This window comes from Lactuca virosa, chromosome 9 (assembly GCF_052849685.1).
Source record: "Lactuca virosa cultivar CGN04683 chromosome 9, Lactuca_virosa_CGN04683_v6, whole genome shotgun sequence".
Taxonomy (NCBI): domain Eukaryota; kingdom Viridiplantae; phylum Streptophyta; class Magnoliopsida; order Asterales; family Asteraceae; genus Lactuca; species Lactuca virosa.
In genome coordinates this window covers 211,473,900-211,545,988 of record NC_136434.1, presented here as the reverse complement: position 1 = coordinate 211,545,988, position 72,089 = coordinate 211,473,900, and the positions used below count along the sequence as shown (strand labels likewise).

Below are 72,089 nucleotides of genomic sequence, written 5' to 3'. Positions count from 1 at the left end.
AGAAACAGCTCGGGGTACGTAGTGCTCCCTCATCTCGTCCTCCAGCTCCCAAGTCCATTCTGAGCCCTTGCGGTGCTGCCACTGCACCTTCACTAACTCGGCCTTCTTGTTCCTCAGATCATTCGTCTTCCTGTCGAGGATGGCTACCGGCCGCTCGATGTAGTTCAGGCTGTCGTCCACCTGAATATCCTCTAGAGGTACCACTGCAGAGTCATCTACCAGACACTTCCGCAGCTGGGAGACATGAAAGGTACTGTGGATCTAGCTAAGCACGGCCGGAATATCTAGCCTATACGCCACCTTGACTACCCAGGCTGCAACCCTGAAAGGACCGATGTACCTGGGGCCCAACTTGCCCCGCTTCCTGAACCGGATGACACCTTTCCAAGGTGACACTTTCAGGAGAACCATATACCTGGCCTGGAACTCCAGGTCCGAACGACGTCTGTCGGCGTAGCTCTTCTGCCGAGTCTAAGTAGTCTGAAGCCTGCTCCTGACCTGCTATATCCTCTCCGTCATCTTGAGTACCACTTCGGTACTCCCCATGACCCTCTGTCCAACCTCACCCCAGCATATCGGGGTTCTGCACTTCCTCTCGTACCACATCCTCGTCTCTGACCATCATCTGATGGTAGCCCGCACATAAATCTATCTTGGAAAACCAAGATGCCCCCTGTAGCTGGTCGAAGAGATCATCAATCCTCGGGAACGGGTAACGGTTCTTCACCGTTACCTTCTTCAGCTCCCGGTAGTCTATACACATCTGATTCGACCCGTCCTTCTTCTTTACAAACAGGATCGGGGCTCCCCAGGGAGAACTACTCGGTCTAATGAATCCTTTGTCTAACAGGTCCTGCAGCTATGTAGACAACTCTTGCATCTCGGGAGGAGCCAACCGACATGGTGCCTTTGATATCGGGGCCGCACCAGGGACTAAGTCGATCCGGAAATCCACCTGTCTCTCCGGAGGTACCCCAGGCAGCTCCTATGGAAATACGTCCGGGTACTCTCACACCACTGGTACATCACTCACAGTCGCCTTACCCGCCTCCCGGGTATCCATAATGTAGGCGACATAACCTGCGCAACCCTGATGAAGGTAGCGCCTAGCCCTCGCTGCCGAACACAAAGTTGGTCCGCGTTGCGGCCTCTCGCCCTAAATCACCATCTCTCCCCCACTTGGGGTCTTGACATGCACCAACTGCTGCGCACAGTCGATCATCGCCCCATTAGGGCTATGCCAATCCATGCCTATGATCACCTTGTTCCCACGCAACGTAATAGGAACCAAATCAACGAGGTAACGCTCGTCATACAACCTCAAAATGCAATCTCTGAAAACCTCTGATGCCCGGACAGATTGGTCATCAGCAATCTCGACCACTAGAGGACAATCCAAAATCCCCGAAGACTCAGAAAACCTCTTGCTAAGTGCAAGAGAAACAAATGATCGGGTAGCCCCCGAATTGAATAACACCTGAACTGGGATACCGTTCACATGGAACGATCCTAAACAACACATAAAATATAGCACATAAATAGCATAACCGACATGTAATAAGAGTTAGGGAGAAGAAAACATACCCGTCACCACATCCAGTGCGGCACGCGCCTCCTCGGAGGTCAACTGGAAGGCTCGGCTCCTCACCACTGGAGCATCCGTCTTGCCCTCACTACTAGAAAAACAGCCTTTTACGACGCGCAATGCGTGTCGTAAAACGCTCAGACGATGCGCAAATGTGTGTCAAGAAAGGCCCCCGTTATCTACTCAAGGCGTGTTTCACTAAACATATAAAGTGACTCCTACAGAGGACGCGCGTTTAAGATAAAGCGCCCTCCGTGTTTTTAATTTTTTTTCTTGAGACACTAATTTAAGGGCACCCAAAAATGCGTGTCCTCTATGCTTCAAATTTTGGAAGGCTGACATTATTCTTAAGGGCACACAAAAATGCGTATCGTAAATCAGCAAGTGTCATTGTTTGCGCTTCATTAAAGGGTATTTTTCTTGTAGTGCCTGTCGGCCATCCATGATCCGCAGGGTCGCTGGAGCTGGTGCCGCCACTGGCGCTCCTGATGTCAATCTCGGGCAATTGGCCTTTTTATGGTCCTTCTGATTGCAATGGAATTAAATCAGGTCTGACGTCTGAAGGGTGGGTGTAGGGGTAGTACAATCCCTACCAAAGTGCCCAAGCTTGCCGCACTTATAGCAGCCCGATGATCCAAGTCTACAAACTCACTCATGAGTCTTGCCGCATTTCCCACAGCGGCTACGGCCCTGCTGGCCCTTCGACCTAGTGTCGGATCCCTTAGGCCCTTCGACCTAGTGTGGAGAAATTCCCTGGCCAGCTGCTGAATCTCCACAGCTAACGCAAACTCAACCCTAAACCTGGTCAGAAAGTCCGACCAGGTCATAGCCTCAATGGCTGGGGCCCCCGAAGAATCACAGACCGCCTCCCATAAATCTCGAGCTCGGTCTCGCATACAACCTGCAGCATACCAGACCTTCAACCCCTCAGGGTAGAAGCTCGTCTACTGAGCAGACTCAATGTCTGCAATCCACCTCCTGGCAACAATGGGGTCTTTCACCCTGTGGAAGTCTGGCGCACCACATCCCCTGAAGTCCTTGAAGGAAAGTGTGCGTGTCCCTGACTGGTCAGATGCCATGTCGCTCCTGATCGCCCTGAGACGCTCCTCCATCAGCTCGATAATCCCTTCCTTGATCGACCCGAAAATCACCGGGGTCGCCTCAAGGATGCCTCTCATGATCTCATACGCGATGAAATCACGTAGTCCGTCATCAACTGGTTCGGAACCCGCACCCGAACCCGAACCTGATCCTGACCCAGACCCTGAACGTCCTACTCCGTGACGTGTCACCACCATTCTGAAACAAAACACATAATCGTCAGGGTCATACATAACCTCGAGAGGTCTCACACACTCTACTAGTTCCCTGGTTCTATCTCAGCCCTCCTTGACTCGAGTACGGATCCTCTGCTTTCAGTAGTACGGGCCCATACTACCTTCCACATCTATCCGTACTTTCCTCAAGGATTTCCTTGACTTCACCAAGTCCCTTCTACTACAACTGCTCGTTGCACTAATCTCATCCTAGGCATACCCTAGGGTAACTCTCCGACCTACTCTCCACCATCAGCTGCATAAGAAATCCATGCTACCTTTACCTAACTAGCTTGCGAATATCACTAACAGATAATTCTTCGAATGAGAGGTCCTACCCTACAACGGTTGGACTCAAACAAGAGCTGCGAAATAGGGCTAGACCTAACCTTCTAAAATTATGTAGTCCTCGCAATATGTAACTTAACGTATTCGTTTACTATTTAGTTAAAGATAACTAGAACTCCTAAAAGCACAAAGCAAGCAACATTTGAGCATTGAGTAACCAAACCGAGCATATCCTATTCAGGCCATCATATTTCTGACTAATCAGTTCCAACATGTATTTCAATAAGCAGATATAGCAGGCACATAAGGCATCTTCCTAGATCCTTAGCCCTATTCTAGCATACAATTCTCATAATCATATCATATATCATAATAAACATGTATGGGTATCTTGGGGAAAACTTACTCGAACTCGACCGATTGCACACATCACACACCTTGTTCTTTCTCAAAATTCTATATTTTAAATTTTAGAAAAACTACTTCCTTGTAAAAATCTTTCAAACCCTCGATTTGAGTATAGACATCCCGAAGGTGTGTCCGAATCCCTCAAACCAAGGCTCTGATACCAACTTGTAACATCCCAAAATTCAAGACCAAAAATTTCATTTTTGATATAGCAATTTATAAAACAATTTACAGAAAACATCATTAAGTTATTCATCTCATGAAAAGCCAAAGATCATAAGTCTCAAAATCATGTCATAACATAGTAACATTGTCAGAGTACAAATCCCAAGAATCTCATATGCGGAAATCATGTGTGCGATGCGTTGCTATCGTACCGGCTCCTTTCCCTTCGAAGAAGAAGGACCTAAAACAAAAACTGAAAATCGTAAGCACAAAGCTTAGTGAGTTCCCCCATCATACCACATACCATACATAACACATACTGTCTAACATATCCGGGTACTAGCTACCCCTTCGGTCTCTTTCAACCAGTGCCTTGCCTAGTATATCAGGGTGTTGGCCTACCCCTTCGGTCCTGTCGACCGGTAACTTGCCTAGCATATCAGGGTGCTGGCCTACCCCTTCGGTCCTGTCGACCGGTACCGGGGACTATTTTACCGCCTACTTCTACCACATAGCATCCTAGTGCATAAACATATAAGTCATATACTACCTAGCTTATCCGGGTGCTGGCATACCCCTTCGACCCTATCGACCGGTACTGGGGTCTATCCTACCCATTCTACCACTATCACATAACATCATAACATACTAGCACATAATGCATAACAGATAGTAACATACTAAACAATTATCACAAAGACAATCAACTCTACTATAACTCTTAATAGTGGTCCGACATTGGTGCCTTCGACCCACTTTTACTGGCAGGTAACTCACCTTAAACTCCTACACATAACATATATTTTAATTACTCGTTCATTATCATAACCCCTTTAAGGGTCAACTCTGGTCAATGGTCAAGGTCAAAGGTCAACTCTCTGATCCAAGTTAACCTTCTGGTTGACTCAACTCGCCGAGTTGGTCCATCAACTCGTCGAGTTCCCGAATTCATGAAACTCTGGGGTCTCGGTCCTACTCTTCGAGTTCTCCCATGAATTCGTCGAGTTCCCCTTCATACAAGTCGGGGCATTTCACTCACAACTCTCCGAGTTCATCCTTGAACTCGTCGAGTTCCTCTTCATATCAGTTGGGATATTTTGCTCTCAACTCGCAGAGTTCATCCTTGAACTTGTCGAGTTCCTCTTCATATCAGTCGGGACATTTTGCTTTCAACTCGTCGATTTCATCCTTGGATTCGTCGAGTTCTTTGATCTTGAAGTCCATAAACACGCCCAACTCGACGAGTCACCTTCTAGACTCAACGAGTTTGCTTAGTAACAAGAAAGGTTGGGGGAACCACGACCCAACTCGTCGTGTCGTATGAACGAATCGTCGAGTCCCCCAAATTCCAAATCTATCCAGTCGATTTTAATCGGATTTATGCATCCAAAACGTAGATATGGCCTCCTTGGGTCGATATAACACGTAAATTTACAAACTTTACGTTCATGCATGGGTTATCTAGCTCAAAAGGCCCTAAAAAGTGGTTCGTATGATGCATGGGACTCCCATAGCCATAAAGTTGGCACCTTTATGCCATGGAGTCCCTCAAAGACTCTGGATCTGAAGTTATTACCCCAAAACATTCTTGCATCCATGAATAGTTCCATAATATGCTCCAAAAGGCCCTAAATTTCCCCATGAAGAAATCTAGTAAATGAATAGTCAAGGTATAGACTTTATACCTCAAATGAGCCAGAAATGTAGCACAAACTCTGGATCTACTTGCTTCCTCTAGAACCCCCAAGCTTCATCTTCCTTCTCAAGCTTCAAAATCACCAAGAACACAGAACAATGGCTCAAGAACACTCAAAATGGGCTAGGGTTTCGTGACTAATGTTTGGAGGTGATGGAGGCTGAAGTTGAGGCCAGTTGAAGTGTTTAAATAGGGTGCAAGCTCTGAAAATTAGGTTTTCACCCTGGCAGCCCTACTCGTTGAGTCGAGGCTCTCGACTCGTCGAGTAGGCTTCAATTCCCACGTCCAATCATTCGTTCCTACTCGACGAGTCCGGGGCCTCCGATTCGTCGAGTCTCTTTGCAAAAATGAATGTTTTAATTTTTAAATACTTACCAGGATCCGGGCGTTACATTTTATACCTACTCATACTCATCCCAAGTATTGTCTCGCAATCCCCAAGTTACCATACAAGAAGATCAGATAACAACTCAACACATTAACTCATATAACATAATTAGGGACTATATTACTTCTTGAAAATGATTACAAGATTTATTTATACTACGTTCCTATTACATCAGGCCTCACACCCTAATACTACTCATCTTCTTCTTCATATCCCATACTTGAATAAGTGGTTGTCTATTCTGACCTATTGTTGTCTCATCAAGGATTATATGATATGCTCTTGCTTCCGGCTTTGGTGGAATATTTGGCCTTGCAGCTTCTTTCTTCTTTTGGCAGTCCTTAATGACATGCCCTTCCTCCTTACATTCAAAGCACACCCCTTCTTTCGTACTGGTAGTCATCAGAATAGTGACCAGGTCTTCTACACCTGTAGCATATCACTTCTCTTTTTCATCGCCCAACATGCTTCTTTTTGCATCTATTTCACCATTCTGCTTCGTTGACACCCCCATACCTCTTGTTATTGGGGTCAAACTTTGAAAATTTTCTTTTCTTTTCGGATCTTAAAGATCCCTCAACATTCCTCTTCTCTCCAGCATCAACTTTTTCTAGACCCTTTTCCCTTATATGGGTCTCTACATTCCTATCCGCCAGATGGATGCTTTCAGAGTAGTAGCTAGCTTCATATTTGGACCAAAGTCTGTTGGTAGTCCACTAGCAAACCTTTTGACCATGGAAAGTTCAGTATGAACTAGGTAAGGAAATAACTTCATCTTCTCCGAAAAATTTATAGCATACTCATTGACACTCATCTTACCCTTCTTCAGATTCTAGAATTCATTGTTGATCTCCAGAATATCTTGTTTGGAGCAGCATTTCTCCTTTAGCTCCTCCAGAAAGTTCTACCATGACATCTCCTCTACTACTCCCTTTGGCATGGAGTTAACTAATAACTTCCACCAGCTTAATACTCTGGTCTTCAGTTGTCTGACCGCTAAGATGGTCTTTTGTCGGTCGCTGCAGTCGCAACTCTTAAACACCATTTCCATCTCGGAGATCCAGTCCAGAAGTTCTATTGGTTTTGGGCTTCCAGAAAGACTTGGTGGCTTGGCACTCATGAATTCTTTGTACTTGCATCAATTCCTCTCAATTTCCTTATTAGGGTTATTCGTTCTAACCCTCCGAGGTTCAACTTGGCTAACAGTCCGACTGTAATTTCCTTCCTTTAACTATTCTTCTTCCAGCTCACGTTGCATGATGGGTGCAGTAGGTTCATCTCTATTACCCTGAAGTAAACTTCTTGTCTCTTCCATTTAGCGATCTAACATTTCTTGTATCATTGCTATCGTGATAGGTGTGGGTGCAGGTGCGATGACCGGTGCATGGCCCATCACTCACTCAGGCTATTGGTTTCCATTATTGTTTCCTAATTTACTATGTGTCCTCACCATGATGTTCTGTATACCAAAGTAGTTGTTCGAGATGAGAAATTTAGGATATAGAAGGTTTTAGACGAATAATTCTTGCCGAAAAGTTATATGATAGTTCTAATACCGTAATTAAACATTTAGAAACCTGAACACATAAAATTTCCTAATTCTAGGTCGACAATAGACCTTAAATCCTATTCAATAATAGCATTAAAATAAGCAATCCTAGGGCATACTATAACACAATTCATTTAGCACATAATAGCAAGTTAGGAATCTTATTCTAAAGTAAGCTAGTGCTTGTCTCAATTCAGATATACTACCTGAAATATAATAGACACACATCTCATGTTCATTGCTTAGCATTCTAAGTTTAAGTGTAGAAATCCTACAAATTCCTATTTCGCTTAAACTAATTCTCTGATACCAACTGTGACATCCTCAAATTTATGGCCATTTTAAAACTTTTATTTATGCTTATTTAAAACCAGAGTTTACTCATTGATGCGAAATTCGGTCCCGTAAAATATTTCCGAAGAAATGTTTTTCATTAATTGTTAGGATTATTGTATTGCATCATTGGGCCTTTTGTATAGTCTTTTTGTAATCGGGTTGGGCCTGTCCACCCGCATTTATTTTCTAAGGTTAGAGTATTTAAGATGCATGCATGCATCGTATTTTGGAAACTATGATTATTATTTTGTAACCCTAATCACGCCTCTACAGTAGCAATTCTTCATCGAGTTCTTCTGAGACGTGATATTTTAATCATTCAGCATATTTTGGATCATCGTGTTGTTCTTATTATTAATCTGTTTGAATCTAAACGATCTTTATAGGATTATCATCCTAACAATTGGTATCAGAGCAGGAGACTGTGTAATCTATACGCATCTCTTCTGTTTACAGAGTCATTAGGGTTTCCGTTAATATTGGATCTAGTTTTATCGTCATCATCGTTTTCTTGACGATATTTTGTGATCTTAATATTACCCTAAAACTTCTTTAGTTTACACTTCTGATTCTTAACAGGTTTCAATCGAAAAATCATCATGCAGCACGACGACTCTCACATCAACCCTATAAACATCTCTAGCAGCATTGGATCGACAACAAGGATCCCGATTCTCTTTCCCAATGAGTATGAAGTTTGGGCTCTTCACTTCAAGGATTACGTTCTCGACCAGAGGATAACGGTTATTTGATATGGGAAGCCATTACTCTAGGTGCATTTATTCACACAACAACCAAAAGAGTTATTAAAACTCAAAGAGACTACAACCAGTTGCTTCTTGATGAGAAAGGCGTTCCTCAGGATGAGAAAGAAAAGCTAATCAGCAATGTTAAAGTAATGAGGATCATTCGATTCGCCTTGCCTGCTGATACCTTTCGTATGGTTAGCTCGTGTGACACTGCAAAAGCTATCTGGGATAGGCTCAAAGAACTTTACTCTACTGATGCAGATCTTGAACATTCAACTCAAACACTCTTGCTTTCGGAGTTTGGTGCCTTCACACAAAAGCCTGAAGAAAATCTAAGTCAGACATTTAATCGCTACAATCATCTTCTCAGCAAGATGATGAAACACGGAATAGGACGTGAAGTAATCGAATAGAAAGTCACGTTCATGAACGGGCTTAGATTTGAGTGGATGGCAACAGTTTCAACCGTCAAGGCTCATGAGCAGTTCAAAAACTATTCCTTAGCCAATCTTGTGGGAATCCTGAAAGCACACGAAAGTGAAGTGACAAAAGAAGTGAAAGTTGTTTCTGGAATGGGATCTCTGGCTCTCGTTGCGAAGGGCAAGATAGTTGCAGAGGACGGGTCTGAGTCTGATCATTCTGAATACGAGCTTACGAACGATGAGTATGCTTTAATGGTTTCAAATCCTAAGCGGTTCGCAAAGAAGAAGTTCCCCTCAAACAAGAATCGAAACTGGCCGGGCAGCTACAGATCTGAAAAGGTGAAAGAGGAAAATAAAAATGGTTCTCAAAAGGAGGAAGAAAATAAGGAGAAGAAGCTCATGGGTGACTCCGGATATAACTGCAATTATTGTCATGGCAAAAATCATCTGGCCAAGGAATGCATGTTGAGAAGGTTAAATGAAAAGAATGAAGGAAAAGATGATGAGGCTTACCACATGCGAAAGCTAGAGGAGATCAAGAAGAAAAAGAATGCTGATAAATCTATGCCTGCTTTAATTGTGTAGGAAAATGTCGCTGAAAACGAGTTTGGAGGAGTGGAGGTCTGGTTAACAGACTCAGAAGATGACGAGGTTCGTAGGCCTACGCATGGCAGGGCGTTTGTTGCGAAAGATGAGAGTTCGCAGTTTGGAGGAAGATGCTTGATGGTGACAAACGAAGGGCCACAGATGCAAGGGAATGCCACCGAGAGTGGAAGAGGAGATGATAGCGGTTTCGCAGCAAGACCATTTCCTGAACAAATCAATGAGTGCGAACAGCTGATCAACAAGGTAAATCTAATTCTTGAATCTCTCAATATACCTGTGTCTAGATATGAAACTGAATTAAATGACCTAAAATTCACCTTTTCAAGCATTAGTGATAGTTTAAAAAGAACTCGTTTGACGAACTCTAACCTAACTGATCAAATTAGCAGGGTTTCGTCGAAAAGCGATGAGAGGCGCATGTGGATAGAGAAGATTGAGTCGGATTTGTCTAAGTCTAGGGATCAGTTAATTTATTTGCTACGAGACAATTTAATGCTTTTGAAACAACGTAATATTTTTTGCTTGATTGCTAAAAGGCTTTATTTTAACATTACTCAGTTGCACCTTGATTTTGAGATTGGTAAGAAAATTCACAAGATGATTTTACCATTACTTGAATTAAAGGAAGATGAAATTGACGCCGATTGTTATAAGTGCGAATCCATTGTTTCGTCTGACGAAACTTCTAATGCTTACAGGGTGGGACTGGAAAAAATTGAATCTTACATTAAGTCCAAAGACCAAAAAAACATGTTAAAACAACTTTTGGATGAAAATGACAAGAAGCAAATAAAATCTGATACTATACAAAAGTTCGAATCAATGAGTGCCAAATTGAGTTCAGATAATAAAATTAATGTTGAAAGTACATATGAATTCGATGAGGACAGTGATATGAGCGAAATTTCTGTTGAAAATGAGATTGATTGTTCAGAATTTGTGAAAAATGAAACTGAACCTGCAAAGGCTTTAATTTCCGAAAACTCAGTTGAGTTCGCTCGTATATCTCAAAATAAACCTGAAATTTTAAAATGTAAAGCAACGGTTTTTCCTAAAGTGCAAACTGTCCCTAACCAAGTATTTGCTACTAAAGGACTAGACAAAAACCAAACAGTTGAATTAACATCCCTCGTAGATGACGACAACAAAGATGGATGTGATGAGTACTTCTGGTCTACTCCAATAGACAACGCAGACGAAACCAAAGGCTTGTCAGAAAAGACCTCTTGGAGAGTCAAAAGAAGATATGTGGCAGAACCACTGAACAATCGCTCAAGCTATGAGAAAGGGAGTCTAAGTGGAACTAAAGACAGTTAAAGTGAACCTAAGTCATTGAAGGACGAATCTCATGTGAGAAAGGCGAAACCAAGGGCAAACATCCACAAGTCCTCAAAGCAACTTGCAGCTCAAAAACGCCAAAGGAATGCGAGATATCAAAGAAATCTCAATGAAAGGAAGCAATTTTGGCAATCCCAAAATCCCAACTATGTTCGCAATGAAAAATCTTTCAATCGACATGCGAAAGTCTCTTTGCATGCGAATCCCAGACAATCTTCGCATTCTTACTTTCGCAGTCCACAAGATTCTAAATAGAAAGTTGTTTAAAAACCTGTCTTTTCAAAGAAGCGTGTGGAGAAACCAAAACCTCATCATTCTCAACCCACGAAAGCTTCGTCCAAAGATATTAAAGGAAAAGGAAAGTTAGTATCAAATCATAAAGTTCAATCCAAGACATCAAATACTAACTCAAAGAAAGTTGAAAAAGAGTTCTTAAAGAATCAAATAAAAAATAAGCAAAAACAATCTTTTCCAAAAGAAACGAACGAAAAAGATAAAAGAATAAAAGTTTTCACTATAACAAAAAAGGATGAGACCACCTTAGTTAAACATACTTATATGGTTGATTTTGCAATTACTTTTCCCCTTTCTGTAAAAGGCTCATAAGGACCCAAGCAACTTTGGGTTCCTAAATCTGCTTGATTTTCGCAGGTACTATGTGCCGAGTAGTTCGATTCTGAATGGTATATCGACAGTGGTTGTTCGCGTCACATGACTGGGAGGAAGGAAGAGTTGCTAGAGTTTTGGGCTCTTAAAGATGGTGAAAACGTGAAGTATGGAAATAATTCTTTTGGAAAATTCAAAGGCTATGGAATGATAACGAATGACGATTTTTCGATTCGTAAAGTGGCATATGTGGAAGGCTTACAACACAACCTCATAAGCGTTTCACAATTGGTTGTCGGAACGGGCTTAAAGGTTTCATTTGATGACGAAGGCTCTGAGATCATAGAAAAGAAAACGAAAGCTGTCCTTCTGAAGTCACGGCGCAAAGGCGAAATGTATCCATTAAATCTAAATTCAATACGAGGGAAGCCTGCCATTTGTTTGCTTATGAAAGCTCACTCAGACGATAGCAGGCCATGGCATAGAAGACTTTCACATCTCAACTTCAAAGACATCAACAAGCTTGTTCTTGGTGATCACGTACGAGGGCTTCCTCTCCTTAAATTTGATAAGGATCATTTGTGTGCAGCTTGTGAAATGGGGAAGCAAAGTAGGAAAAGTCATCCAACGATAGTAAACACGAAAGTCATCGAACCACTAGAACTTCTACATATCGACCTTTGTGGCCCATCTGCAATTGAAAGTGTCGGTGGTAGTAAGTATACTCTTGTCATTGTTGATGATTTTTCACGTTTCACTTGGGTGTATTTTCTTAAACAGAAATCTGAAGTGACACCAAAACTCAAGGATTTCATAAAGCAAGTTGAGCTACAACTACGAAAGCTGGTTCGCAATGTTCGCAGTGACAATGGGCTGGAATTCAAACACCAAGTGTTTGAAGAATTCCTTGTTGAGAAGGGTGTTTCACACAATTTTTCTGCTCCTTATACTCCACAACAGAACGACGTAGTTGAAAGGTGAAACCGCTCTTTGTGCGAAGCTGTGAGAACCATGTTATCTTTCACGTGTCTACCTCTCTATTTTTGGGCGGATGTGATTGCGACTGCTTGCTTCACCCAAAACAGATCTATCTTGAATAAGCTATTTTCCATCACTCCTTATGAAATAATAAATAATCGCAAACCTAACGTTAAGTTTTTCCATGTGTTTGGTTCCAGATGTTTCATCTTCAACTCCAAGGAACAGCGAAACAAATTCGATGCAAAAGCTGATGAAAGTATATTTTTGGGATATTCACTGACCTCTAAGGCTTATAGAGTTCTCAACAAACGATCCAAGAAGATGGAAGAAACCTACTATGTCACGTTTGACGACAATTACTTAAATAGGATTCAGTCGAATGACAATCAATCGAAGGAGATCTTTTCTACGTCAAGTTCAGCCACGATTCCTCTCTACAATCTGTATGAAGTATTCATGTTACTCTTCGATGAGCCAGCGAAGGCTATTTCATCCGAATCAAAAGCAGCTGACAACAAAGAGTATGAACTGAAGAAAATTATTGATGATGCTGCGAACGATATGCACCAACAGCCACCATGTGCAAAAGTCCCTCAAGACACGACCACTACATTCCAGGGGGAAAATTCTAATTCAAATGCACATTTTCAGGGGGAGCATTCCACACCACAAGATACGAATACTCCATTGCAGGGGGGTTTTACTACATCAAATGACCCACCAACAATGTCCCACGAACATCCATTCGACGGGGACACTTCAATTCCTGGAGTAAATGAATTCTCATCATTCGAGGGGGAGAATAGAGATGTGAATGATGATTCGGATATTCAATCAGAATTCGAAGAAATTGATGCTGAATTGGATCCCTCTTATGATCCAAACTATACTCCTCTAACCAAATGAACCAGAGATCACCCAAAAACCCAAGTAACTGGCGAATCATTTGCAGGAGTACTTACGAGATCTCAGCAAAAAGGGAAACTAACTGCATTATTCTCTAAAGTGGAATTTTATATGTTTAATTCGTTCGTTTCCAAAGTTGAACCCAAAAATGTTAACGTTGCTCTCGATCATTCTGATTGGGTGCAAGCAATGCAAGATGAAATCAATGAGCTCGAGCGAAACAAGGTTTGGAGGTTAATTCCAACTCCACCTGATGCATCAGTTATAGGCATGAAATGGGTATTTCTCAATAAGCTAGATAAAGAAGGAAATGTGATCAGAAACAAATCGAGGCTCATTGTCAAGGGATATTGCCAGGAAGAAGGTATTGACTACGAAGAAACCTTTGCACCAGTTGTAAGGTTGGAATCTGTTCGCATCTTCTTAGCATAGGCAGCGCACAAGAATTTAGAAGTATTTCAGATGGATGTCAAATGTGCATTCCTGAACGGCGAACTTGAAGAGACAGTATATGTGGAACAACCACTAGGTTTCGTAAACGAGAAGTATCCCAATCACTGTTACATCTTAGACAAGGCCGTCTACGGCCTGAAGCAAGCTCCAAGAGCCTGGTATGAAACTCTTACTAGATTCTTAAAACTGTCTAAAGTTAAACAAGGTGCAGTTGACCTAACCTTCTTTCGAAAGAAAGAGGGTGATCATTTGATGATTGTCCAAATTTACATTGATGACATCATCTTCGGATCTACGAATCCCAGCTTAACAGCTGAATTCCAAAAATTGATGGAACTAAATTTGAGATGAGCTCCATGGGTCCAATTAACTTTTTCCTTGGACTGAACATTAGACATAGTCAGGAAGGTATCTTTATTAACCAGGAGGCTTACACGAAGAATCTGCTTACAAAGTTTGGGATGGTGGGTGACTCAAAAGTGAAGGTTCCAATGGCATTCGGAACGAAACTAACCCCTTCTTTGGATAAACTGGCTGCAGATATGACACTCTATCGTCAAATGATAGGTTCCTTAATGTATCTAACTGCGATTCGTCCAAATATTATGTTCTCTGTTTGATATTGTGCTAGGTTTCAATCTAATCCTCGAGAACCCCACATGACGGCAGTAAAGAACATTTTCAGGTATCTTAAACGAACTTCATCACTTGGAATATGGTACCCTTCAAATTCTAGGTTTTTTGTACAAGCCTTCTCGGATGCTGATCTTGGAGGATGTGGGTTAGATAGAAAGAGTACTATTGGGGGATGCCAATTCTTGGATGGCAAGCTCGTAAGTTGGCAGTCGAAAAAGCAAACTTGTGTATCCCTCTCAACTGTGGAAGTTGAGTACATAGTTGCCGTCTCATGCACTTCGCAGGTTATATGGATTCAAAGTCAACTTCGCGACTATGGCCTGAACATGAAATGAATCCCATTATATTGTGACTCCGAAAGTGCCATTCACATTTGTCACAACCCAGTGCAACACTCCAAGACGAAACATATAACACTGAGGTACCATTTCATCAAGGATCAGGTGGAAGATGGTAATGTTGAAGTACACTTCGTAAGATCCGCTGATCAGCTAGTTGACATATTCACGAATGCCTTACCAGAGACAACCTTTAATAGAATTCTTCAAGGCTTAGTAATGATGGAAGCTGAATCTGTTCCGAACCCTCTTTCACATCAATAATGTTATCACTACGAATCGGTGCGAACCCTCGCAGTAGTACGCAGTCTACTGTTCATTCGCAATTTACTTCATCACTGTGAATCGGTGCGAACGCTCGCAGTAGTTCGCGGTCCACTGTTCATTCGCAATCTACTTTAACACTGTGAATTGGTGCGAACGCTCGTAGTAATTCGCAGTACACTGTTCATTCGTGGTTTGGATCTTCCTATATCCTTTTTGTATATTATGTATATGGTTGTTTTAAGTTTGTTTGTTTTCACTATGTTTCGTTTATTTTTTTTATTCTTTTAATTTTTTTGAAGACGGAAATTCAAAAAAATTTTCATTTTTTTTTAAATTCAAAAACCAAAAATAGTTTTTTCTTTTTCTTTAAAATTCAAAATTTTTTGGTATTTTGGTTTCTTTCGTTTGTGCAGTTATAAAAGGTTAAATTTTTCAATGATGGGGCAGGTATGAATTCTCTATCATTATACTAGCTAAGTGTCCCTATAAGCATGTTGCTGCATGTTGTCTAAAGCCTCGACGACTTTATGCTAAAGCCTTAGTGAATCGATAATACCAATCGTTTCTTCCCAATTAGGCTCTCATTTTACATAAGTCATGAGCTACCTTACTCTTCTCACATTGAGTAAAGAGTTATATGCTTGGTCACTATTGCATAGCAGAGGTATATTCGTTCTTTTCTTGAACCACCTCTATCTTTCTCCATCACTTTCGTATTCATCACCGTAACCCTAAAGACTCTCAAAAATTACCACTAAGGTTTATGGTTGCACAACATCGGTGTTAATGATCTCAGCTTCGTTCCACCACGAGCTAAGTGAAACCCACAATCCAACACACTTTAATCAATTGATGGTGAACAGTTAAACGTTCTAGATTATTCACCAAGGAATTAATGAATGCCATACCCGTGGTATGTACCAAGAAATCTCTTTCCTGTTGCGAGATCTTAATGAAATTCTATACACCTAAGACATTTCTTCCCAAGAGATCCAGGTTTTATTTTTTATTTTTTTTATTTCTAGTTTTATACAAGCCAATAAATAAATTCCAAATCTACTCGTTCAACTGACTACACTGCTCACACGAGTACTTCATCTGAACATTCGTACGTATGTCAAGTTTCGGAGTTTGGTTGGAGACAAAGCCACCCATTTGGCCTGATCAAAATGTGCCTTTCAATGTTTCTTAATAAACTATTGATCGTATTTCTACGGGAAACCACATAGACACTTCTATTTATCTCTTGACTTTGAAGAAAGAGATCCATGCCCGAGATCCACTGTTTCATGTCTTATTAGACATCACTAGACTCCTTTAGAATTTATTGCTTTATTTCTGTATCTTTGGCACACTTTTGCACGAAGATCCTAGTGATTTTCAAAAAGTTTGGTTCGTGCTACTTACACTCAGTTTCAGGTTCGTTGATCAACCTACGTTCTTTTAAAACGAAGTTCGCTCTCATATGCGACAGATGGAATTAAACTTACTATGAAAGGGTAAAGCTGACGCAGCAATTTCCTGAGGATAAGATTTCAAAAAGGCGCGTGAAAGTTTGAACGGACGTCTACTTTATCGTTATATGATGTATATCTCTAACACAAACAGTTGTCAAATCGCGCTTTTTCTGGCGACGTTTCATTAATCGATGCAATCTCTCTCCGGATTTCTCTCACCAAACAAATGGTATAAAAGGTTTTGACGCTTCATCTCATATTACTTTTCACATAACTCTCACAAAGATTTCCGGCGATTCAAAAGCTTTCTACTGTTCATCGCCTTCTTCCTCAAGAACTCAACAATGGTGGGCTCTTCTGAAACTCCATCTGTTCAAGATCAAACAGCGCAATATCAACTTCTTACCATCAAGCTACATCAAAACCTGATTATCGATCTTAATCCTTGCAAGTATGAAAGCTATTTGCTTGTGATCATCGAGTGCCTGAAGTATTCTCCACTGATCACCACCCTAACCAAGATGGAAAGTGTTCTGATGTCACTGCTATCAAAAGCTTATTCTTCCGCGTGTTACATCAAATAAGAACAGAGGATTACGTTTGAGGTCCTCAATCACAAAACTCCATCTCCAAATCTCGATTCTTCTCTGTTCTAGGGCTTCCTCATTCGGACGACATGATTAATCCTGATTCTGTGTCCAACACTGCCCTATTGGAGATGTTTTACCAAATAGGGTACAAGGAAACCCTAACTGCCGTATCCAAGTTCAGGAAACCAAATCTGCCACCACAATGGAATGGCCTTTTCACCTTGCTGTTCAAGGCCTTTTCAGAAAGAGTCACTAGATTCGATTGCGCCAGCAAGCTGTTCATGGAGATCATCTATAGTGTTTATACTGGGCTAAACATAGATTATGGTATTGTTCTCTGGGCTCAAGTGATTCAAAGCACACATTCAACAACTCGTCACAGGTAAATTTCTTGTGCACGTTTCTGGTCTATCATCATTCAAAAGGCCATCACCAAGTTGCAGATTCCTATTATGACAGATGCCTTGATGTCCAATGTTTCAACCCTTCACACCACTAGAATCATTGTTGCAGATACTTCTAAGTACCCGTTTATTGGCTCAAATCCTGAAGCCATGCTTCGTGATGTGCCTTCTGCCAGCAAAATTCTTGAAGCCTATCGTAAAGCTTATACCTCAGTTTTTCGACCTTTGACTACTGAGATGCAGTTGATTATTTTTGAGGAAGATAAACTAAAGAAAGGAGGTAACAAAAGGAGCAAGAAGGGCGACAAGAAACAGGGTGATAAGGAAGGTCCATCTGAGCCCGCAAACATTCCACAAAAGCGAAAGGCGAAGGCTGCTCCATCCACCATTGCTCCTAAAAAGCGAAAGTTGAAGAGAGTTGCTCGCAAGACCAGGTCCCCCACTCCATCTAAAAACGAACATTCGGACTCTGACACTCAGTCAAATGTTCACAATGAGGAGGACGACACCGTTCGCAACGAGGATGATGAACCCGTTCGCAACGAGGAGGAAGAACATGTTCGTAGCAAGGAGGAGGAACCTGTTCGCAATCCAGATGGCACATCTACTCCTCAGGTAACTCCCATTCACAATGATTTCATTCTATCTCCTCCTCCTTCACCCAAAACAGCAACCACTTCCACCCCAATCATTATTGCACCCTGTCCACCACCAGTTTCATCTCAACCTCAGACTACCATTTCTCTTTCTACTCCATTATTCACTGAGTCAACCACTACACCCAAAACCTCAGTTGAACCTCCGGTTTCGGTCAACGCATCTGATGCGGGGGCTGAACCTTCAGGTTTCACAGCTGGTCACAATACACCACCCATCTCTCCACTTCCCCAAAATGACCCAGACATGATCTATGGGGATGATGACGAAGATTTAGCAGGATTCACCTTTAGTCCATTCAACATCAAGACTGAGAGTGACGATGATGCTCCTGTTACTTAACGTTAGTTCAAGATCATCACTGAGAAGCTTGATTCATTGATCAGTTCTTCTCGTGATTCCCTTTCTGATGCGTACACCAAGGCTGTTGTTGACGCCTTTTTCTTATCACTTACCAAGGAGCATCAGGCCAACCTGGATAAGGCCAATAAGGTTGTTTCAGACTCTATAGCTTTATGTGGTGAAATGGCTAGCAAAATGGAAAGTCTTATTTCTGATGCTAAGGCCTTTATGGCTAATTTCCAATCATCCGCTGAGTCTAACACGGTTTTGGCAAATCAGGCTATAGATGGTTTGAACACCATTCTACGAAAGGAGAAGGAGGCTCTTGCTCGAGTTCGTACTGAGTTGCAACATGATAACAATGACTTCAAAGCTTCTATCTCTGCGAAGCTGACAAAACTTTCAGAGTCTTTCACAGCTGAAAATAATATTATGGATCAACTTGCAGCTCACACCACAACGGTCAAAGTTCATCAAGCCAAACTTGATCAAGCTAACAAAGAGATCACAGATCTTCAGTCGGAGCGAGTTGTGGTTAAAAGCTGTGTTGCGGATGTGAATGCCTTGCTCTCTACAATTCTTGATTCTCATGATCCAATCCTCACTATTTCCATTCGCAGGCATCTACCTGACAAGTTTCGTCCTGCTATTGCTATGCTTAGTAGGATTGAGGGTGTTTCGGAGACTCCTGTCATTCCGACACAAGGGGGAGAAGGTAGATCTCAATATAAGAAGGATAATCCCAAACCACCAGCCAAGCACACTGTGAAAATCGAGACTGAGCCTAAGGGTAAAGAGAAACTTTTCAGCGATGAGCCTATTGTCGACAACAGTGAAGATGAAGAGCTTGATGAAGACGAACTCAAAAAGCGAAAGGCTCGTGAAGCTGAACTTGATGAGCAATAGTGAATCATTCGTGAGGCTGAACAAAAGGAGAGAGCAGAGAAAGAAGCTCAGGTCATTCTTGAGAGCCAAAAGCTCTTATTTCCTGCATGGACGCTGAAAATGATTCAGCGTGAAGATGTTGATCTACCAAGTCAATATTGGTTAGAACTAGTTGTGTCGTTCGATCTTCAGAACACACAAGATTCACAACTAGATCTTCCAGTTACTCCCACGGCCTTCAAGTTTCGCTCTTTTGTTCAAATTGCGAACGTTACCTCTACTGACAGTGGAGCTGACCATATCCTCTTCTCTTTCTATTTGAAGCACATGAAGCCACAGTACGAAACATGGAGTGCAAGCAAGATAACGACAGTGAAGGTCATTGGACCAATCGAGACTGACAGTTCCCAAATGCAAAATTCAAAGTTGTCAGAGGCTTAGTAAGTCAATTTCATTAGTTCACTCTCGCAGATCTGTCGTGTCTCAACCCATACGACTGGATCATGCTTTGCAACCTGTTACTTAGAGATGAACAGAAGTATGAGCCTGTTATTGCTCATCTCAAATTAATGATAACTTCCTACATTCAAGAAGTTGGTAACATGGATGTAGAAGTAGCTGATGTGCTGCGAAAGAAGCCCTCTGTTATCCCTAAAGAATCTCCTGAAGGGTTTGAGAAGTTGAAGATTGGGAAGATTCAAGAAAAAGATTGGTATGTGGTTTTTCAAGAAAGAGAACGAAGCAATGCAGATTTTCACAAAGCTTGTTTTCATCTCCCTGACAAACATTTGTACACCACTTCCTGTCTTGAGTTTATTTTGGATCTGGTAACCAAATTCAAGGGCAATAGCAAGGGAGATTTGAAATGCTTCTCAGACATGATCCTATGGTACATTCAAGTTTGCAAGACTTTAGTGAGCTTCATTATGAAAGTCTACGAAGTACAGAAGCGAACTCAGGCTTGAAGTACTCTCGCTCAATTGACGCAAAAGGGGGAGATTGTTAGGATTATTGTATTGCATCATTGGGCCTTTTGTATAGTCTTTTTGTAGTCGGGTTGGGCCTGTCCACCCGCATTTATTTTCTAGGGTTAGAGTATTTAAGATGCATGCATGCATCGTATTTTGGAAACTCTGATTATTATCTTGTACCCCTAATCACGCCTCTATAGTAGCAATTCTTCATCGAGTTCTTCTGAGGTGTGATCTTTTAATCATTCAGCATATTTTGGATCATCGTGTTGTTCTTGTTATTAATCTGTTTGAATCAAAATGATCTTTATAGGATTATCATCCTAACATTAATTATTGAACCATGGGATGTCATAACTAATACAGAAGCATAAGAATAAACAGGCCTTACGTCAATATTCTAGCGGTCTACAAACTCCTTTAATTCTATCACCAGATAATTATCTATCATTACATTTGTATCGTTACATGTGATAAAAAGAAACTGAGTGGGTCAGGTTTGGAAACCTAGTGAGATACATAAGGTTTTCAACACACTATATTATAATCTTTAATTTTATATTCGACAACATTCAAATAATGCAATTACCCCACTCTCGTTATTCTCACTTACTAATCCTAATATGATGATCTCGATGGATCTTTCTTAAAGGATCTTTATCAACAGACAACTAAAATTCCTAGATGATTAGGAACGACAATATGATAATACTTGGTGTAAACACGGCAACACGACAGTACATCAATACATTAGTTCTTTGGATAGTCACGACAAGCATGACAGTACAATAGTACTTGGGTTAAGCACGACAATACAAAAGTACCTTGGATAAGCATGAAAGTACAAAAGTATTTGGGATATACACGACAGATACGGCTTATTATTTCGCATGGATTTCACTAACCTATTATAACCACTATCTCACACATGCCTATTACAACTTCTCATTTGTTATTTCGCATAACCCTTCACTACCCAATCATATATTAAGTATGATAAATATATGATTAATTCCAGTAATAATCATATTTCAAAACTACATTAAACACAACAAAGAAAACATACATAACAATTAAGCATTTAGCATACTTGTATTTATGTGTAAGTAGAAAGTAACTATGCACTCATCCGACTTAGGTGAATGACTAGTGCTTTTGGAAGAACTTCGCCTAACACCTTTAACTTTTCCTTTGACGTGACCTAAGTATGGACATTACTAAATTTTAGGTTTATATTCCTTGTGACTAATGATAGTCAAGATTCCTCACCAATCCCAATGTCTACATCAAGATCTATCAAGTAAGGATTAGCCACGTAGAAAAGTTGGGAGGCAAGATCATTTTGGCATATAGCCTTTCTAAAATCCAAAAACCAAGCCAACATGATCATTCTAGACACCTCTCCCATAAGTAGATCAATCAGCATTATGACTAGGAATTACTAATAAATCTTATTTATTGGTTCATAGACTATGACTTATAAATATAAATTACACTAAAAAAAGAATGAGTGTAGTTTAACTTACAGAGATTTCCTAGACAAAAGTTTGGAAATTTCACTAGTAGAGCTTCTACTTGCTAGCTACTACTACTTTAGGGATCGCAGGGCTTCGCCTCAGACTAAAACTAAAGGGAAAATAGGCTAAATTGAAAGCAACTCGAGAGAGAAGAACTTGAGGTGCATGTCATGCATTTTAAGGTGACGTCTCCCCATCCGCTTTGTGCCATGTGTCGGCCTCTTTGTGGTCCACATTTTCACCTTCTAGAAGTGCACGTCGCGTGGCGTAAAATGCAAATTTTGTAAATTCCATAACTTCTTCATACAAAATCCGTTTTTGACGTTCTTTATATCATGTGACAACCGTCAATTTTGGTCAAACAAAGTCAACAAAAGTCAACCAGGTCAACTCAACTCGTATTAGAATTTTAGGAGAAATGTGATATTCCCTAATGTTACTAATGTACTATTGACAAGTTATAATTCAAAGTACCTCTCTTTTCACCAATTATTGAATATAAACCCCAATTAGGGTTAGTAACGTAAAAATTCGATAATTCATTTATATATTATTTAGGTATAAATAATATTCATAACACAATGTAGTTGAGTTCATAAACCTTATACTACATGACAAATTCATAACAATGGTTACATATATAGATTTTTGGTGAATTCGTCACCAAATGTGACATATTCTATACCCGACTTAAACACTCAAACTTTAATGAAAAGAATTAGGAATCATCCTAACTTTCGTGTAATGTGTTATTATTTTTTATGATAACGATTTTTATAATAATTTGAATTTAAATGAATTCAAATTAAGTAAATATACATCCTTTTTACCACATTTTTTATAAAAGTCACCAACTCTTATAACAATTACCTATTCTTTTTATAAAAAATAAAAGAACCCACTTTTGTTTTATATGATTACTACACTTGTACAAAGTATTATTATTATTAAATTTGAGAAGTCATGTTTGAATATATATAATTTAAGAAGCCATACCCTACCTTCTCCCCCCTCACCCTCCCTCTCGTCCCTTATCTTCGGCAGAGACCCCCCATCCCCCCCCCCCCTTACACTCTATCTATTTCTTTTTCTTCATTTCCTCTTGAAGAATACGTCATTCTCTCAAGATTAATCTCCATAAGTTGGTTCTTGATCTTTTGGTAAGTTTTTCCATACTAATCTAGTGATTCTATACAGATATATACTAGTTTTGTTACAATTACACACATTAATATGTGTTAATATCCATAGGATATTTCAATCTTCAAGTGTTCTTAGCTTGAAATCTTTCATCTTCACCTCTTTATCCATCAAGAAACACACTCAAGGTGAGTTCATACCCCTCATTTTCATCTTTGTCCAAGTTTTAGGGGGAGAATACAAGTAAACTTGTATAATTGTACAAGTTGATATACATGCTTACTTTCATGTTGTGTAAAAATGTTATCTACATGAAATAATGTTATTACCTATTATTATGAACATTTATGTGTGGTGTGTTGTTTATAGTGCAAATCTATGAAAAATGAGTATAAACATGCTATATGATCTTAAGAAAAAGCCATAAAAACAAAACTATAAAAACTAGGGTTTTTATGAACATAATATGACTTTCTAGCAAAAATGGTTTTAACCAAGTTATTACAACATTTTTGTGGGATACAAATCAAAATATGTTATTTTGGGACATATGTTATAAAACTGGTTATAAATACCAAGGATTTGGTTAAACAAATAGAAAATCCTAAAAAATCTATCATTTCATGTAAAAATTAGGGATTTCTAGCAAAAATGGACATAACCAGGTTATGGTACCATTTTTGTGGGATTTGACCTAAAATATGTTATTTTAAACATATAAGGTTAGCTTGACTTAAACTTCACAAAAAGGTAAAAATAAATTTTACAAAGTTTATAATTCAATATTTACCGTTTGGTGACGTAAAAAGGCCAAAAACTAAAAAACTGACTTTCTCATACTAATAGTTCATATACTTGTGTTAGTTGTATAATATACATTATTTATGAACATCTAAACATCTTAACTTATATATATATATATATATATATATATATATATATATATATATATATATATATATATATATATATATATATATATATATATGTGTGTGTGTATAGGTACAACGAAACATTTATAATAAACTATAATAGGTATAGTTTATGGGTCATTAACACTATTATAACATTTTGGGACAAGACAAATAATTATATAAAAGTATATAATTATTATACACTGTAACATACACGTTCAGTTATCGTGTTATATGATTTTTAAAAGTGAATAATATTACGAAATATTATGTGAAATTGACTGTTGAGTCCTAACGAATATTTTTTACTAGGAAATAAAGTAAAACTATGTTTAGGATCACTCAGAAAGTATTGAAAGTCTTATGAGATTCCAATCAAAATGCAAATAGTGAAATTTAATGAAAATATAAAATTTTAAATAACTAAAATTTTATTATTGAAAGTTGTAGATAATCTCATTAGAAACATGTAGGCGAAAACTTCATCAAAATCCGAGTTATAACGAAGAAGTTATGACCAATCGAAGATCCACGACAAAACATACACGGCGCCGAATGACGTAAAAAGTGAGTTTTTGATAAGCTACTTTTTAGCCTTAGTTATCTAAATGAAAGTTGTAGTATTCGTTAAACCAAGAAGTTCGATAAAAAGAACGCCAAAATATGACTTCATATGAGGAAGTTATGATTTTTCTATGTTTCAGCTTAGCAGTAGACAACTAAAAACTCGAATTTTAGATCGAGTGATTTTTTAGCCGAAACAACCTAAACGAGAATTGAAGATCTCGTCAATAGCAGTACAACGGTAAAAAGTCTGACGAAAACGGATGTCGGATGAAGAAGTTATGAATTTTTAACGGATTTACCAGTCCCGGTCTGTTAAAAATAATAATATTAAAAATAAAATCAAAATTAGCCGACAAAGTCTAAACGAAAGTTGTAGAATATATTCCCGCCTACGCGTGCATATAAAGAACGTCAAAAACAGAGCCCGTATGCGAAAGTTATGGATTTTAGAAGATCTGGGCTCATTTTCCGAGGAATCTCGCATGGATAAGCCTTATCCGGAACCGGCCACGTCACCCTCTATCCGAGTAGGCCGCGTGTCCGAAGCACCTTAGTCACCCGATGCGCTGTGCGTCCGAACGTCCGACGCGTGTTGCCTTCTGATTGGACCGAAGCCGAAGCCTATCCCCGTACGACGCGCCTCTCCCCGTGTCGCGTCCGAGTCTCGCATGCGCGCCAGCTCCTCTCGCTTCGTGGCCTTCGCTCCAGCAGCCGCATGTCCCCTTCTCGGCCGAACCCTCGCATTCTCGCCCTATAAATACAAGGCTTGCGAGCCTTCTAGGGTAATTTGGAGAAATTGCCATTTTACACACCTTTTTCAACATTTTCACTATTTTGACATCCCCCGAAGCCCCGGTATCAATTTTAGCATCCGAAACACGTCCCGAAGTTCCCGAGAAGCCCGGAAAATTTATCTTTTTGGTTTTGAAGCTCTACCTTCGCAGAGCCCGATTTTCAATAAATCTTCCGGTTTTCAACGAAGAAAGTCATATTTAAAGCCAAAGTGCTGCCCAAATTAATATTTTAGCCCCCGGTTATTTCACGGTGAGTTTAATATATAGGAACAATTGTATGTTATGTGTTATATGTGCTATGTGCTTTTCAGTGTTATTATTCCGAGTTATTTTCCCGTGTTATTTTTACTTCCGCTATTTATGATAGCAAAGCTATACCTTTGACTATGTGATCAGTGAAAGGACTTAGATTCACGGTGGTACTGGTACGTAGCCTCTGGCCATGTAGAGCATGTCTCCGTAAGAGAATGACTTCTATTCTATGGCATTGGCAGATGGTTAGACAGGGTTATAAGCCTGAAATCTACCGAAATGTTTAAATCTGAAAGTGTATGTCATCTGTGCCATTTGGGCCGAAGCTTTATTGATCGTATATATGTGTATCAAATCATTGATTGATGTGGAAAGTTTGTCACATGATTCGCATATGCCTTTGTTGTTCCTTGTTCCTCTTTGCTTCTGCCATATTGAAGTATATATATGACATAACTTTATATTGTATCTATTATTGAACTCACTAAGCGTCACCGCTTACCCCTCTCAGTGTTTAACAAATTGCAAGAGATAAGCAACCAGTATGGTTATATACTGTCGGAAGATGTAGAATAGTTTTTACTATTACTTTTGTACTTCGGTTTACATATGCATAAAATTACAATATCATGGGTAGTTATGTAATATACTAAAACTTAGTCGGTTTGTATCCAGTCTTTTGTAATCACATTATCAATGTAAAATATTATTTATAAATATGCATGTAGCATATTTTGGAGTAACAATTGTCTTTAGTACGAAAGTTAGGGTCTTTCAATCATGGTATCAGAGCGGTGGTTTAAGTGAACTAAATTCCACGGATTGGTATTTAGACTTAAACCGTCAGAAATATATAAACGGATTCATTAGGAGTATATGGATACAAACCATAGGAAAGACTTAAGTAAAGTATTAGGTAATAATAAATCCTAATATTCTAAAATACTATATCACTCCAAATTTTCAGAATGGTTGAACAGGAAGGTAGCCATACCCCTGAGGTGGGTGGAGGTCCTCAACTAGTGAAGTAAATACTCCAGTATCCCCTCGAGAGGAGAGACTCTTGGGCAAACTTACTTGTATTATTCGGCAGACTTTCGAAGAACACAAAAAGAATGGTGATAAAGGAAAAGAGAAAGCCACTTGAGAATCTTCAAAAGGGGAGGTGAAGTGTCCCTCGTTCAAAGATTCCAAGAGTAGTGGTGCTACAGAATTTTCAGGTGTTCTTAATCCCATTGTTTTTCTTACCTGGATCTAGAACACAGAGAAAGTGTTTCGTATTTCTCATGTGGATAATGAAGACAAGGCTAATTATGCTTCTGCTATGCTCGTCGGAGAAGCCTTGGTCCGGTGGGAAGCAACATATGAAGCTCTCAACGAGTATGACCAGGAGAATTTATCCTGGGAGATGTTCAAAACTCGTTTGCTAGAGAAGTATTGTCCTCTAGACATGAGGAGGAGATTAGAGAAAGAGTTTCTTGAGCTTAAGCAAGAAGGAATGACCGTGAATGAGTATGAAACTCAATTCAATCAAAGAGCACGGTTTGCCGCAAAGTATATCCCAACTGAAGACGATAAAATTCAGTTATTCTTGGATGGACTGCGGTATGAGATCCACGATTTCGTAGCTAATCGGGATGTTCTATCTTTTGACAAAGCTGTTGAGTATGCTCGAAAGCGTGAGCATGAGTTAGAGATACGTGGTGCCACTTTTTCTGTTCCAAAGCATCCACGTATCGATCAAACTGTTCCTGTTTCCTCTATTCCACCAGCCCGATCTGTTCAATCTGATTCTAATACAAGAGAGCAATCTCAGAGCGCCGTTCGTGGTCGCGATAGATCACAATCTTTTTCTACTCAATCGCCATCATGTCGCATTTGTGGAAGGAATCATCCGGGCCAATGCAAAATAGACAAGGAATTTGTTGTCTGTTATGGATGTGGAGAAACGAGTCACATCAAGCCAGCTTGCCCAAGGAAGGATGTTACTTGTTATGCATGTGTTATTACTGGCCACAAGAAGCGTTTTTGCCCCACTCTTACAAGTCAAATGGCGGGGTGTCAAGCTTCCATTCAACAACCAAGGAATACTCCAAAGGAGGAGGTGCCAATAACTAAAGGCCGTGCATTCCAGATTACCACAGAAGAGGCACGCGAGGACCCGAATGATGTGACGGGTACATTTCTTGTCAAATTTTATACTTGCCCACATCTTATTTGATTATGGTGCCTCAAATTCTTTTGTGTCTCATGAATTTGCGCATTCTTTTCAAATTTCTTGCTATGAACTTGTGTAACCATTTCACGTAGATACCATAGGAAGTGTATCATTACTTGCTGGTAAAGTCCATAGAGACCGTGTCATGGAAATTGAAGGTTATAGTTTTCTTGTTAACCTGATTCCCATCTTCTTGCCCAACTTTGATAATATTCCCGGCATGGAATGGTTGTTAAAGAACACACTCAGGCGTGAAAAGTTTCTTTGTGAAAACTTATGAATGGTGACTTGGGAACTGCGAGACAATACTTGGGACGAGTATGAGTAGGTGTGAATAGTAGTAGAGGCCTATACTACTGGAAGCATAGGACTCACACTTGGATCTTGGAAAGTCACAAGGTTACCAAGAAGCTAGTAATCGATTCCGTTGTTGTTCGAGTATGTCATTACCTTTGTTTCGGTGATGACTAAGAAGATGATTTTCGTTCAGACCTTAATGGTCGTAAAGAATCGAGTCCGACTAAAATAGATCTGCGAAGTGAGGTGATTGGTTCAGAGAACCATGTCTCGTGTAGTGACGAAATTTTAGTCAGAGAATTGAAGAATGAGATGTTCAGACGGAGAAAACAATTGAAACGGTAGAAGATATGCTTTGTGCATATGTCTTGGAGTTGGTGCACGTCAAGTGGAAACACCATCGAGGCCCAAATTTTTAATTAGTAAAATAAGAATGAGATAAGAGCGAAATATTCCCAGTCATTTTTATCGTTATGATTTCGGGGACGAAATCCTCAAAAGGAGGGGGAATTTGTAACATACACGTTCAGTTATCGTGTTATGTAATTTTTAAAAGTGAATAATATTACGAAATATTATGTGAAATTGAGTGTTGAGTCCTAACGGATAGTTTTTACTAGGAAATAAAGTAAAACTATGTTTAGGATCACTCAGAAAGTATTGAAAGTCTTATGAGATTCCAATCAAAAGGCAAATAGTGAAATTTAACGAAAATATAAAATTTTAAATAAGTAAAATTTTATTATTGAAAGTTGTAGATAATCTCATTAGAAACATGTAGGCGAAAACCTCATCAAAATCCGAGTTATAACGAAGAACTTATGACCAATCGAAGATCCGCGACAAAACCGACACGGCGCAGAATGACGTAAAAAGTGAGTTTTTGATAAGCTACTTTTTAGCCTTAGTTATCTAAATGAAAGTTGTAGTATTCGTTAAACCAAGAAGTTCGATAAAAAGAACGCCAAAATCTGACTTCGTATGAGGAAGTTATGATTTTTCTATGTTTCAGCTTAGCAGTAGACAGCTAAAAATTCGAATTTTAGATCGAGTAATTTTTTAGCCGAAACAACTTAAACGAGACATGAAGATATCGTCAATAGTAGTACAACGGTAAAAAGTCTGACGAAAACGGATGTCGGATGAAGAAGTTATGAATTTTTAACGGATTTACCAGTCCCGGTCTGTTAAAAATAATAATATTAAAAAAAAAGTCAAAATTAGCCGACAAAGTCTAAACGAAAGTTGTAGAATATATTCCCGCCTACGCGTGCATATAAAGAACGTCAAAAACGGAGCCCGTATGCGAAAGTTATGTATTTTAGAAGATTTGGGCTCATTTTCCGAGGAATCTCGCATGGATAAGCCTTATCCGGAACCGACCACGTCACCCTCTATCCGAGTAGGCCGCGTATCCGAAGCACCTTAGTCACCCAATGCGCTGTGCGTCCGAACGTCCGACGCGTGTTGCCTTCTGATTGGACCGAAGCCGAAGCCTATCCCCGTCCGACGCGCCTCGCCTCGTGTCGCGTCCGAGTCTCGCATGCGCGCCAGCTCCTCTCGCTTCGTGGCCTTCGCTCCAGCAGCCGCATGTCCCCTTCTCGGCCGAACCCTCGCATTCTCGCCCTATAAATACAAGGCTTGCGAGCCTTCTAGGGTAATTTGGAGAAATTGCCATTTTACACACCTTTTTCAACATTTTCACTATTTTGACATCCCCCGAAGCCCCGGTATCAATTTTAGCATCCGAAACACGTCCCGAAGTTCCCGAGAAGCCCGAAAAATTTATCTTTTCGGTTTTGAAGCTCTACCTTCGCAGAGCCCGATTTTCAATAAATCTTCCGGTTTTCAACGAAGAAAGTCATATTTAAAGCCAAAGTGCTGCCCAAATTAATATTTTAGCCCCCGGTTATTTCACGGTGAGTTTAATATATAGGAACAATTGTATGTTATGTGTTATATGTGCTATGTGCTTTTCAGTGTTATTATTCCGGGTTATTTTCCCGTGTTATTTTTATTTCTGCTATTTATGATAGCAAAGTTATACCTTTGACCATGTGATCAGTGAAAGGACTTAGATTCACGGTGGTAATGGTACGTAGCCTCTGGCCATGTAGAGCATGTCTCCGTAAGAGAGTGACTTCTATTCTATGGCATTGGCAGATGGTTAGACAGCGCTATAAGCCTGAAATCTACCGGAATGTTTAAATCTGAAAGTGTATGTCTTCTGTGCCATTTGGGCCGAAGCTTTATTGATCGTATATCTTTGTATCAAATCATTGATTGATGTGGAAAGTTTGTCACATGATTCGCATATGCCTTTGTTGTTCCTTGTTCCTCTTTGCTTCTGCCATATTGAAGTATATATATGACATAACTTTATATTGTATCTATTATTGAACTCACTAAGCGTCACCGCTTACCCCTCTGAGTGTTTAACAAATTGCAGGAGATAAGTAACCAGTATGGTTATATACTGTCGGAAGATGTAGGATAGTTTTTACTATTACTTTTGTACTTTGGTTTACATATGTATAAAATTACAATATCTTGGGTAGTTATGTAATATACTAAAACTTAGTCGGTTTGTATCCAGTCTTTTGTAATCACATTATCAATGTAAAATATTATTTATAAATATGCATGTAGCATATTTTGGAGTAACAATTGTCTTTAGTACGAAAGTTAGGGTCTTTCATACACTATATTAATACTATGGAAAAGTGATATTTACACTTACAAGGGTTTTCATTACACAAAACGTAAACTTGTTGAAATAATTATGTGAGACAAAGTCTTCACCGTACCTACTAGTGTACACACTAAAGTCCTAAATTATAACCAGAATCTCAGTAAAAGAGTGTGATACTTGTGTATAGATCTATACGGGGCTGACAATCCCGCACCTAAGTTGCTAGCTACAGCTAGACCGGCAGGTCTGGGGTGACAAATGTCTAACATTCTGACGTCTAAAGAACGTCGCGGCAGGCCAACTTCGGTTTTAGCATGGTTGTAATAACCCACATGGGAAATCAACGATACATTTAGTTTACGGGGTAACATGCGTTCAAATGGTTTTATATAAGAATAAAACTACATAATATTATTTTAAGTACATAAATACTTACACATTTTTGGTCTTAGGGTTTTAAGGCTACAACTCATTTTAAGAAAATATTGGATTTTCTGGGAACAAATACTATCATTTTTACAATGAAAGAATTGCAGATTTTTATCCATACAAAACTCTTATGAACTCACAAACTTAATTGTTGACACTTTTCAAAACTACTTGTATTCTCAGGAAACCGCTAAACAGGTAGTCACAAGGCTTTTGAGGATGGGACGTTACGGCGTCGTACTATTCATTTTTGTCATCATAATGTAATTGGTTTTGAAACATACAATACTTGGAAACAATGTAACATTCTCAATTATATTTATGATGGTTGTTTGCTTTGATCACTATTGTACATTATGTTGTGATACTATTCATGAAGTTATCCACCCCCAGACATTTCCGCCATCCTGGTTTGGGGGTGTGACATATCCCCGGAAAGCTCTCGACGAGATCTACAACTTTCCTTTAGACCCTAATAGCTAACTATTAATTTATTTTTCGTCCATAACTTTATATAATTAAATGATCTTCTAGAATCATAACTCTCACGTACGAACTCCGTTTTTGGCATTCTTTTTTCTCAAAATTCCTATTTTAAAGAGACTATGATTTTCATTTTGGTGACTTTAGCTAAAGGTCAACCATTTTCTTCGTAGCTTTATACGTCACACATTCTTTATGCGCGGCTGAACTTTATATCTTATAAAAATTATATATAATTTATACGGAGTTAGATTTCTATGAAAGTTATATTTTTGCTATCAGGACGACGTGTACTTTCTATATATATATATATATATATATATATATATATATATATATATATATATATATATATATATGTGTGTGTGTGTGTGTGTGTGTGTTTTGGTGCACTTAATTTTACGATTTACGGACGATTCGGTTTATTTTTACTATTTTTCTTGATACAAAACTTATATTATATAGTCTGTAGCGCGCATGACTATAATTTATCATGTTCAAGGATTTTAATTTTACTAATTATTACTTATTATGTGCAGTCTCAATCTACGGGTGTTACATACGCCCAACATACCAATTGTATTAGGTCTAAATTTATGGTTTATACTTTGCTTTTCTAGGCCTTTACGGTTTTCGGTCTAGGGCCGAAATCCGCATGAGTTTATTTGTTGTTTGGATCGAAATCACATGTGATTTCGGTCAGGCTATTGGGTTTTCGGTTTTGCCTTTGTACTTTGGGTCCATACATATAAATAGTGTTAAAAAGGCGTGAAAAAAGTGATTACAGAGTTTGGGACGTTTTGGGGCTGCCAGTGCCATATTGCAAGAGACGTGATTTAGGAGAGAAAACAAGAGAGAACGTGTGTTATCAACATCATATGTACCAGACTATATTGAATATAGTGTGCATTTGAAGATTAATCATCTTGTGTTCTTGTTCTTCTTCTATATTCTATCTTGCATCATTCACTTGATTGGGATTTCGCACAATCAAGTGAATCTGATTGATATATCAAAGCTAATTTGGGACTTACAAGTGATATCAGAGCTTGGATTGTATCAATCAAATTGGCAAGATATTAAACGTCTTTGGACTTTTTCTTGGAGTTTTTGGCATTTTTGAATTGTTTTGGACGAAATTTTGGTTGTCTGTTCTTCTTGTTCTTCATATTTTTGAGTTTTTGATCGAGTTTTGTGTTAAAAGTTGAAAAAATTCGTGTTTTTGGGCGATTTTTGCGAGACCTCAGCGGCTAATTTCGGTCTCGGATTAGGGTTTCCGTAGCGTTTTCGGCCATGAACAAGTTTGCGGTCAGCAGTGTTTGTGGTGGAGCGTCTGCAAGGATTCTCGGTTAGCAGAGTTTTCGGTGGAGCGCCTGCGAGGGTTCTCGGTCCGGTTTTCGGCTTAGCTTTCGGTCCACGTGTTCGGTCAACGATTTCGGTGCGAGATCCTTGTTTTCGGTCAAAAGCTGTTTTTGGTGCGAGACTTCTCGGTTAGGATGAGAAGCCTCGCATTTTCGGCCTAAAAATCAAATTTTCAAATTTTGAAGTCTCGTTTTCGGCCTAAAGTTTTGACTTTCGACTTTTGACTTTCAAGCTTGACTTTTGACTTTCAAGTTTGACTTTTGACTTTTAAATTTGACCATTGACTTTCAAGTTTTCACATTTGACCTTCAAATTTGACTTTCAATTTTCACTTTTAGATTTGACTTTTAAGTTTGACTTTTAAGGTTGACTTTCGAGGTTTCAAGTCAAAGGGTATTTTTCTTGGTTTCACAATCAGTTCTATTTTTGGTAGACTATCCTTTTTGGTGAATAATGAGTTCTACAATCACCAAGGTTAATGAAGCTTCATGTTCTCAGTCTTGTGAAGCTACAATTAAGCTTCTGCGTGATCAAATTGATATATTACATAGAGACAATGAGGACCTTAAATATGAAGGATATACTCTTAGGAATGCCCAAAAACCCTTAGAAGAACAACTAGAGGCCAAAACCAAGGACTTTAGAAAACTTCAAGAAGAATATAGTAACAAATGTGAGAACTATAACTATGTTAAGAGACAGCTTGCCAGCTTGACTGACGAGCTTGACACATTAAAAAATAAATCTGAAAATGTAGATTTTAACTTCAAAAAGTTTGATGTGTCAAGTAAGAAAGTTGAGACTATGATTGAGAAACAATCAAAATTTAAAGATAATCAAAATAAAAGTCTAGGGTATCATAGTGTTCCACCTCCCTTCAATGACAACTATACCCCACCCCTTGAAATCAATGAGGAAGAGACACATGTTCAGTTTGGTCCGCCCCCTGTACCAGCTTCAGTTAAGACTGAACAATCAGGCCCAACTAAGAATATTGAGATGAAGGATAATAATGATTCTACTTCATGTGCAAGTAAAGTAGTGGGAGATGAGAACAAGGAGAACATAAATAATTCTAGTTCTGTTGATTCTGTTGATTGTCAAACCAATGTCTCCTTGAACTCTGAATCTTGTGCTTCTAATTTAGTTACTTCTAATAAACCTATTGTTGGTAAATACAGGCCACCAAAACAAGCGAAACAGACTGCTTTCTGTAAGTGTGCTTGTGGAAACAATCAAAGACAAGGCATGGGCATGCCACCAGGGACATACAGAAACAACTTCTACGTGAAGAAACAAACATGTTTTCACTGTGGAACACCTGGACACATTGCCAAAAATTGTCCAAATCGTGCATATGTTCCCTACTATGCATAAGGTTGGCAAAACGCGCCAAGAGGGAGATCTTTCAAAAGAAATCCTTCGAGGTCACAATCACACAATGGTGACTGGAATGCCAAAAAGGGCAAGAATCAAACTCCCAAAGACAAGAAGGGAATGTCGGCCAAGAAGCCAAATTCAAGAGATGGTCCAGTTAAACCAAGATCGGTTAGGTCAAAGTCATCTCAGCGTTCGGTTTCAAGTTCTAAAGCAAGTGCTGAGGCATCCATCCGATCAAACAAGAAATGGGTTATACCCGACTACAGATGGGTACCAAAGGTTCACACTCCCAAATCGTCTAATGATTCTAACATTTCTTCACTTTCTGTGTGTGATAAACAGGATATGTCATGGGAGAGAGTACATTGTGTAGATGATAAAGGTCAACACAGTTCCAAAATGGACTGGGTTCCAAAGACTAACTAATCCCGCATTGTGTGCTGGAGCAGCTATGGAGGAATATCTTCAGACTTCGGCTTGTTGATAGTGGTTGTTCCAAGCACATGATAGGGGACATCTTTCAACTGAACAACACTCGGAACTTTAAGTGAGGGTATGTGTCCTTTGCGGGAAACAAAGGAAGAAAGAAAGAATCACAAATGGGGATCGTACTTAACGGTGTGAAGAATTCTTGAGTTTGCTTACTTCATTCCAGAATTGAAACACATCTAAGGCTGAATTCGTTGCTATATTTACTTGATGTTATCAAGTCATCTGGATGCATCTTCAATAGCTGACTTACGGTTTGCGTTTTCTCAATACTCCTGAGTTTTTCTTTAAATGATTTGTTTTGAAGACAATTCTTAAATTTGCGCATTTATTTTATTTTCTTTCTTCCCCATGCCCAAATTAAGGGGGAGAAATCAAAATTATAAAATTACAAAAATATGTTTTCTTTCGTAAGTATTTTTGGGAAGTGATATGAAGCTTAGTGTTAAAGGGCAATCTGAAATTCATGTAATGCACTGAAGCTGAATTGTCTAGACTTTGTGTTCAATGTGCTGGTAGGCACGAAGGGTTCAAAAGGACTAGACATAGCTGACAATGAAAGGACTTGACAATGTTAACTCATCTGGACTTAGATAGTTTCATTTGGACTGACCATACGATGCTTGGATAGATTGAGCAATGAGATAAACTAGGGAGCCTACAAGATACATTAAAGTTACTTATCATCTAGAATTGTGGCTCAAAATTTCCTCGATGTACGGACTGATGTCCTTAATTCCGGTACTGATAGGGCGACTGGGGGGTTCTGATAAAGTAGATCTGTAGGAAATTATTTTCTTGCTTTCTATCTATCAGTGATATGTTGCCTCCTTTGCGCGATTGGAACATATCTGACCCAGAATGCAACATATGCAACTCTATCTCTATGCATCTCCTTATCTATGCAATTCTTTCTATCTGTTAGCCATATGCTGTCTCATCTGTGTGATTGGAAACGATCCGACCTGGAACACATCGTATGCAACATTCTACCTCTCAATCCCTCTATTTGTGTTAGTCGCATGTTGTCCCCTCTGCGTGATTGGAAATGATCCGACCTAGGGCACAACATATGCACTTCTATATCTATCTTCTCTCTTAATGATTGACTACTCACCTAAAGTAAGGAGTTCTTTGGAAGTCTTGATTGTCGGGGTATGTCGTGAAATGGGGAACACGTTCTAGTGCACTTAAAAGTGAATTAACTAAAGGTTGTCTGTAGATCTCGTTGTTGAATTTAAGTGGACAATAATATCCTTGGTCGTCGTCAGCTAAATGGTCCATTTAGGAATATAGTTGCAATGTCTTGTCACTTATAATCTGTCCAATTTGTCAATATCCTTTGTGTTTAAGTGGACCACAATATTGGTGATTGACTAGAGCTAAACATGCAGGTGTGTGCTGATAAACGATAACTTGAATTGCTTGACAACTTTGATCCCAAAATTCTTAAATTTTGTTATTATTTTTGTTTTTGTTAAATTCGTTCATAGTTTTCCTCTATGCACAAATTTAAGGGGGAGAATTAAAAAAATTAAAAATCAAACAAAAATCAGAAAATTAAAAATCCAAAAATATGTTTATTTCTGTTTTTATTTCTTTTTCAGAAAAATAAAAAAAATCCAAAAATATTGCTTTTGAGTGTATTTTGTTTTTATTTTTATTTTTATTTCTTGGTCATTTTTGTATTGTTGTGTGCTAAGTTTATGTTTAGTTTTGTTTTTATCTCAAAATTTCATTTATCTTAAAACGAGAACTCAAAGGAAGAAGAGACTCAAGGAGAATTCAAAGGAAGAAGAGACTCAAGGAGACTTTAGTTTCACACAGATACTGCGAGTAGTCTCTTTCTGAGCCAAGGTTACATCCTTGAACAACTGTGGTGAGAAGGGTTTTTATGATTCTGTGATCCACATGGACTTTTTAGTCATTTGTTACTTTTCAAGGCGCAACGGTGATCATTGAAGAACGTTCATTCGAAGGAACAAGAAGTGAAGATTATTTTTCAACACACAATCTTTCAACCCCAGAAGCAAGGTGAAGTTGTACTTGAAGTTATGTGACAGATTGCATTGAAGCCTCCTCAAGCAATTTGCTGTTATCTATGAACCTGCTGAAGTGATCCAGAAGAATCGGTCTCTCTGTTATTTTCTCTGAAGATTCTAAAAGCTGAAAGTGCTGATTTTCAAGAATCCTTACAAGAAGCCTCCACTCCAAATGTGTGTTCAAAGTAAATTTTTGAGAGAAAAGTCAAACAGTTCAAGATGAAGTCATTCATGCAGAAATTCATTTTTTTATCTTAAAGTTGTGAAGAAATCGAAGATAAAAGTTGCAGACAAGCACAAAGCGAAGATTGAGAAGAAAAGAAAGCTACAAACCCAGGGGGAGCTTGTTAGGTCATAAGAAAAGAAAGCTATAAACCAAGGGGGAGATTGTTAGATCTAAATTTATGGTTTATACTTTGCTTTTCTAGGCCTTTATGATTTTCGGTCTAGGGCCAAAATCCCCATGAGTTTATTTGTTGTTTGGACCGAAATCACTTGTGATTTCGGTCAGACTATTGGGTTTACGGTTTGGACTTTGTACTTTGGGTTCATACATATAAATAGTGTTAAAAAGGCGTGAAAGAAAGTGATTAGAGAGTATGGGACGTTTTGGGGCTGCCATATTGCAAGAGACGTGATTTAGGAGAGAAAACAAGAGAGAACGTGTGTTATCAACATCTTATGTACCAGACTATAATGAATATAGTGTGCATTTGAAGATTAATCATCTTGTGTTCTTGTTCTTCTTCTATATTTTATCTTGCATCATTCACTTGATTGGGATTCCGCACCATCAAGTGAATCTGATTGATATATCAAAGCTAATTTGGGACATACAAATTGGGTACGCCCGACGCAAGGACCAAAATTGCAAATATTTTATACTTTAAGTCATAATTAAAAATACCTGGGACCACGAGTATCACAGAGATAAATTTTAGCATAAGTTTTAGTTGTATGGTTGAAATCGGACATGTTTTTATCTAAAATGAATGTTTAAGTTCAAAAATATCACAAAAATGACTGAACCTCTCTCCATCTGTTACATAAACGTGAATAGATATTACAAAAAATAAAGATTGAATAGTATCAAATCTTAAAATACAATTTGTAGACAATATTAGACCCTATTAACTACTACAAGTTAACTATGATCAGGCTATAAAATAGTAATGAATTTTTGAGATGATAGATTGAAAATTGTGGGTTACCTTTAATGAGAGTAGTCTTCAAATGAAAAGAGAATTAGATTTCATCTATAAATATCATCCTACAACCATATTGATTCTTATTAGCCTCAAAAGATCTAGTAATAAGAAACTTAAACAATGTATGCAGATGTTACCCTCAAACTCAAAATCGTGGGTTACCTTTAATGAGAGTGATCTCCTACCCTAAGAGGTCCACATCATTATAATTGTCCTCATGATAGATATAAAAAAAATCCCACATCTAGAATTCATCAAACAAACTGGGAGACTTGTGAATAGCATAATCATAAGAGTTAGACAACATTAAATGACAGTAATTATATGAAGCATAAATTGAAATCTTAAATATTAAAAAGAACCCCACAAATTGATGAAGATTGAAATAGGGGTTTCAGGTCCTCGACCTGAATCAATGAACCAATATAGGGGTCTGACAAACGAAAAAGAAGAAATTGAACATGAAATCTAACAAAATCAGATTAAAGAATAAGATAGATAGATAGATAGATAGATAGATAGATAGATAGAGAGAGAGAGAGAGAGAGAGAGAGAGAGAGAGACGACCGGAGGACCTAGTGGTGGTGTCAGTGAATCTTAGGCGTTTTTTGTTGGTTAATTCTCAAGTTTTATTTTAAAAAACTTTTTAATCATTGAGTAATCTGGTACCATAGTGGTTCCAGCGAAGTGAAGGCTGATAAATAAAAACCCATCTAGAAAAAAACAACTCAAACCCCTACCCCACACCGCAGTAAGCCTTGGTGGAGAGTAAAAGTAGTGACAACTGCGTTCTTGGTGAAGAGGAAAAGCAATGGTGGTGCATGAGTGTTAGTGGAGGTCATCGGTTAGGGAAGAGAGGTGGAGGAGAGTGGTGGTGGTGGTTTTCTTAACAGATGATGGAGATCACATTCGTTTTTGGAGAGAAAATATGAGAGAAAGCGTATGGTCATCATTTAAGGAATTTAAGGAGATGGGGGCCTAGATTATTGGAATTCAAGGTTCCATGTAACTATAACTCCTTAGATTATGTTATGAATTGGTCATCATCAAATATGATTGAATGAGAGTCTCCTAATATGAACTAATCTCTTGTACTTTTAGCACAAATTTGGGGAATTCTCATTTGAATGGGTCTTCCGATTTCATTGACTTTCTTGGTTTTAGGATAGAATATGCTGACTATATAAGATTCCAATGCATAAATTCATTATACATATATCACAATAAGTTTTGCACGACTTAAAATTCAGCATCTGACTAAATATGTTTTATAAGGTATAATATATATATATATATATATATATATATATATATATATATATATATATATACATAGAGAGAGAGAGAGGTTAAATCGTGACAACTCAAAAGGTTGAAAACGCGATAACACATTACAACCATCCAATTACTTAGATCTACGAATAATATGTAAGGGGTCAATTCTCTCATATTCAAAACTAAATATCTCAACATGTAAATAAGAAAATAAGTTTAAAGTTATAGAAGTAAATTCAAAAGGCTTAATTTCCTTAAAAATATGTTTATTCAAAGACGAAAGACGACCCTCTCCAACTTCTTAACCAGCCACACTCTCATATTAAGCAACCACTATTGCCTTAAACCGGAAAAACCATCGCAGATGACCACCATCCTTAGAATAAAGAAAACATGCACATATACACCCAAAGGAGGGCAAATCATTTGTTCTTGAGCTTTTTATAACAAATACTGAATCGAGAAATAGAGAATGGGGACCTTGAACAATTGTTGTTGAACCGAGAAATAGGGAAGGGGCAATTCATCAAATTGGTCGGTGATCTACACAGCCGATCACGACCATCTTCATCTAACTATTCTGTCCAGTTATAACACAACCAAATTGTCTTGAAAACTTTTATCTGAAATTTTTTTATTCATTTCATATTACAAAGCGTATTTATTTATGGTTACTATTTCCTTCATATATGATTACAATTATTCCAGTTATGTAATAAACTTGAAAATATATTGTGATTTACTCTTTTATGAATAAAAACATGTGAATCAAGTAAAACAAGGAAAAAAGTTGTTTTTTTATTTTGAAAAAAAATGGAAAACAATTATTTTATATTCCATTAATAAATAAATAAATAAATAAATTCTATTAATCTTTTTTTAGATAACTACATTTATTATCGCTAGATTTTAGAAAATTATGATTTCATTTTAATATGCTACAGTTTAGTTAAAATATAAAATTATTAATCTATTTTTATAAAATGATTGGTCCAAAAATATTCTCGTGTTCTCAACTTTTTGTTATTCTCAATATAACCTCTCCTATATATATATATATATATATATATATATATATATATATATATATATATATATATATATATATATATATATATATATAGGTTCAAATGTTTCTCACGTCTATTGTGTGCTAGAATGCACCAATAAAAATTTAGTAATAATTATATGTATATTAAATGTTATCCATACTTATAACTGATTTTTATGGAGACTAATTAGATTCGTCATTAATGTCAACAATAATATTCTTTCAGAATGAATTCATATCTAGAAGAATGAGAGTGTATTCCAGCAGAATGAGAGTGTATTCTAGTAGAATACACTCTCGTTCTTCATATTCCATTCAACTTTAATGTATTTCAAGTGAGTGAGTCCTGAAACAAAACACAAACTCATATATAAAAACTTAGATGCGAATTCATTCTGAAAGAATGTTATTGCTGACATTAATGACAGATTTAATTAGTTTCCATAAAAAGAGAATTATAATTATGGATATCATTTAATATACATATAATTATGGAAATCATTTAATATTTATATTTATTTAATTAAATAATTATTTAATTTACTAAATTCCTATTGGTGTAATCTAGCACACAATAAATATAAGAAACAAAATAACTTAGCCCTTATATATATATATATATATATATATATATATATATATATATATATATATATATATATATATATATATATATATATATATAAAAGTTAGGGAGTTGGCATCTTGAAAGTGAAAGAGTGATGAAACAAGCACACCCCATTCTTAGTCTAATGTCATATTCCTCCAAAATCAAAGTAAAAAATAACATTAAAACATACATATGACATGCATCCATAATATATTAATAACCTAAACCTCAAGCAAGTTTAGGTAGGAGATGGCAAACCCTCAACAGATTTCCCCCTTCGCACCTTGTACTTTGCCAATTTATTCACTCTCCATCTCTCCACAATACTAATCACCCTCACTTTTTATAGCTATTTACATACATATACATATATACTCTTAACTCCATTCATAGATATATTGCCGTTGATGAAAATGCAACTCCATATATCTCCAAGTCTTAGACATGTCACGGTGTTGCCTGGAAAAGGAGTGAGGGAGTTCATAAAAGTGAAGGTTGGATCAAGAAGGTTGTCTTATCGAATGGTGTTTTACTCACTTTTGTTCTTTACGTTCCTTCTTCGGTTTGTGTTCGTGTTGACTGCTGTCGATACCATTGATGGTCAAACCAGATGCTCCTCCATCGGTACGTTTTTGTTATTTGTTTTCTTGTCTAAAGACTGACAACACAACGATATTTGTTTTTGTGTCACGTATGCTTCAACTTTTGTGTAGCATGTCGTTTAAAAAAATATCTATTTTTGTATTTGTTTTTTTCAGTTCTCAAATGATAATCAAACTCTGTGTCTTCTGTTTGGATCTTTAAACGTTTTTGGAGATGTTTAGATGGTTCTATAACATGATGAGAAATAAATCTTTATTGGCCGTTATTCTTGATTCATTTATTTTAGAGACAATAATTACAAACAAATAGATATTTGATTAATTTATTTTAGAAGCAATAATTACAAACAAATAGATATTCATCTGCTTAAGTATACTTTTTTTCTTTGAAAGAATTCTTAATTTATATATTATTTAAAAGTAAACTTATTTAAAAGTCCACCAATATCGAATTGATAGACCAACAAATATGACAGTAAAAGATCGGTCAAATATCACCAATCAACAATGCAGACCAAACACTCCATTTTTCTAAAAAGAAATCATTATAATATCAACGACTTTTACAAATTTACGAATTATATTTTTCGTATTTTTTCACTCATGTTTTGATAATAAAACCACGAAAAGCAAGACTGGTATTTATGATTACGAGCAAATATTATTGTTCTTTTTGATATTTGAAATGTTTTTGAATATATTTTAAAAAATATTAATATAAGTTTTGTGATATGAAGTCTTAAACTATTAATAGATAATCTTTGATATTTGGATAACCATATTTTGTTTCTGATTATCTTGTTATTTAGTTTTTAAATAATTATTTTGTATGATCATCATACAAATTGCAGTAGAATTAACTTATTATCACAAAGAAAAATCAATTAGTTCCATAAAATTTAAAATGTATCAAATACAATTATTACTACTCCAAACAGCATAAACGCCTCGAAATATTATTTCCTACACGTTTTATTACAATTAATGATAAGATTTTACCCAAATAATATAGTATAAGCACTTTCAAAACACGGCTCTTAATACTTTGAAGGTCATATTACATAAAAACCAAAAATCATTATATGATCAAAATATATTTTTACCTAAAAGGTCTTTAACTTTATTCATAAATACCATTGATATTTTTTCCATTTAAATCATTATCATTGACCCATGTAAATCGATTATCATGTTTAAATTGTTTACATGACAGTTTTTAAAGAGGAGAATACCGCTATAAAAATGTTCACATAAGCATTTGTTTCACAATGATGGGATAAATTAGTTGATAATAAATATATAAATAAATAAAACGGTTACCGTTAAGAAAAAAATTAAGTTAATAATATTTTGTATAGTCAAATTATCTGACAAAATGATATTGCAAAACAAAGAAAGGCATGCATGAATCGGTTAAGATCAAAAATATAAATATCAATGGTTTTTATTCAAAGCCAATAAACAAATTAATAATCAGTAGATAAAATATATTATAATATGGTGATCAAAGTTGTCAACATCGAGATTTTATTTAGAAATTTTCTGTTTTACTAGATTATGATCGTAATTTTAAAACTTAAGATGTATATTTTTATCTATCAGTTAATAATATATAGTTAAAACATAAATATATATATATATATATATATATATATAATACATTATTTGTGGATAAACAATTCAAAAGGGGTAACTGTGTAGTAAGTCGAACAAAAAATATGATTTTTTTAATAAAAATAGTAACAATCTTACAAACTTACGATCCTAAGTAAAATTGGGATCACCTTAGTGGTTCATAGGATCGTACGATCCTACAATCATGATTGAGATTTTAATAACCTTGATGGTGATATTTCTGTAATTTATCATACTTTGTACCAAAAATCTCAGTGTAACTTAATTTTATGATAACATAAACATATAACCACTTTTATGTTCTAATGACAGGTTGCCTACGAAAGAAACTAGGACCACGTAAAAATCTTCAATCAACTGTAAATTTTCTAAACCCTAATCTTTTACAAACACATGATTTTCTGAATGCGTAACCATCCACTTGTTGGTTCAAACACTTGTTCATATACGTCTGATTGTTTCTCGACCTGAAATAAATTTTCATAGTTCAATTCATCCCTTTAACATAATGTTATTTCTGCTTTTCTTCAAGGTCCCAGAAGTAATATACCAAATCTTGGAGGACTCCTCTAGTAAATACGACATAACCGAAGGGTCTGAAGTTGACATTCCTGAAACTTTAGAAGATTTTGTTTCGAGTTTGAAAGGCAACAATAGACCAGACGCAAAAACCTTCGCCATTAAGCTCAAATCCATGGTGATTAACTGGTTATCGTTATTCGTTAATGGTTTCCTACACACAGTAAAACACACACCAACACATTTTCGATTTCGATTTCGATTTTCAGGTGACCCTTCTTGAACAAAGAACTCGAAAAGCCAAAATCCAAGAATACTTATACCGCCATGTCGCCTCCAGCAGCATCCCAAAACAACTCCACTGTCTCGCACTCCGGTTAGCCACCGAGCACGCTACCAACGCCGCCGCCCGCCGCCAGATCCCATCGCCGGAGCTCGTGCCGGCACTCGTCGACAACTCATACTTCCACTTCGTTCTCGCGTCCGACAACATCCTCGCCGCCTCTGTGGTGGCCACCTCGCTCGTTTACAACTCGCTCCGCCCTGAAACGGTGGTGGTTCATATAATTACAGATCGGAAGACTTACTCTCCGATGCAGGCGTGGTTCTCGTTGCATCCATTAACGCCGGCGGTTATAGAGGTTAAGGCGTTGCATCATTTTGATTGGTTTGCGAAGGGGAAAGTACCGGTTTTGGAAGCTATGGAGAAAGATCAGATGGCTAGGGCTCAGTTTAGAGGTGGGTCGTCCGCCATTGTTGCTAATAAGACCGAGAAACCTTATGTTATTGCTGCAAAGTTGCAGGCGATGAGTCCCAAGTATAACTCGCTCATGAACCATGTTCGAATTTATTTGCCAGAGGTAAAGTTTTAAACACCATTTCATAATTTGCTTATTTCTTGAATTTTTTCATAAAAAACTTTTCAAACCCCATAAAACTTCAATTTTGGTCCTAAAAGTTAATTATTTCAGATTTGGTCCTAAAAGGTTTTTTTCTTGTAATTTTAGTCATTATTTAATATTTTTATCACATTCTTTTTATCCCTGGTCCAAGTCAAATAAATATATATTTTCTATCCCAAAATTGTAAAAAGTAACAAAAAATAGTCATCTAACTTATAGCAAGGACTAAAAACGTTACGATAATCTCAAACAAATATCAAAATTGCAAGATAAAACTTTTTATAACAAAAATGGCAAAAAAATTCGTTATACTCAAGAATAAAAATGTAATGTGCTCTAACTCCAACTTAGACTGAGTTGATTGGTCCCTTATGTTAGCCATTAAATTAGACTCACATCAGAGTTTTAATTCCAATTTGGATTGTGCTCTTTTTGTTGCCCTTTACCGACAATTATGTACTTGATTTTCCTCTCATATAGTACTTTTGGCCGATATGGGTCAATTAAGGAGTTTTTGGAAGAATAATTTTTTTTGATGAAACATTTGAATGACTTATATTGACCATATAAATATAAATATGATTGTGGATGTTGGTTTTTGCAGATGTTTCCTAGTTTAAATAAGGTAGTCTTTCTAGACGATGACCTTGTGGTTCAAACGGATCTTTCACCTCTTTGGGACATTGATATGAATGGAAAAGTAAATGGAGCCGTTGAAACGTGTAGGGGAGGGGACAAATTTGTAATGTCAAAACGGTTAAAAAACTACTTGAACTTTTCTCATCCATTGATATCAAATAACTTTGATGCAAATGAATGTGCTTGGGCCTATGGCATGAACATATTTGACCTTGAAGCATGGAGAAATACCAACATAAGCCACAATTACCATTATTGGCTTGAGGAGGTAACACATATTCAAACAAAAAAACACAAGGGTTTATGCAATAAATAAGAACCTACTTCCATTGATTTGTTTATTGCAACGTCTTACTTTCATTTCTTCCTATTATAGTATTATACTTTGAAAAATCTATACGATTATAGTAATGTCTTCCATATACAAAACAATTTTCACCAAGTAGATTTTTTTTTTTAAAATTATGTATTTCAAAGCATAATGTCTCAATAAAAAATAAATTGAATACACCTAAAGAACTCTAACAACTTGTTTTTTCTCATGCAGAATTTGAAATCGGATCTAAGTTTGTGGCAACTAGGAACATTACCTCCGGGTTTAATAGCATTTCATGGATATGTCCATATTATTGACCCGTTTTGGCATATGTTAGGCCTTGGGTACCAAGAGAATACAAGCATACCAGATGCTCAAAAGGCTGCAGTAATCCATTTCAATGGTCGAGCTAAACCATGGTTAGATATAGCTTTTCCAGAGCTAAGGGCATTATGGTCAAAGTATGTCAACTTTTCAGATAAATTCATCAAGTCATGCAACATTAGAGCATCTTAAAACATGTACATGAACGATTATGTGCGAATATTTCATGTATAGATGAAACCATAAAGAGTTTTTTATTTCAATTTTTTCTAATTTGGTGATTTGAGATATAAGTAGCATTCACTTCGACTTTACACATTTTTTCCTTAATCAAAAGTAATCAAATAAGAATTGTTTTTTTTTTCTTAAATCACTTAATGCGGACAATTATTAAGACCCTCATGGCCTCCCAACTCATCTCACATTAAATTTAATGAATATCATAAATTTTGTTATTTCGACTATAAGAGTAAAATGATCATTTATTCTCATTAAATTCTTTATTTCGTCTAAAAAAGAAACATATCTTACATACATACGTCTTTTTCACTCTAGAAAAAAAATACCTTCCGTAGACAAAACTTTATCAAAACATATATCATTACTTATATTCGGTCATTTTAATTTTTACTCATACATAATTTAATTAAAAAAAAAAAAAAAACCCTTTGGTCTAGACTTACTTTTTTCCAGTTACATTTGAAACCAATCCTTTCAAGAACTTTGCAGACTTTGTAATAGGAGAGTTAATAGCCATCAAATTATAAAGAACATTCTCAACTTCATTAATGGAAGGCCTTGTTTTGAATCTTGAAACTACTTTCAATTCTCCTTCTTCTTCTTCAACAAGCACACTCCACCTCTCGCCACTCAAAACCCCATCTCTCACACACTTAAACACCACACCATTTCTCTTACTCAATAGCCCTCTAACCTCCAATCCCATAAACGAATAAATCACTTCAAAAGATCCCAAAAAGTCAACAAAATCACCAAGAATGTTTTCCTCATCTTCATAACTCCATCTAGGGTTGAATATCACCACTGGCTTTGGGTACAGACTGTTAGTGATTGTTTCCATCACTTCCATTTGTGAAGCTTCTGGTGTCAAAAACACTGCCACGTCAGCAGAGCTCAAAACTCTGTTTCCCCCATCTTTTAGTGAAGAAATGTCGACATGCTCAACTGACCCAAATGCGACTCTATTTGCAGCTTCTGTTAAGGTGGAATTAGGCCATAGTATTAGAATCTTCACTTTAGAGCCCTTTCTCTTAATGGGCATTTCATCGAACACTTGGAGTGCAAGCTGTGATAAGGAATCTGGAGAGTCATCATTGACTGGGATTTCGACACGGAATCTGGGCTGCTTTAGTTTCTTGAGTTTACCAGCTGTAAGTTTTAGGTTGTTGAGAGGTTTCTCTAAGGTGGATGAAAGACATGTTTTTGCTTGACGTATAGCTTCCTCTTTGGATTTGGGTGGAGAAGAGAGATTACATTGAATGGATATCGAAGGAGGAATCTTTTTCGGTTTTATGATTTGGGAATTTGATGAAGCAATCGAAAAATTGAAATGGGGTTGAATTGAATGATATTTGAAAGGACTCAAATGAAAATTTGGGAGATTAGTTGTCATCTTTGTTCTTTCTGAAAACAGAAAAAAGTCTGTAGATTTGAGCAAAAGATCAGATATATAGCCATAAACGTGGGATAATAACAGCCACACAAAAATTGGAAAATAAATCGCCGGAATCTTTCCAAGATCATGCAATATAAAACTGTAATCTTTTCACAATGTACGCATTAACGATAGTAAATCAAGAATAAACACAAACATATAGAAACATCTTGCAAATGAAACTACAAAAATACATGTCCAAAAATCTATTCAATCAAATTCCGTTCATTCAAGCTAACTACTTTTCTTCAATCTTCTGATATACACATCGATTGCAAACAAACTTGTTAGGGTTTCGAAAATTCAATTAGGTTTGATAATTACGATTTTTGCCTCGTCATTAGCCATAGCTGAGGCGACCATCCACCTGCCGGAAAGAGGTTTGCCGGCGAGGTGTTCCAATCTCACAAGCATTGACTCTGGCGGCAAACCGGAGAGAGCAAAGTGACTCATTGGCTGAGCTAGCTGCCGGAGAAACATTCACCACCATCAAAGTCTTCGAATCCCCACCTAAGCAAGGCTGAACAACAAGTTCCGATCAATTAGGTTAAGAACAAAACCCAAAACCAATATAAACAAAACCAGAATTCATTATACCTGGAGGAGATACGTAAGCTTGGAGTTCCTAAAAGGCACATGTTCTTCCTTCTTTGCTAATGCAAATATAACAGTACTTAAACACGACAAACTTTTGTTGATGTATTGAGTTTCTGTTAATCGAACTCCAGTTGATTCACTTTTGGAAAGACGTTCACTACCCGCAAGATCGATTAGGTTAAGAACACCTTTCACTTGTTGTCCCGTGTTCTACAATGCAAATCAAGATTTCATCGATCATTAACCAATTAGCTAATATAATACCAGATAAAATTTTGAAAACCCAAAACTACCCTTACCTCATTAACACCTGATATCCTCAAAGTGAACACAAAATGACTTCTCGACGATTGTTCATTCATTTGAGTCTTACCCACGGACCTAATCAAGAAACACATGTACACCTCACAAAATAAGAAACACAAGCCAAGGGTAAAATGGTCATTTTCATAGATTTAACTAGGGCAAGTTCTTGTCTCACCAGTCATTCGGTAGGACAAAAATGTACATTTTTTTTGTCTTTTTTGACACTAGTCAGTATAACTTAGTATAATTTGTTATGTTATGTCTTGTCAGAGAAATCATAAATAAAAATACCTGGCTTGTGCAGCACGGTTTAACAAAAATGAAACTTCTCGACTGCTACGGACATCCACAATGGTCAAATCAGAGACATGTGTATTGCCATTCGGATCATGTTTAATTGCATACTTGCCCGACTCATTTGAACAATTTCGGTTTGTTGACAACAAATCGCGTATAGTGTCATTGTATATTTCCAACATCGAAACCTGTAAACCCCATTTTTATAAAATAATAATAATAAATCTTCTAAGCAAGAAAAACAAGGAAATTGATTCCAAACCTGCATTTCATACTTCCACTCTTGGTTTTGAAGTGTTTCTCGGGACTCGAATATTTGTTCCAAAGATCGCGGTATTAATCCTTTTTCATCATGGTTTCCCGGTGTACCCATCATTGTATGAGTTTTTCCGGACCCCGTTTGGCCATAAGCAAAGATACAAACCTTAAATAGCAATGTGCTTATTTATTTATTTGTTATTATAATTAACATGTATTACACAAACACTAAAAATCAATGTTGTTTCACCTTATAACCATCGAGTGCACTTTGCACAAGCTGCGAGACCTCCTCGAACACCTCCTCTTGTGTCGATTCGGGCACAAATACATTGTCAAAACTAAAAGAATGTTTTTTCCCTTTTTTTAACAAGAAACATAGAAAGTTATAATATGAAGAGTTAAACATAAGGTTTAGATGCAAGAAATAGCAATGTAATTTCATTTTAATCTTCATTAAAAAGCATACCACTTTGCTAATTCTTGCATTGAATTGTAAATGTGCAATCAAATTTGAAAGATAAAGAGTCTTTAAAGTACCATTTTGCAATAACTCAACGCCTCGGCCAAGACCTTCGGTTGTTGTAGGAAAAGAAACCGTCTTTGTCTCATTGTCACCATCATCATCACACAACAAAGGTCTCACCCTACAAAAAACTCGTATGTTTCCTTTCAATTCCTGTTTCAAAATTAAAAAACTCGTTAACCATTATATAAATAAATTTATTAATTAAATAGAAATTGGAACTCACTAAAATTGTGTTATGCAATTTTTTACGCAAGAGTTCTCCTTCATAATGTTTCAATTCTGCCTCAGCTAAACGAAGTTGTAAGTCGGAGTTAATTTTCTTTTGTTCTTCATAACCCGTTCTTATCTCAAATGCCGATACATCAGACATCTCTAATTTACTTTCTGCTGCAGTAAGTTTTTGTTGCAATTTCTTTATTTGATCACTTTGTGAGGAACAAATGGCTTGTGAAGATAATAAACTTGAGGTAAGGTTTTCTATTTCATCCGATGATTTCCCACTCCATTCTTTATATTTTGAAACTTCTTTGGATAAATCTTCTACTTTTGACAGCTGGCGATCACGGTCATCTCTCACTTGTTGTAAATCCAATCTTAGGCGCCCTACTTCACTTGCCAAATCTTCTTTTTGCTTCAATGTCTCGTTAGTATTTGCCTGAAAATGAATCCATAGATTGAGAATATGTTTGATAAAGGTTGTGTTTATTATATTGGACTTATCGTACAAGACTAAACAAGCTTTCTAGGACTATTTTTTATGCTAGGATAAGAACATTTATAACTTTTGCATTGATGAAATATATATTTATTTATTTTTTTTAAAAAAAGTCTCTACGAGTGGGACAAAAAATTGTGTTTATCCCACCGGACATAAACAACAATATTTTGTCTCACCTTTTTGGGTGGGACAATTTTTTTTTTTGTTTTTGTCCTTGATTTTGATTTTCAATCCATTGCACAATGGGACAAAATTAGCAATTTTTTATCGGAACTTATTTCATTTTTTGGGTGACACAACAAAATATTGTTTGTGAGTGGGACCAAAGTATCAAATCTTTTTTGTTAGACCATGTTTCACCTTGTTTGGTAGGTCAAAACTGTTTTTTTTTGGTACCATATATGTTCAAACATTATAGTAACAAAAAAAAAGCAATTCCCACTCTCTCCCCTTTCACCATTTTGGTTGACAAAAAAATGTTGTTTTTGTCCTGGTTTTAATCTAATGTCTTGTACAACAAAAATAGCAATTTTTTGTCTTACTTTTTTTGGATGAGAAAAAATATGTTATTTTTGTCTCATATCTTTCCAAAAGAAAGATGTATAATGCGACAAAAGTAACAATTTTTTTATCCCACTTTATATCACGAATTTTGGTTGGGGCAAAAAAATTGTTTTGTTTTTTTGTCTCTAATACCAAACTGTATTGTCATGTCATGCATAATAAATAGGGTCTAAGATATGAAAAACTAATTCAGAAAAATCAAATGCGGGAGGGTCTAAGATATGAAAAACTAATTCAGAAAAATCAAATGCAGAAAACACCGACTTTTGTAGCATTCAACTGATCTTGCAAAGAAGTGCAATGGCCTCGTAAGTTGCTAACATTCTCCAACATTGCAACCTTCTCCTTCTCAACATTCTTGAGGATTTCATTCGTTTGATTAAGCTCAGATTGAAGCTTACTATTGTATTGTTGTAAGCTCGTGTTATATTCTTGCAGCCTCTTATACATATCATTGAGTGATAATATCTAAAAACCAAAAAATAAATAAAAAATCAACATCATCTATATAAGATAATAAAATAATCGAGTGTCATCAAGATCATCCATATTACCTTTTGATTAGCACTTTTACTTTCTCGTTGAGCTCTTTCGAGTTCTTCCTTGATTGAAGTTTGTGATCTCTCTGCATACAATCTAGCTTCTTTCTCCTTTGTTAATGTTTCCATTGCCACCTAATATTAATTTTTTAACAAGATTAAATTATTATTTTTTTTTTAAAAAATATTACTTTTCAAGATCCAAATAATACCGATTTATCTGATTCTTCTTTTGCGAATTTCTCTTGTAGCGCTGTGTAATTCCTTCTCAACTCCATGATTACCGAATTCAGTTCTTCTTCCTTTTCGCTCATTAGCAATTCTTCAACCAATGAAACATAAAAAATTAGTTTAAATTATAAAAAAGATGTTCTTAAAAGTATGATTATTATTATTTATACCCATATCGTTGCATCTATTTATTGCAGATTCCAGCATCTTCCCATTCTTTTCTTGCTCTAACAAAAGATTCTCTTCAAGTTCTTGAAACCATTTGATACATATTCTGAGTCGTTTTATATACTCCATCATCGAATCACATTTCTCCTAAAACCCCACAAAATTAATTCCAAATTCGACATAAACTGAAGAAGAAAAACAACATAAAACTAACCTTTAGACTGAACTTATTCTTTGTTCTGATTTTCTCATGCAACAATGATTCAACGTCTTCTCTAGTGAATTCAATCGCTCCACAATCCGAACCCGCATTGCTTGTTGGCCCGACCCGGATAACAGGATCTTGACCGCCATTAACAACGGAAAAAATCTGCCGTGGTGGTATTCTACCACCATTCGCCGCCCCAACCATTTTATAAACCTTTTATTTTTAGTGTTCTTGAACACAAAGAAAGTGTAATTAAATTGGTTGAGGGAAAACAAATTGTGAGAATCGAAGTGATGAATAAGGGGTTTGATTAGGTGGTGGAAAGAAAAGGATTGATGTTCATGTTACTTGAAAGGAAAGATTATGGGTTTTGTGAGAGGTAGTGGGGTGGGCCCATGAATTGAAATAAAAGCTACCAAAGATTGCTATTAAATTGATTGCTTCGAGTTGCAGGGAAATCTATGATGGAGACGATGGAACTGTGATGGTGTTAACGGGTGTTTTTTTAAAAATTTGAAATTTAATAATCTTGGATTTGAAAAGATCAAACAGAAATTACGATTTTATTTATAGGTTTATGTTTTTGGACTCTTGATTGTTGAATAAAAGGCCGGACAATGGCCTTGACTGATTCTTCTCCAAATGGAGCAGGCTACTAATAAAAAATCACTATATTCTACATATAATTTAGAACAAAATTCATATAAGTAAGCTGACAATAATATTAATTGATCTTAATACTTATCATCGTACGACGAATGAGAAGACAAACGGGCAACAAGTTGCGCCGCTAAGCCTTTTTGTATGGTAAAGTTGATTCTTTTGAAGACTATAACATTGTTATGCATGATCCTTTGTACTATACTGAGAAGTTCAACCGCATCCGGCGCAAAGAAACCAAACGTATCAAATGCAAAGGGTATGAACACATGTTGATTTTTCACGTACGATTTCTCATGTTTGGTAACCTTGCATGTAGCAGCTTTTAATGCAACATATCCCGCCGTGAAACCCCCGACCCTGAAGCCTACGAGAGAGGATACCCCTGTAAGGTCCACACATGTGTGTTTCCCTCCAACCCATCCAAAAATCAAAACGTCAGCTGGTCTAAGGGTTGACCTTCCTTCTGTCGGGTCAGTCAGGAAATTCACAGGAGCCTCTTTCTTGGCGGAAACCCAGGCACGCTTAAATATGCCAACCAAAACATCCTTAACCATATCGTGCTTGTATTTGAACCCCCGGGAGTTCTTTGCAATGAACTACATGCTCTCCAAAAGAGTTCGAACATGTCTTGCGGCACACCGACATATCTCGTCTGTTGGGAATATTGGAATCATGAGTCGATATTTGAGGATGGTACGATACTCCACATGAGACATATGTTGGTCAAGCCCGTCTATAGGGATAGCTAGAAGAAAATCTTGAGCATGTGGTGCACGTAAACACTAGAAAACTGCTTTCTGCCGAGCCGTCATGTTGAAATGCACTTCCATATCTTTGACAATTTTACTAAAAAGGGCACTCGCCAATGTATTCTGGGATTTTTTGGGGGGGGGGGTGTCCTTACTAGTAAAGATGCTAAGGTCAATGTCTGGAAGCTTGTTACGAAGAGAAACTAAGGCACAATCATAATCAGAATCCATACCATAAATGTCGTTATCCCGTAATATGTGGTTTCGCAATACCCAAGATTGGGCCCTTGAGGAAACAAAAGCATATGAGGTATCCTCTACTTCCGAGTATAAACCCAAACCACCAAACCGAATGGGTAAGGAAGCAAGTCGCCACTGTATGTCGCCAAAGAAAGGGCCACCACAAACTACAATGTCCTCAATCGCCTCGCGCAACCCATTATCGAAGAACAACGCCGCCTCCTCCATGTGAACGGGTTGGCACGTCCTCAGTCCAAAGAGAAGTTTAGCAATACCCATACAAGACCGAAGTAGAAGGAGCTCACTTTGTGGTTCAAACATTTTTGGAAGAAGGCGCATCAAATTCACAACGTTTTCAGCTCTCTTTATGGCTAACCTGCTAATGAATGTAACATCCCAAAATTCATGACCAAAAATTTCATTTTTAATTAAGTACTTAAGAAAAACCGATAGTCTGAAAACCTCAATAGTCTCACCCCATATCATAATCAAACCAGTATGTCAAATAACTGAAACATGTTATAAAAGAACAATAGCAGAGTACAACTCCCAAAGATCTCGTAATGCGGAAAATCATTGTGTGATGTGCTGAGATCATGCAGACTCCTTTCCTTTTGAAGAAGAAGTACCTGAAACCAAAACTGAAAACCGTAAGCACGAAGCTTAGTGAGTTCCCCCATCATACCACATAATCATATACTGCTAGGCATATCTGGGTGCTCGGCCTACCCTGTCAGGCATATATGGGTGCCCGACCTACCCTGTTGAGCATACCTGGGTGCTCAACCTACCCATGTCAAGCATATATGGGTGCTTGACCTACCCTGTCAGGCATATCTAGGTCCCCAACCTACCCTCCGGTTTATTTCAACCGGTTATGAGGTCTATCTCACCCCTACTACTATCACATAATAACATATCATAAACATACTATCAGACATATATGGGTGCCCGACCTACCCTCCGGTTTATCTCAACCGGCTACGAGGTCTATTTCACCCCTCCTACTAGTACCATATGATAACATAGCATACAAGCACATAAATCTCTACAGATAGTGGCATACCAGACAATTATCACAAAGACAATCATCTCTACTATAAACAACTACTAGTGGGCCGACAATGGTGTCTTCAACCCACTCATACCGGGAAGGTAACTCACCTCGCACTGTTGAAGTTCCCTGCAAGAAGTCCTTAGCTGCTGCCCTGGCAACTCCTCGAGCTATCAATACCAAAATATCACCCAATTAGCAATTGGGTCCCAACCCATGATCCATAATCCATACTTGGGGTAAAATGACCATTTTACCCCTGGCCCAACAAGATTCATAACTAAGGCCCAAGCCCAAAACTCCAAAATCCATAAAAGCCCATTAATGGCCTAATTTTCCAAATTGGGCCCAATCTCATATGGATCTTATCCTAAGCCCATATTTTCCTTAAGTACACCTCATATTATCTCAAACACCCCTTGGGACAAGCTTGGTCAAAGTCAAAGTCAACGTCCGAGTTGACTCAACTCGTCGAGTTACCCCTTCAACCCGCCGAGTTTCCATGAATCACACAATTGTGATTTCGCGATCCAACTCGTCGAGTTCTTCCATGAACTCGTCGATTTCTTCATTGTCAATAGAATCGGGACATTTCAAATCAACTCGTCGAGATCCTCCATGAACTCGTCGAGTTCCTCAGTCTGTTAACCCCTTCTAAACTCATTAAGCCATTATTCTTCATATCTAAACCCTATACTTCAGATCTCAACTGGAAATGCCTCTGGAAGGGTAAAGTTTCCAACTTTACCCATTAATATCCCTCCTAAAGAAATTAAGCTCAAACCCTAACTCCAAAAAGGCTTAAATCTAAATCCAAAAGTCCTCAAAACTTCAAGATGGGGTATAAGAACATAGATCTGGACTCTAAGGACTAGAATGGCACATAAAGTCTTAAACTTTACCCGCATGCATGGCCATTTGGAGCTTTAAAGGTCAAAACAAGAGCTTAGATGTTGCATGGGGCTTCTAGGGCCACAAAGTTGGCACCTTTATGCCATGAAAGTCCCTTAAGACCCTAGATCTGAAATGTTCTCCACTTGGGACGTCCAACTCCTCACTAATCATCTCCTTTGGACCAAAACAAACAAAAAGGACAGTAAATGGAGATCTAATCAACTACTTGGCAAGTTTGAGACTTGATTACCAGAAAGTGTCGATAATGGAGTGAGGTTTCTGGATCTAGCTACTTCTCTTTGTTCCTTCAAGCTTCCCCTTCCTTCCAAGAGCTTCAAGCACCCACAAAAACACTCAAAATGGCTTACAATCACTCAAATATGCTTTAGGGTTTCAAGGTTTAGGGTTAGGGACTTGGAGGCCGGAAATGAGGCCAAACCCTAGGGCTTAAGTTGTTTAAATAGGGTGCAAAGTCCCGATTTTAGGGTTTTCCAAACCCCATTCAACTCGTCGAGTTGATGCTCCCCAACTCATCGAGTTGGTCTTCCAAAAACACGCGGCCCAACTTTCTAACACGTCGAGTTTCTTGTCCAAACTCTACAAGTTGACCTTTATAAATGAAGATTATCTTTCCTTAATTGGCATTCTAGATTTCGGGTGTTACAATGAAAGTAGCATCTCTATTAACAGCTCCCATGAGAAGTTTGACCCCTAATGGCGGCCATCTGATGCCAACCATGAATAGCCCCTCACGCAGCTTCCTACCAGCACACGAGGGCCAAAAGAGCTCAGGTTTCTTGATATTCAACTGAAGGCCCAAATTTGGGCCAATAACCTTAATAATGTCTAATGCTTTTTCCGCCTCCTCAGAATCTCCAATAAGTGTGCCATCATCAAGGTACCATGCATGGAGAAGAAGCTTGCAATTATCTCTAATATTATGCAAGAGCAAGTGCAACACAAGGGCAAATAGAAGTGGTCCTAAGGGGTCTCCTTGCTGAACTCCAGTAGTAGACCAAATATGTGTGTCTCCTAAATACAACCTTGTTGCTTGATCATATAGAAATTCTACCTACAATGATATAGAAGGGCAGCTCAAATTCATATAACAATTCAAAATTCAAGAATCAAGTTGTTAGTTAAAAGTTAAAAAAAACAAATTATGTAAAGTTTAAGACTTTCATACGCTAAATATTTATAAAATTATAAAAATAAGGTCAATGAGGATTCAAAGGGTAGTCCTTATTGGTTATGGGGATCTTAGAAGAGAAATATTACAAATGAATGATTATAATAGGAAAAAATGACTTACTATAACTGAACCTCAATAAAAACAAATGATGATAACAGGAAAAAATGACTCATTATAACCAAACCTTAATAAAAACGAAGGATTTTGATCAAAATAGTTGACACATTATAATCGAACCTTAATAAAAACAAATGATTATAAGAAAGTTGAACATTATAAATGAACCTTAATAAAAACGAATGATTATATCTAGAAAAATTGACCCATAATAACTGAACCTTAAAAAGCTAATAATTATGACTGTAAAAATTGATCCGTTATAACCGAACTTTAATAAAAATGAATGATTATGACAAGAAATGACTCATTATAATCGAACCTTATTAAAAACAAATGATTATACGTGGAAAGTTAACCCATTATAGTTGAACCATAATAAAAACTAATGATTATGATCATAAGAAAGAAAAAACTAGAAAGACCGGCCCATTAAAATAACCGACCTTAATAAAAACAAAAGATTATGACTAAAAATATTGACCCATTATAACCGAACCATAATAAAAACAAATGATTGTGACATGAAAATTTGATTTATTATAACTGAACCTTACAGAAAAAGGCAAATTCTACAAATTTCACTAAATTTTCACAAAAAATTGATTTTGATACTGTGTTTTTTTTTTCTCAAACTGAACACTCAATTTACCAATTTATTACACTTAAAACCACTTATCCGATCAATCGTGTTGCAAGCTGACGTGGCATAATATGTCACTTTTGATGACGTGACATTCTGACATTGCATGATGAGGTGACACTATTTTATAACATCATATTATGGGTAACAAATATAAAAAAAGTCTAAAATATAATGATTTTTTTATAGTAATTATAACACCTATATTTTTTTTTGTGACACAGTTATAATAAAACATAAAAATTTTAAATATCCTCATACTTTTTATTCATACTATCTTCCTACCTATTTAAGATGATGACAAGTGTCATTCTATTTAATCTAAATTTGATTGAGATGTTAAATTTGTAAACTTGTCATCATCGTAAATATGTAGGAAGAAAAGAATCTCAATAGGTAGGAAGAAAAGTAGGAACAAAAGATAAGATGATATTTAATTTCTCTAAAAGATTGACGTTAGTTTTACTAGCGTTATATCAAACTGAAGCAGGTCTAAACAAACCATGTTTAATTACATAAATTTATTCCAAAAGGTTACAAACGATACATAGCCATTGCAAACAGTAAATAGTGTTTACTTATGCTAACATGATATGGTCTTCTTATTTCAATATATATCTTACATGATGTTAGCATTTACTAAGCTTATACAGCGGGAAAACATGTCATTAAAGTAGAATACGTAAGACAAAACTTGTTTCATGAGTATACAGGTTTAGACACAAAATATTTCATTTTCTTCCGATAGTATTACAATATTTGCCAACTATCAACATTTAATAACCAAAGTGCTTTATTTGAAAAATGTTGACAAGCAATGCACCTGTTATGCATGATTTCTAATCATACAATTTTTCAGTGGATTTGTTAAATTTTGTTTGTCTCCCCAAGGGGTTGTGACTGTTGGCTCATGGTTAAGAGCACGATCTGCATACGGTTACTATGTCAACAATGATATGCCTATGGCTCACGATATCAACTATGATTCGCCTATGGCTCACGAAACATACCGTAGATTTGTCACCGATAGACTAGGATGGAAAAAACAAATCAATCCACTACTAGTGTTTCGCTCCCAAAGTCGTTGCCTTATTTAGGAGTTTGTTCCCAAGGTCACTGCCTTGTTTAGGAACGTGTTCCCAAGGTTGCAGCCTTGTCTGGGAACTTAGATCCCTATCTATTGAAGGTGGTATCTCCCGAATAATTTCTAAAAGGTATCGCTCATGGAAGTTCATACACAAAAATGCACGACTCTAACACACTATTTTCAATAACATTTATTCGCAAGCATATGACATATGCAATATTCATAAAACAGTAAAATGTTTTCATAAGCAGTTACGACATAATTACATATATATATATATATATATATATATATATATATATATATATATATATATATATATATATATATATATATATATATATAGGTTGTCCCAAATTGGAAAAATCACTAAGCACTCACCAGTAAAATAGGTTTATACATAAACCATGGATTTATGTCTTATATCGTGAATAGTCTATATACGGGGAAATGACTTACCAGGGTAATTTAGGCAATTTCTTTATTTTTGTATACATTTAACCATTTAACTTGTTAATGTGTTCACATATTACAATTGTCACTTGCTATAGCAGGTGACAAATGTAATATGTGAATACATTAACAAATTAAATGGTTAAATGTATACAAAAAAAATGTTGCGTAAATATGAACAAAGCAAAAAGTTAATTACTCTGATAAGTCATTTTCCCACTTTTAATAGCTATTTAATTTTTCATATTTATTTGTATTATTTTTTCCAAACGCTATTTTTAAAATATCCATAATTTCCTAAATATTAATTAAATATTGATCAATTATAAACTTTACTTTTTAATTAATAAATATGTTTTTGTTTTGTGAAATATTTTGTATAGCCTTATAATTTTTTTCTTTTGTTTTTAAGAATATACAATATTTTTAAAGTAAATAGTATCTAACAATAAAATTAAACAAATTAAATATCTAGCAATAAGTATGGAGGGTCTTTTAAAGAAATAAAAAAATATTACTTAGCAAATAAAAAAACAAAAAAATATACATAATGTAAAAAAATAAAAAGAAAACATTTATAAAATATTTGGTTTAAAAGCACTTGTATTAAAATTATATGAAAGTATAAAAAAGTTTAAAAAAAAAACTATAAACAAAGTTTAAAACATTGTATTAGAAAATCCTATTGGAAAAAAGTATTATAAAAATATTGTAAGAAATTATATAGAGTCTTAAGAAACTTATAAAAATAAATAAATAAATAAATAAAATAAAAATTGTTACCATTTAGAAAACTTTTTTTTTTTGTGCACATTTGACCATTTAACTTGTTAAATATGTTTTCATATTACCATTTTCATCTGTTATAAGAGGTGGCAATGATAATATGTGAACATATTTACATATTTAACAAGTTAAGTGGTTAAATATGTAAAAAAAAATAAAATTTACTAAACGTGAACAAGACGAAAAGATAATTATCATCGCAAGTCATTTTCTCTCTGTATAATACTTCTTGATCTCTTGGTATTTGAAATTACCCTTGTTCTAAATATATCCTCTGTTCTCTATCAAATTATTGTTTTAATACAATGATAAGATCCATGACAAATGTCTATTTGTATAATTGTTTGAATACAATGATAATATCCATGAAAGATGTCTATTTGTACTAAAATTGTGAATCACGATACAATGAATCCGTACAATGATAAGCTTAGACATCTCATACAATACTAACATGTATTTAAAGTGTACTATACGGATCTCAATTGGATTAACACGTAACAATTGATTGTACGTACTTTTGTGTAAATTACAAATTAACCTTTGATGTTAGAGCAACTCCAATGGACCACTAAAATGGTGCAAAGCCTCTAAAAACCATTCAAATGGACCTTCAAAATCATCACATTTTTGTGAAGTCTCTTGTTGGCCTCTAAATTTGGCGTGGCTATCTCCCAACACCAAATGTACTTTTTCAATTTAACTCTATTATTTTATTATATATACTATTTTTAGCACCATTATAATTATTATTTTATTCTATATATTATTATTAATGTAAAATTTTAATGTATGGTTGGAGTGAAAAATGCATTTTAGTGTTACAAAGTCACCATTTTAATGTTTTTTAATGTTTTGTGGTTGGAGTTCGTCTTATTATCTATAAGTTGACATGTATTGCATGAAGGGTAAATTTAATTTAAAGTATTTACGCTTCATGACTTTATTTCCAAAAAATATAGCTATGCTGATATTTTCACGTATATATACGTTTTGTTTCTTTTCTTCTTTTATATAATAATTTATTTTAACTCTTGTAACAAAATTATATTCAACTTAAATATAAGATTTACATAGTCTTAACTAACAAGTTATTTGCAAGTGATATACAGCTGGTTGATGCACCGAGTTTTATATACATGTGGGGCGTGAGGTTGGAAGTTCGATTCCCTTAAACTACCTCTTGTGGTGCCACATGTGATAAATTTTTCTCTGGAAATCCCTATAGGACTGAGTTTGCCTGTAAAGAAAGCTCGAACCCGAAATGCTAATTTAAATATTGCAAGTAGGCTTCTGCTCAATTCATTTTTTGTTTCCAAAAAAAACTAACGAGTTATTTATAAAACTATTTCTATAATTTTTTAGCCGTAATTTATATGTCAATAATAAATATTATCAAATATATAATAAAATATTATTTTACGACCAATTTAAATTTAAAAATTGATAATAACATACATGCTAATAATAGTTGAAAATTATTTAACACATGCAGCATGTGACTTAGCGTATTCAGTTAATAGTTAATTCACACCCGAAAGAGTCCTACAACAATAAGCAAGAAAACTCTATAGGAAATAAGGCATCATACAACAGGCAATTCTATCATGAAATTTTTGAAAATCCTTATCCTACAACTAGCATGTTGTTCTACCATATTATAACAAATAATAGTGTGGGTTACTTGTGGTATACTTTCTTGCTCCGGCTGGTCGTACCCATCACATCCTTTCTTGGTTGTTTTTTAAAACAATTTTGAAAACTATTTAAAACCTTTTGTAGTTCCCTAGTTTGAGTCTGGATTCACACGAGTATTCATCCAATTCTCTCAAACCAAGGCTCTGATACCAACTTCTAACACTCCAAAAATCAAAGAAATTTAAAATTTTCAAAATCGACCATTATCCAACATTGTTTACAAAAGGATTCATTGTTTCAAAAACATTATTTCAAATTGGAGTTTTCCCAAGACCAAGTGACATAAAACAGGAAGATGTGTATAATCACGCATTTGCTTTCCTACGATCCTCAGAAGTACCTGAAACAATAAACTAAAACTGTAAGCCAAAGCTTAGTGAGTCCCCCCATATTACAAATCACGCTCATACAAATAACAACATATACTAGGTCCACAACTTGAAAAGCCTGGATTAACCATGAGCCCATAGTATGAGTCTGGCATGCCAATCGAGCCCTCAGCTCATATCCAGATTGCTTCTGAGCCCACAGTATGAGTCTGTCATGCCATTCGAGCCCTCAACTCATATATGGATTGCTCCCGAGCCCACAGCCTATGTCTAGAATACCCCTACAAGGTCCACATCATAGGCCTGGATTGCTCCAGGTTTGTTGGCTACCGCACAAGCAGTTGAACCTCAGCCCAACACAATATGTCGATATATGTAACAGATAAACATAACATAGAACTAGCAAATACAGATAAAAATGTAGATCTTAACAGATCACCACAACATAGTAACATCCTATAACAAGATGCAAAATCTGCTGGGCCGACAGTGGTGCCTTCGACCAACAGGTACAGTGAGGAAAATTCACCTCTCAGTCCGAACAAATAGCTGAATAAATTTCTGCTCCAAATACCGGCTCTACCCGTCACCTATTATTCAAATCATGGCCCAACCTAACTTAATATCAAAATACCCAAAATACCATTTGGTCAAAATTTGTCAAATCCTAGTCAAAGTCCAAAAAGTCAAAAAGTCAACTGAGTCAACTCAACTGAGTACGCCAACCGTACTCAGCTTGTACGCTTAGCGTACATAAGGTCCAAAATCAGGGCTCTCAATGCGTACGCGTGGCGTACGCACATGTACGCCCATCGTATGTTGGCTCAATGAAATCCTTCCGTTTAAGGGGTTATTTCATTAAGTCTTTTCGTCCAAATGCAGATCTAGCCTCCAAATATCATCTTAAATCATACAGTTTCGAACTTTATGACTTTACATGGCTAAGAAGTGCTCAAAACTAAAAGCCCTAACTTCTTAACCCATTAAGACATCGCAACTCTTGCATGGAACGGATAGAAGGGCCAATATCATATTTTTATGGTTTATAATAGCTCCATAATGGATAAAGTTTCCAACTTTATCCACTAGAATGGTCCCAACAAACAAGATCTAGTCTTTAAGTCTCAAAGGGACCCAAAAGTGCATCTTTTTCAACTTAATCCATTAAGTCCAAGTCTCCAACCTTCAGATCTGAATCAAAATGATGTTTAGATGGATAAAGTTTCTAACTTTATCCATAACAAGGTCACAAACTTTCAAGATCTAAACTTTATGCACTTAAAGTGACCAAAAGCTCATAACACCCAAAACTAGCTATATCTAACAATTTCATCATCAAGATTCAAACTTTATACCTCTAGAAGAAAGATCAAGGTGAACAAAGTTTGGATCTACATGCTCCAATGCAACCAACACTTCTTCAATGAGTTCCTTCTTCTCTAATGTGCACCAAGAACACTCCAATGCACTTAAAAACACCTTCTTTTTGCTCAAAAGGCTCAATCTAGAGTTAGGGTTTCAAGAGAGTGTGTTCGAGAGGTGGAGGCTGAGAATGGAATGGGTTTGGGGAAGTTAAGGAGCTTAAATAGGGCTCAAACCATGAAAATAGGGTTTAGGCACTGATCGCGTACGCCCTACATAGGGATGCCCTAGTATGGCGTGGTATATTCACTTGAGGAGATATAGGTGAACCAAGTATAATCCTAGAAGTTGTAGCATCTCGGGATTTATGGATATGACATTCTTTTTTTGGAGTATGTCACACCCGCAAACCAGAACGGCGGAAACGTTTGAGGGTGGATGACCTCATGAACAATATTACAACAAATTGAATAATAGTGATCAAAGCAACACAACCATCATAATTATAATTGGGAAAATTACATTGTATCCAAATATTGTTTGTTTCAATACCAATTACATTATGACATAAGTAAATAGTATGACGCCGTAGCGTCCCATCCTGAAAATCTTGTGGTTACATGCCTAATGATTTCCTGAGAATACAAGTAGTTTTGAAAAAGTGTCAACAATTAAGTTGGTGAGTTCATAAGAGTTTTGTATGAGAAAAATCGGTAACTTTTCCTTGTAAAATGATAGAGTGCGGTTGCAGAAAATCCAATATTTTCTTTAAAAATGAGCTGTAAGTCTTAAACCCTAAGACCAAAATGTAAGTAGTGTTGTACTGGAAAATAGTATCATGTGGATTTATCATTATATAAAACCATTTGAATGTATGTTAGCCCCATAAACCAAATGTATTTTTAATACCCCATGTGAGTTATTATAACCGTGCTAATGACTAGTTGGCCTGCTACGACGTTCTTCAGGCGTCAGAATATTAGACATTTGTCACCCTAGACCTGCCGGTCTAACTGTAGCTAACAGCTTAGGTGCGGGGTTGTCAGTCTCGTATAGATCAATACATAAGTGTCACGCTCTCTTACTAGCACTCTGATTATAATTCAGGCACTTTAGTATATACTCAAGTAGGTACGGTGAAGACTATGTCTCACAAAATTGTATTAACAGGTTTACGTCTAGTGTAATGAAAACCCTTTTTTTAAATTAAAGTATTACCCTTCCATAGTGGTTACACAGTGTAAAAATAATTATACATTTAAATAATTATATGTTTCGTCCAAAATGATAAAGTAGTATTTATGACCCACAACCTATACCAATTATAGTTTATTATAAATGTTTTGTTAAGTCCATTTATATAATCATATATATAAATACGTATAAGTTAACACGTCTAGATTTTTTAAAAGATTATATCATATAAACTTACATCTAACACAAATATGAGAACATTTGGTACGATAAAGTTGTTTTCTAGTTTTTTGCCCCTTTTTAACGATATTTACTTGTAACTATAAAAATATAACTTTGTAAAACTTATTTTTACCTTTTTGGGGTATTTAACTCAAGTTAACTTTATAAGTTCAAAACCATATATTTTTAGTCAAAACCCACAAAAATGGTGCCATAAACCAGTTAGGACCATTTTTGCTAGAAAACCTATTTTTACATAAAATGATAGATTTTTGAGTTTTCTTTTTGTAAAACTAAATTTTTGATATTTTTGACTAGTTTCAAGACATATGTCCCAAATAACATATTTTGGTTTGTTTCACACAAAAATAATGTAATAGCTTGGTTAAAACCATTTTTGCTAGAAAAGTCATATTATCTTAATAAAAAAACCATAGTTTTTATAGTTTTGTTTTTGTGACCTTTTCTCAAGAACATATAGTATGTTTATACTCATTATTCATAGGTTTTTGCATTTTAAACAAGATACCACACATAAATGTTCATAATACTAGGTAATAACATTATTTCATGTAAATAATAATTTTACACAACTTGAAGAATAAGCATGTATAACAACTAGTGTTATTATAAAAGTTTACTTGTATTCCCCCCCCCCCCCCCCCCTTAAAACTTGAATACATATGAAAATGAGGGTATGAACTCACCTTGAGTGGATTTCTTAGTGGATAAAAAAATGAAGATGAAGATCTTCAAGCTTAGAACACTTGAAGATGGTTGAAGAACACTTGAAGATAGTATTATCCTATAGATTTTAACACATGTTAATGTGTGTAAAAGTAACAAAAACTAGTATGAATGTGTGTAAAATCACTAGATTAACAAATGCATGCTTACCAAAAATTGAAGGACCAACTTAGGAGGAATTATCCTTGAAAAAGATGGAGAGTTCTTGAGAGAAAATGAGAGAGTGAAGAAGTTGGAGAAGATGAAGTGAAATGGGGGGGGGGGTGGACGTAATTTATGGGGGAGGGGGAGGGAGGGTGGTGGGGTGGGTAGGGTGGGGTATTGCATGGATGTATGTTGTGTAAAACTTGGTTATTTGTTGGTTATTAGGTTGGATGTATGTTGTGTAAAAGTTGGTTATTTGTTGGTTATTAGCTTGGATGTATGTTGTGTAAAGGATTTTGTGGGGAAAGTAGGGACAATTTTTGTCTCTTATGAAGTTTTATAAAATTAAAGTCAACTCTCTTTTATTTTATAAAAATATTGACATTTTTTATAAAAAGTGTGGTATTTTTATAAAGAAAATATGGTATAAATGATGTATAATTATTTAATTTGAATTATAAAAATTCAATTTGTTAATAAAATGATTATTATCAAAAATAATAATACGTTATACGAAAATTAGGTTGATTCCTAAATTATTTCCGTTAAAAGTTTGGTGTTTTAGGTCGGGTATAGAATTTGTCGCATTTGGTGACGACTTTCACCAAAAATTTGTATTTGTAGCTTTTGTTATGAATTTGCCATGTAGCATAGGGTTTATGAACTCTACTACATTGATTTATGAATATTATTTATACTAAAATAATATAAAATTGAATTACCGAATTGTTACGATACTAACCTTATTTAGGGTTTATATTCGAATATTTTCCAATAAGAGAGGTACTTTGTATTATTATTTGTCAATCGTACACTGGATGCATTAAGGAATATCCCAATTCACCTAAAATTCTAATACAAGTTGAGTTGACCTGGTTAACTTTTGTTGACTTTGTTTGACCAAAATTGACGGTTGTCACATCATCCCCCCGTTAGAAGGAATTTCGTCCCGAAATTTACACTTTGAGTAGGTTTTCACGAGGTAGGGAAAAGATGGGGGTATTTCTGTTTTCATTTTGGTCCTCCCGTTCCCAAGTGAATTCAGGCCCTCGCTTGGCGTTCCAACGAACTTTCACTAGGGGTATGCGGTTGTTTCGTTCTTTTGACCTCCCTGCCCATGATCTCCACCGGTTCCTCGACGAAGTGGAGCAACCTTATTGCTAGTGTGATAACTGTTATTGTATGAGAACTCGATGAGTGATAACTGGGTATCCCAAGTTCTACCGAAGTCTATCACACAAGTTCTCAACATATCTTCTAATGTTTGAATAGTTTCCTCGCTTTGCCCGTCGGTTTTTGGGTGGTAGGCTGTACTCATGTCAAGTCTGGTTCCCAAGGACTTTTGTAGTGATTGCCAAAATCGTGAGGTAAATCTGCTATCTCTGTCAGAGATAATGGATATTGGCACGTCATGCAATCGTACAATCTCCTTGACGTACGTCCTTGTCAGTGTCTCCATTTTTTCTGTCTCTTTTATTGGCAGGAAGTGCGCGGATTTGGTTAACCTATTGACGACTACCCAACTTATGTCATGCCCACCAGTTGTCTTGGGCAGTTCAGTTATGAAGACCATGGTTATCCGCTCCCACTTCCACTCGGGTATATCTGGCTGTTGAAGCAAATCCGAGGGCTTTTGGTATTCCACTTTGACCTTGGCGCCAATCAAGCACTTGCCCACATAGTAGCGATTTACGCCTTCATGCTTGGCCACCAATAGAGTTTCTTGAGGTCTAGTTACATCCTATCCAACCCGGGATGAACGGAGTACTTGGGTTTCAAGGTTTTTATCCATTCCCCGTAAGGCTTCACTTGTGACATTCTCGATTTTCAAGGCTTCAAGCTGCGCCTCCTTGATCTGCGTGGACATGTGTGAATGGATGGTCATGGTCAATGACTTTACATGGCGGCTCGAGTACTACTTTCGACTTAGAGCATCTGCTACTACGTTGGCCTTGCCCGGATGATAGTGAACTTCGCATTCGTAATCATTTAGCAGTTCCACCCATCACTCTTGTCTCATGTTGAGTTCTTTTTTATTGAGAATGTGCTGGAGACTCTTATGGTCAGTGAACATTGTGCACTTTGTGCCATAAAAGGTAGTGTCATGTGACAACCCAAAAAAAAAATGCCTTGTAAGTCCAGCCAACCAATCGAGAGTCAGACTCATTTCTGCTATCGTTTAGCATTGTTTAGGGTCTGTTTGAGTGTTCTTCATGTTGCACTCGAGCCAAACACTCCACCACGAGGAGTGTACGGATGAGTTAACTTAGGTTCTTCATGTTGCACTCGAGACAAACACTCCACCAAGAGGAGTGTACGGCCGCACACATGGGTGTACGACCGTACACTCAAGGTGGCCGTGAACCCATGTCCATATATAAGCCATCCCTTCATTTTTCATTCATTTCTTCATCTTTCAAGTCAAGAAAGTCAATTCTCTCTCAACTATCATCAAGAACACTCCTTCTAATTCTTCAAAAGTGGTAATTGATTCTTCTATCATCTAGTTAAACATGTTAAACACTTGATTCATAGCCTTGAAACATCATCAAACTCAAGAACATCAAGAGTGTACGGCCGTACTCTCTATCTACAGCCGTATACCCTTGTTAAGTTCATAATCTAAGGCCTTAAACACTTGCTAGTTACTTGTTATCCATTAGAACTCTTGAACCCTTGAATCCCTTTGAATCAAGACCCAAAAATGCATCCATTTTGGAGTGTGTACGGCCGTACACACTTGGTGTGGCCGTACACACCTCAAGTCCTTCCAAAATGAGAGTTTTGTTCATATTCTTGTTGTGCAATTGTCACACTAGTTTCCCCATGGATCAAACACCCTCTTTTTGCATGTTTTCCCATGAGTGTACGGCCGTACACTCCATGGCCATACACCCCTTGGCCGTACACTCCATTGTGTGACCTTAAACCCTCTTTAGTTAATCACATGTGATTGTAACACTTAGTTCAAGTGTTTCCTAGTCCCTAAGGGTATTTCTTGCATGTTAGTTGTGTAAAACACTAATTTCATGCCTATATATGCCATTATATGTCATTTAGGACTCGTTTGGGTCTCGGGAATTCATTCGTGGAACTTCTCATCCTCACGCGAATCTGCAATTGAATCACCCACATAAGGTGAGTTCATACCCCTATAATCAATCTTTTAATTGTTTTAAATGCTTTTAAAGGGGGGAATACAAGTTGAACACAATGAAAATTGTGTAAATGTTGTTTGTGATAACCATTACATTAAAGGATTTCTTATGTTTTTATAAGTTATCAAATCATTTCAAAAACTCTTTTAAAGTTATGTTACTTTGTTGTTTATAAAACTCTGTTTTTGAAGTATAATCATAACTCAGTAGATAAATGAGTCTTTTCTTCAAGTCAGTAACAGTTCAAGTAAACATACTAGTAAACTATAATAGGTATAGTTTAGGGGTTCAGTTCATACTATAGCTAGTACAGGGAGGAGCATACTATAACTAGTACAAAGAGGAGCATACTATAACTAGTACAGGGATGAGCATACTATAACTAGTACAGGGAGGAGCATACTATAACTAGTAAGGGAGGAACATACTATAACTATAACAGAAGAACAAATCATGAATTACACACTTATACTATATATTCCTAGTATCCTAGGAAGAGATCGTATCTTTAACTCATTGTTTATAACAAATTATGGTAATAATACAGCATACCGGGTTTGCACTAACAAAGGTACAAATACAACATACCAGGATTAGCAAACACGAGGTAATAACACATCATACCGGGTTTGCACTAACAAAGGTACAACTACAACGTACCAGGGTTAGCAAACACGAGGTAATAACACATCATACCGGGTTTGCACTAATAAAGGTACAAATACAACATAACAGGGTTAGCAAACACGAGGTAATAACACATCATACCGGGTTTGCACTAACAAAGGTACAAATACAACGTACCAGGGTTAGCAAACACGAGGTAATAACACATCATACCGGGTTTGCACTAACAAAGGTACGAATACCACGTACCAAGGTTAGCAAACACGAGGTAATAACACATCATACCGAGTTTGCACTAACAAAGGTACAAATACAACATACCAGGGTTAGCAAACACGAGGTAACAATATATCATACCGGAGTTATTTATAAAGGGTACATCTATAAAGTACCGGACAATAATAAATAAAACACATAAATATATACAAAAATCACAACAGTATCGACTGAGGCGTTAAGAGTACAGGATTTCATTACTTCTAATAATTGTTCAAATATTAGAATAACGCCACATAACTTACTCGTAACATGAACATTCAGTTAGAAGGGGGCCTATAATGCTAACTTTATGATTCCTCGATAGATACATCAGGGATATATATTAATTGAATCCAGCAGATAGTAGGATGTGTGCCTTCCGCTTCATTTCCTGTTCCTTGTTTGGTTGTGGGATTAGAGCAGATGCACCCAGTCTACTATCTATTCGATCTTAACTATACATATATTCCGTATACACCAAGTAATCATAAGGAGTACCAGGTATGGGTCAGGTCATAGTATACAAATTCAATACACCGTCTTCTAGTACAAAAACATACTTTCAGATAGAACATTGAGTAAACTAAACTAGAAACTTATCAGTGAAAGGTTTAATCCATTTTATTAAACCAGTGTAACTTAAAGGACCTTAAGTGGTTAATTCTATAATACCTTAGTTTATACATCAGGGTTATATATAATTAATATCCGATAGGTAGTTAGATGTGTGACTTCCGCCTCATTCTTGTTCCTTGTTTGGTTGTGGGCTTAGGGCAGATTCACACAATTAACTATCCATTCGATATTAGATTATATATAGCTTGTATAAACTAAGTGATTATAGAAGGAACTATTGTGGTTACCATTTTTACTAAAGGAAATAAGGGTTATTCTTAAAGAATGTTTTCTTCAAATATAAAGGAACTATTACAGTTAACTCCGTGAGTACCAAATGAATACACCAAGGTTATATACAGTAAAGATCTAACAAACAATGGGATGTGTGACTTCCGCCTCATTCCCTGTTCCTTGTTTGGTTGTAGGCTTAGGGCAGATTCACACAATCGATTGTTTGTTTGATCTGGATTCTATATAACTTATATCCATTTAGCATTCATAGAAAGGATTGTAGAGTCATTTTTACTTATCTTTCATCATATCAGATGATATAGGATCTTCTGGAGGAACAGGCGAACTTTTCTAAAAGAACTTTCAACTTACTTTACATCACTAAAATACTTATGAACTCACCAGCTTAAATGCTGATCTACGCTTTCAAAATAACTTGTATTCTCAGAAAACCAGTAGACAGGTACGCGCACTGGGATTCAGAAGATGGAGCATAGTAGCTTCATGTCTTATTTTGTTATTTACTTTTGTAGTCTATCTTATGTAAACCACATACTTTGTAAACACTTTCTTACTAATGAAATGGTTGTTTGTTACTTTGATTACTATGATGCATGACTTGTGATACTAAACATGACGTCCTTCGCCCCCGAACGTTTCCGCCATTCCGGTTTGAGGGTGTGACATGTCACTATATTTTTAAGGCAAACACTATTGCCCCAAAATCAAGGTTATGTGTGGTGTAGTTGACCTTATGAGTCTTAAGTTGTCTCGGGGGTATCTTCCTCCAGAACTCTGAGTTCAAGGTATCCCGACCTTAGATCAACTTTCTGAGAAGTAGCTCATTCCTTGAAGTTGGTTGAACATATCGTCGATTCGAGGTAGGGGTATCGGTCCTTGATGGTGAGTTTGTTCGACTCTTGACAGCCAACGCACATACATAATGATCCTCCTTTTCTTCTTTACGAACAAGACTGGCGCTCCCCAAGGTGAGAAGCTCGGTCTGATAAATCCTTTACTCATTAGTTCATTCAGTTGACTGGACAATTCCTGCATTTCCGTCGATGCTAATCAATGTGGGGATTTGGCTATGGGAGTGACTCGAGGAATCAAGTCAATTCTGAACTCGACTTGGCGCACGGGTGGTATTCCACGAAGGTCTTTTGGGAATACATCGGGAAAGTTACAGACTTCTGGAATATCCTTGATGTCTTTCACTTCCTGTTTCTCATCCACAGCGTGGCTAGGAAGGCATGGTACCTCTTGTGTGGGTACTTCTGAGCCTACATGCAAGAGACGATTAAGAGGTTTGTGTCGGGTTTGTCATCATAGATGACAAGGGTTTCTTTATTTGGTAAGTTAAGTTGAATGACCTTTTCGTATCACATGATATTGGTATGGTGAAGACTTAACCAAAGCATGCAAATGATCACGTCAAAGTTTCCTATTGTCACTGGTATTAGATCGCTTTATAAGAAATGATTGTTTAGTGTTAGGGTGCATCCTAGGTATGTGTCGTTGGTGGTTTCAGTTCTTC

At 36.7% G+C, this 72,089-nt stretch overlaps 3 protein-coding genes across 3 annotated transcripts; 1 reads left to right on the top strand and 2 right to left on the bottom strand.

The window, feature by feature from the left end:
* Positions 1-41,301: 41,301 nt before the first annotated feature.
* LOC145141055 (putative galacturonosyltransferase 12) lies at positions 41,302-46,310 on the top strand. Its single transcript, XM_079074402.1, has 6 exons — positions 41,302-41,683; positions 43,609-43,655; positions 43,829-43,993; positions 44,085-44,675; positions 45,322-45,624; positions 45,904-46,310. Exons 1-6 carry the CDS (start codon positions 41,467-41,469, stop codon positions 46,186-46,188), a joined length of 1,608 nt encoding a protein of 535 aa, XP_078930528.1. The 5' UTR covers positions 41,302-41,466; the 3' UTR covers positions 46,189-46,310.
* A 268-nt stretch (positions 46,311-46,578) lies between these two features.
* LOC145136763 (plant/protein (DUF1995)) lies at positions 46,579-47,668 on the bottom strand. The gene has a single exon (XM_079070878.1). The coding sequence runs from the start codon at positions 47,627-47,629 to the stop codon at positions 46,676-46,678; it is 954 nt and encodes a 317-aa protein (XP_078927004.1). The 5' UTR covers positions 47,630-47,668; the 3' UTR covers positions 46,579-46,675.
* A 96-nt stretch (positions 47,669-47,764) lies between these two features.
* Positions 47,765-52,406, bottom strand: LOC145136761 (kinesin-like protein KIN-14M). The gene is made up of 13 exons (XM_079070877.1): positions 52,093-52,406; positions 51,881-52,025; positions 51,692-51,801; positions 51,495-51,614; positions 51,205-51,408; positions 49,882-50,313; positions 49,670-49,808; positions 49,380-49,489; positions 49,134-49,295; positions 48,866-49,059; positions 48,568-48,649; positions 48,269-48,478; positions 47,765-48,191 (listed from the first exon to the last, which is right to left on the bottom strand). Exons 1-13 carry the CDS (start codon positions 52,288-52,290, stop codon positions 48,012-48,014), a joined length of 2,286 nt encoding a protein of 761 aa, XP_078927003.1. The 5' UTR covers positions 52,291-52,406; the 3' UTR covers positions 47,765-48,011.
* Positions 52,407-72,089: the final 19,683 nt, after the last annotated feature.

Excerpts from the sequence above, each read along its gene's own strand:
- LOC145141055 (XM_079074402.1), top strand. The coding sequence starts at position 41,467 with ATGAAAATGCAACTCCATATATCTCCAAGTCTTAGACATGTCACGGTG. Across the intron at positions 43,994-44,084 it reads CCATTAAGCTCAAATCCATG|GTGACCCTTCTTGAACAAAG; the intron begins GTGATTAACTGG and ends TTCGATTTTCAG. Across the intron at positions 44,676-45,321 it reads TTCGAATTTATTTGCCAGAG|ATGTTTCCTAGTTTAAATAA; the intron begins GTAAAGTTTTAA and ends TGGTTTTTGCAG.
- LOC145136763 (XM_079070878.1), bottom strand. The coding sequence starts at position 47,629 with ATGACAACTAATCTCCCAAATTTTCATTTGAGTCCTTTCAAATATCAT.
- LOC145136761 (XM_079070877.1), bottom strand. The coding sequence starts at position 52,290 with ATGGTTGGGGCGGCGAATGGTGGTAGAATACCACCACGGCAGATTTTT. Across the intron at positions 51,802-51,880 it reads AAATAGATGCAACGATATGG|AATTGCTAATGAGCGAAAAG; the intron begins GTATAAATAATA and ends CATTGGTTGAAG. Across the intron at positions 51,409-51,494 it reads GTAAAAGTGCTAATCAAAAG|ATATTATCACTCAATGATAT; the intron begins GTAATATGGATG and ends TTTGGTTTTTAG.